This window comes from Nicotiana tomentosiformis, chromosome 12, assembly GCF_000390325.3.
Source record: "Nicotiana tomentosiformis chromosome 12, ASM39032v3, whole genome shotgun sequence".
Taxonomy (NCBI): domain Eukaryota; kingdom Viridiplantae; phylum Streptophyta; class Magnoliopsida; order Solanales; family Solanaceae; genus Nicotiana; species Nicotiana tomentosiformis.
In genome coordinates, this window is record NC_090823.1 from 86,904,112 (window position 1) to 86,976,200 (window position 72,089).

Below are 72,089 nucleotides of genomic sequence, written 5' to 3' on the forward strand. Positions count from 1 at the left end.
AGGGCTGCAATGCGTAGCATAAAATATATCTCACCATAAAGTCCCCTCAGCATTTGCGCCTCCGCGCCAAGATGAACACAAAGGAACCTGTCAGATCCTGCAAATTTAGTGCAAAAGTGTAGCATGAGTACGTAAATCAAAGTGTACCCAGTAAGTATCTAGCCTAACCCCGGAGAAGTAGTGCTGATGGGTCGACATCGACACTTACTAATGATCCATAAATAAAATGCAAAAATCATAAGTAGGCATGAAATACAATAGAATCAATAGAATAAAGAACAGTAGATAATGACATATGTTAAGAATTATTATCAAGTTAGATGTCCCCAAGTACCACGTGCTATCGCAACAAATGAGAACCCTCAATTATATATCCGATCTGAGGTCATAAAGAAAATATTACAAAATTTTCAAGTTTAATTAAGAGGGTAATCTCGTGGGTATTTGGACTCTTAGCGATTTTATGCACGAATTATGCCGATGTCATTCGGCCCCATCCATATAGTCGTGTACATACACTTCCGAGGTTCTACGGCCCGATCCATGATGCATCCCCCATATATATACACTGTAGAGGCATTCGGCCTGATCCACATGAAAGGAAAAAATTTATCGAATTACGAGCTACGTGTTTATAATATAAAAACGGGAGCGTAAAGTAATCATGACTTTTACTAATTTTCGAACATCTTGCCAACAACTCAAGGTAATGAGATTTAATCGATCATGATCTCTAATCACATTTCATTTATAAGTCTTAGATAATTAAACTAACAAGTTGAATTCAGATAATACAAATATTGCATGATAAAGTCCTAAGTCTACCCGGACATAAGCGTGATATTAGCCACGTACGGACTCTCGTCACCTCGTGCGTACGTGGACCTCACAACAAGTAGCAAATAACAAATACACACATACAGGCAGTTTCCTCCTCACAGGGTTAGACATGAGACTTACCTCGCTTCGAAGTTTCATAACCGGCTCCAACACTTCTCTAACACCTCAAACCTATGCCCATCAATCCGAAACCAGTCAAACAAGATGCAAATCAATCAAAATATATTCCAACGCTCATAATTAATCAATTTATAATAATTTCTAACTCTGCTCGAAAAGTCAAAAAAGTCAACCATCGGGCCCACGTGCTCGGATTCCAAAAATTGTTAAAGATAACTTTACCAATAATGCCTTGAACTCAAATATATGATTTATTCCAAATTCTATGTCCAATTTCCTAGTCAAAATCCAAAAATATGATTTCTAGGTTTTTCTTCAAAAATCTCACAATTTCTATCAAATTCCATGTAAAAATCTATATATAATCAAAATATTTATCTCACAATAAGTGGCAATAACTTACCTCATAATAAATGATGAAAATATCCTCTTCTAGAGCTCCAAATATTACCCCACCAAATGAAAATGAGAGCTAAGTCCCATCTTAAAACAACTCTGCCCAGACGACCCTTCTTCGCGATCGCGGAAAATACCTCGCGATTGTGGAAGCTAACTTACCTCGCCCAGGTAATTGCTCTATCCGAGTGCGAGATCCTTCTCGCGATCGCGAAGTATAGCATGCCCAAGCCTCTGTGAACACGGACCAAACAACTCAAACGCGAAGGCCTAAGTTAGCCTTAGCAACTTACCTCCTATGCGATCGCGTGAGTCCTTCCGCGATCGCAGAGCACAGCTCTCCCAAACAGGCCTGCCTCCACAACCCACCGCGTTCATGATTCTGCCCATGCCAACACGAAGAACCATCTGATCCAGCTCCGCGATCGCGACCCCTTCTACGCGATCGCAATGAACAAAACCTTCATCATCCCAGCTAACCCTTCGCGATCACATTCCTTCTTTCGCGATCGTAATGCACGCAAAACACACCAGAAACCAACAGTGATAAAACAAGGAGAATTTGTGTGAAACCACTTCGTAACACACCCGAGGCCCCCGGGACCCTGTCCAACATACCAAGTAGTCCCAATACCTTATCCAAACTTATCCAAAGGCTCGAAACACCACGAATAATCTCAAAATTATGAATCGACAAACAAAATCCTTTTTTCAACTTCCAAACATTCAAACTTCGATGAACGCGTCTGAATCATACTTAAACATTCTGGAATGATGCCAAACTTTACGTACAAGTCACACATCATGATACGAATCTATTACAATACTCGAAATCTCAAACAGACGTCGATAACACCAAATACCACTTCAAATCAAAATTAGAAAATTCTTAAACTTTCAAAATGCCAACTTTCCATAATAAGCGCTGAAATGCTACACTACCCGATACTCAACTCGAACATACGCCTAAGTCCAAAATTATCATACGAACCTATTGGAACTTTTAAATCTTGATTTCGAGGTCCTTTACTCAAAAGTCAAACCTTGATCAACTCTTTCAATTTAAAGTTTTTGAATTGAGAATTTTCCATCCAAATCAACTTCGAACTTCTCGAAATTCAATTCCGACCACATGTACAAGTCATAAAACATGAAGTAAATCTACTCAAGGCCTCAAACCGCCGAACGACACGCTAGAGCTCAAAATGAATGATCGAGTTGTTACATTCTCCCCCACTTAAACATGCGTTCGTCCTCGAACATGCCAAGAACCGCTCCAGAGTTGCCCAAACTCACTGTTTAACACCATGTGCACATACTCTTGCCAGCATATCCCATATGAGCACATTAACTCAAATCAAAATGAAGATTCTTCCTACTATGTTAGCCCACAAGACGTACGAACACCGTATCAATCTGAACCCATTGTACCAAACATGATCATGCACCCATGCTGAACCCTCACAATGCACCGCATAATTCGTATGCCCATAATATCATCCTTCAACCGTAGAAGCTGCAAATTCACTAACCTGATTCCCATAGTATACCTCGTAATGTGCATAAGCCCCGATCTAACTCTCGCAATACTGGAACAATAAAAGTGACCCGTAGAAGTTCATAACCACCTGCCAAATCAATAAATCACGGAGTCTCTCTGCTTGACAAGAACCATTACCTCATTTTGAACTGAATAGTAATATTTTCCCTCTAATACACCTTATATAAATCTGATCGCACTGATTTCATGTCCAATAACCTCGTCTCACCCAGTATAAATTTCTCGGGCAATAAGCCACCTAAAACACCATCTAAAATCCCATATGATACCATTAAAGTGCTAACAAGCTATAACTCGAATATGACCCATAAATAAAAACAAACCCTGGCAAGAACTACCCAACCCGCGTAGCGAATAAAATGGCCGAACAGATGTTGTGAACCTATCTCAGAGATGACAAACAAGACACACAAAGTAAGTATAAGGAACCATACTCAACATCTCACTATTGCGGCGTGTAACTTGATCCACACATGATACCGTTGCGGCGTGCAATCCGATCCATACAAAACCATCAATAAGGAAGTATCTACCGAGCCAAACTGCTCCTACCCATGAAACGCCTGAATATCGACCACAAGCATGCCAAGTGCATAAACACAACCCTAAGGATATGGATAGTGCCATGCGCTACAAAATCCAAGCTCGACTAAGGTGCATCAAACAACCGACATCTCGTAAGCCATCCCGCTCATATAATACCACAAGCTAAGTCAGATCACCACACACGTGCAAATAATCACTGCCTCACAATACATATGGCATAAAAAGAGTAGCACCTAGAATAGACAATGCTAGGAATATCATCCACTATGCCCCGAAGAATCATCCATAAGCAATGATATGTTGAACGATCACATCTTACCTGATGTAGAGCATACGTACACATTAGATCTACCAACGGACCTCAAGTCGATTCTGATCACCCCATACTAGGCCAATAACCTTTTAGTGATCCACAATGACCCCATTTATGACACATACGAGCAGCCATCCAGACATAAACTCTCCAATCAGCGACAGTACCAGAATCTTCATACCCAATTTCAGTCTCTAACAATCAAATGACTAACACGTCACACTTATACAATATTCCTGTGGGATATACTCCCACAACCTTCCGCACCAGATAGCAAAATCGGAACATCAATGGCCATCGACCATGCTATTTCTGTAATTCCAATTAAGAATCCACCAACCAATGCACAATGCCTCTTCCACAGAACACTGTCCTCAGGTGACATTAAGATAATGTTAGCTTACTCTGAACATCTGAATCCTTCCCCCAGCTCCTCCGAGCTCGCGACATTCTTATCAAAACCAAATCGTAACTTGATCCTCAACTTCCAATTCCCATAGCGCTCATTGCACCTATCATGTCGCTACACGAGAGTACAAGAATTCCATCATAGCCCCTGAACCACCAGTGGACTAACCACTTCATTGTCTAGAACCCTCTCACTCCACTTATTTCGGAAGAACAATTGCAACACGCAACTGAATTCCCATATCCGCAGAAAATGCAAACCTCAAGTTGTAGTCTAGACCGCTAACACTTTCGGGATTCATTTACACATAACAAGGCCATCAGAATCAAATAACCCCAATCAATCAAATTACGGTGGCTGTCAAACCCACACGTTCAACCATAAATCACTTGTATAGCTTAACACATCGAAGGAACCGGTCACTTCCACGACCATGTTGATTCAAGCCATAACTAATAGACTCAACTCTTTCCAATTTACTCTTGAATTTCCTTTGGAATAATAGTTTTATTCAAACACATAACATACCTCAAACAACACTTATCCCGAAGGACCCAAATCACGATATCACATCGTCTCAATACCCATAAGCAATCACACTTCTCGTGCACTCAATAGTGTCTCCAACTGATACACATGTTCTTAAAGATCTTCTAAGAATCCGAAGTTATTTCCTTCTATCTCTCACTACAAGAAAAAGGGCTTTTAGTGGCGACAAAATTTGCCACAGAAAGTTTAATTGTCGTCGCAGAATACCTTTTGTGGCGACGACGTGGCGACCAAGTGGCTGTTGACTATACTAAATGGCAGATACTTATTGGTAGCGACTTATAATGGTCTCCACAAAAGGTCCACCTCTCGTGGCGATATTTGTCGTCACAAAACTTATTTTGGATTGCCACTAGAATTCACTTTAGAGAATCCGTCACCACTAAAAGCTAGCCTTTGGTGGCGACTATGGGTGCAACCAAAGCCTGACTTTGGTGGCTACTTTTATCGCTACTAAAAATTATATTTTAGTGACAACTTGGTATTGCCACCAAATCTCCATTTTTTGTGGCATCAAAATGTCGCTACTAATTATATTTTCTTTTAGTGGCAGTAGGTTATAATCGCAAAAGCTCCTATTTTTCGTCACAACACAAGTTTTTCATAAAAGAAAATATAAAACTATAAATATTTGCACAACCCGATAATAATTCTCAAAACAGAATTATAGTCTTTTTAATGTTAAAAAGTCTACACAGTCAAAAGTAGTCAATGTATATACATTTCCATTTCATGACACAAACAAAAAAGGAATAGTCTTCAAGACATACTCCAATGTCTTCTACGATAAACAAAACGACCATAAAAATATTTTCAAACTACACCTTGAGCAACTCCACTTCCTCGTTCTTGAAGTATCTTGTCCTTGCTATTAAAAAATAAAGATGAAAATCATTAATATACGCATATGTACAAAAAAGACTATAAGTTTGAAGAGGAAATTAGCCGAAAAGAGCGAGAAGATGTAAAGCAAAGAAAGGTATTTCTGGAAAACTTTTAAAACCCCACAGGCAATAACTTTTTAAAGCATGGAAACATCAACCTTGCGGTCACAATATATATATATATATATATATATATATATATATATATATATATATATATATATATATATATATATATATATATATATATAGTAAGGATGCTTAGTCTAAATTATTATAAAAAATTTCAATCAGTGTGAGATGCAATTGATACTTTGTGAAATTCAATTATCAAAACCAAAACTAATAATAATAAATCTGAAGTTCACGAATTGAATTGAATGCACAAAGTCGTATTACATAATCTTTGTCCAAATTGTTGAAAGTAACACGACAACGTAATATTTGACTAAGAACCTACTGAAACCATCTATAATGCACAATCAATCACCAGTCAATAAAATAACATAATTGAATTCTATGCAGTCAGCCACCTAACAATGATTTATTCATTCCCTTGATATGGTGAGTAAACACACACTTCAAATGATCACCAAAAAACTACTTATGCATTGGGCAAAGAGGGACATGTACTAAACACCAAAATGACCAGAGATAAATTTGAGAATTTTTTAGTAATTAGTTGGTCCCCATATCATCTAGATTGGTTTTGTCAGCAGATTTAGCACTCAGCAAAGCAAAAGGGGGTTGTTTTCTTGAATGTGAAAGGAGAGGGTGGGGACAGTGGAGTCCCCAGGTAATTTCTTTTAAATTTAGACATAGTACTAAGTTTAGTTTAAAAAATAATGGATACATGTAAAATGAAAAATCAGTATATACTCTGTCACTTTTTAGGTAAAGGTATGCTTCTTTCCCTAGAGTAGATTTATAGTAGTATTATTGTCCATGTCTTAGTAAATGTAAGAAAATGACAAGAACAATTGTTATGTCCAATCTCCACTGATATGGAAACTGATCAAGTTAAATTAGTAGAAAAGGAGAATCATGCCATATAGTCCCAAATCTAAAATAGCAGAGTCTAAATATTCTAACTAGTGCTTTTAACTGTAGTCAACTGGTTCTTACTAATTCTTGATATTTAAATTTTAATAAGAAAAGCTACTTGCGGAATGGACTGAGTAGAAATTCTTACATATGCTTATGTTTTCAAGGAGAACTCATTCAGTTTTAATAAATATAGAGTAAAACTAATTTCAAGAGAAATACCTATATAATCTTATGATTTATGAATATACACTAAACTGATTTAAGAGAAATCCCTACCTGTTGCATTCTGATCAGCCATGCATCTATCTTTTCATCAAACTTTTTGTCAACTTGTAAATCTATCTGTGCACGCTCAGCAACCATTTGTTCTTCTAGCTTACTTTGCAAGTCAGCCGCCATTTCTTCTTCTAGCTTGCTTTTTAACTCGGCAACCATTTGCTTACGTTCTTTTTGTAATTTTCTATCCATTTCCTCTTGCATCTCTTGACGTATTCTTTCCATTTGAGAAGACATACTCGCCTCTAAGTCTACCTGCTGCAAACTGCTTTTTTGTAGGCTTCTTTCCATACCCTTTTTCACAAACATAGCCATTTCGTTCACCAAGTACAATGGCTAAAATCCCATCTGCACTCATTGGCTGCTCATTTTCTTCAGATTGTTGTTGAGTTACAATTTCCTTGAGTTGGCCCTACAAATATGTATAAATTTATAGTATAAAATAGGAAACATATAATAAAATAACAAAATAATTATGCTAAGAAATTACATGAATTTTTTGCGACTATGGATCCGACCACACAATTTTTCTTTTGCCATCCTTACGAGTATGTTGGAGCTCCCAAACTCGATATGGTGCTGCTTTGTTTCCACTAACAGGATCTCTCTAAAATATATTTTAGTAGAGGGAAATATTTATAAGCACATAATATGTTATAAATTAATGATGAATAGTTTTATAGTGATTGTGATAAATGCATTTACCGTCGATTCCTCCACTTCGGCAAATGACTTTGAGCCACAAGAGTGATTAGTTATCTGTTTTCCCCTATTAAGTTTGTTCCTCTCACTTGCAGCCTAGCAATTAAATCAATACATAAGAACCAATAATTAAATATTGATTTATCAAGAATTTTTATTACAACGTTACCTTGAATTTTAGACTCCCAAAAAGTCCTACAAGAAACACTCAATTCTCAGGCGTAACATCATCCGGCCTATGAGACAGTCTCTCTTTATCAGTAGTATAGAGATTGTATTCTTTATGCAATCGAGTCTTCCATGCTCTAAAAAGCCTTCGCATAGTGTCAACAACAAGAACTTGCAACACATGTTCTCGCATATCACTAGCTTCAAATTTATCCTAAAATAAATATGTAAAGCTATTGAAAGTAAATAAAATGTATGATATAAAGTCAATGTAATATTGAAAGTAAATTATTACCTTAACCTTCAACCACGTCGCTTCTCCATGTTTCGCAATTATCGCTTTCCAATCACCATCTCTGAATGAGATAGTGCTCCGCATAATCAAGCCACAGTAGTTTACAATATCCCTAGACCCTGGACCTATAGCTCTCACAATGTCATCCGGAATGATGATGGGAATTTTACTGCCATACTTAGTTTTCATATCCATATGTAGAGATTTGTATCTCCCTCAGCCTTTCTTGTTATCTCTATTTTCACAAAGATTACCTTTACAAGAATAAAAAAATTTATGTCATACTCACTTAATAAGTAGATTTATTCTACATGACTTTAATTGTTCATGGTTAGATCATACGGAATGGTTTTAGGTTTAGAATTTGATGGGCAAAATAACTTTTCTAAACCCGATAAATTACGCATGTGTTCTTCTATGATAAATGGATCACATATAGTGAGCTGAACAGAAGATATAAGAGAGTGAAATTGAAGGAGTGAAAACTGGGATCATTTAACCATTGATTTGTTCCTGATTAATTAGCAGGTCATCGCCTTCTAGTTAAAGGTTGTGAGTTCTGTTTCATGGATGCTACACTTAAAGCTACACCAGTTTAACAAAATTGGCAATGTCTTTACCAACTAGCCCTCCTTAATTATAATTATTTGAAAGATATTGATTCATTCCAACTCTGAATTGGCAACCTTACTGTTTGTTTCCTAGTATGCAGAAGTGGCTTTAAATCTACTAAGTACTAGTAATAAGCAACAAGATTATTTATTAACAGAAAATAACACTTGGGATAGAGTATTGTAAGTCGTGATCAAGTTCTTGTTTAGAGAGAGATCAGAGAGCAAAATAGTGATAGTGTTGGGCTGCTGGTAAAATAGTGATAGAGTACTGCCATGTTAGGCTACCTTTTAGTGATTATACTTCCTGAGTGCAATTTTAGAAAGCAAAAACTATATGCAGAGAGGTCTTTGGTGTAATGAAATGATATTCCCATATAGGCATAAAACATCTAAATTCATAATGACCAAACAACTTGTACTCCTTCAAAAGTGTAGGTTTATTATTTGATCCCATAACATATAGAGTGAACAAACAGAATAAAGATTGTATGTTCAATACAAATAACCAAAAATAACTAAAAAATGCCAACTGAAATACATGATTCCGATTCAATAAAGAACTAACCTGCACCACTATTTTCAGTCTCTGGAGTGGGATGCACATTTTCTACATAAGCCCTTGATGATAATGAGTCCATAGATTGTACTTGATGCGGGTTACTCGATTGTCCCATATCTGGAGATAGTTGTGTTTTGTGGATTAGGTCTAAAGGATGACGTCGCAATAGAATTATCATGTAGTACTCCTACATTACCGCATCCACGACCCTTTCCACCTCGCCTACCTTTACCTCGTCCAATTCCTGTCATTTCCTGCAGCATCACATAAAAATATAAATAAAGATTTACATTTTAGAATTCTTGGTTAGAATCCGCTCAATGCACCATAGAAACTTTAGTCTTCTCTACAATATTTATATCATATCCTCTCAATTCTAAACTGAAAACAAATCAGAATTCAAGTTACAACAAACCAAGCAGGACGCAATCCTTCAATGACCTTGAACCAAAGGACAAACCTTTTAACAGGAATAGAAGATAAAGTATCAGGATAGTTGCAATGCAAGATAGAAAATTCATATTAATGGCAAAATAACAGAGGCTAGAAAGGCATAAGAAGCCTTGCTTAAAAAAGCACAAAACAGCTACAGATAGGAAGTTATTTCTTTGATCAGTCCATATCATTATCCTCTCCTTCATTATCATCAAATATCTCTTCTTCGCTTTCTTCATCTTCGGTCCTATCTATATCATTATCATTAATGAAACCATCTTCTTCATTATGCCCACTTGTCCCAGCTTGTTCTATTACATGATCATAATTAATGATGTGAGGTTCAACATCATCCCTGTGTAAAGATACTAAAATATCATTTTCTTGATCACCATTACGCTCCATATTAAATTCAACTTCCTTTTGTTGGTAAGCTTCTCCATTTTGTATTGTTTCATCTTCAACATTTGTGCAATTATCATCCTCTTCGGGCATATTAAAAAGGTCGCGTGGACTTGTCTTTAAAACAACAAGCTAATCTTTATCAACCATGCCGTTGATATAGAAGACTTGTTCAGATTGAGATGCCAACACAAATGGCTCATTTGTATTCAAGCCACATCGAGTATTCATACTTGTGAAACCATACTTGTCAATTTTATATCCTTTTCCTAAGTGAGCCACATCCCACCAATGATACCTGAAGAGGTAAACTTTTCTATTTCTCATATACGATATCTCGTAAATGTCCTCTAATACACCATAGTACTCCTTCTTAAAGTCTGAATCATCTCCTCTCACAAGAACTCCATTGTTCTGTGTTTTTCTTATTGATTCAAGATCTTTTGTTTGGAATCTAAATCCATTCACCATCAATATGGAATATCGATGCACCACTGGTCCAGGACCTATTGCTAAACTTATGAGCTCATTATTAGCATTTTCTTGTGCAGCTAATTGTAAGATCTACAAAGTAAGACAAATAACTCCCTCTTAACCAATAATATAATAAGATAATCAAAAAGTATTCAAAATGAGATTTGATTCAACACTTACATGTGCACGAAACCAAACAGTAAAGTCATTGTTACGCCTTTCAGCTCTTCTTGAACTTTGTCTTTCAATCTCTTTTGCATGTTGCCTGCATTTAGATAGAATTATTTAAGAGAATGAATGAATTATTCAAATCTGAAATCAAATCCGAAATTATCTCAGAATTGATTAAAAAATAGAAACTTACTCCATGAATGAACAGACCTCTTCACAATTTTGAAGAACATACATACATGCTTGTTTAAACGCATCATGAGATAACGTGATGGTTTTTGAACCACCTTTTGTTTGCCCACTATTTTTAAAGATGGACATTTCAGCATTTTACATGGATTCATCGCCATTCCTAGCCGGTCTATTAAACTTGGTTGAGATATTCTTTAAGTATCGTGAGCAAAATGTGAGGCTTTCTTCTGCCAAATAACCTTCTACAATTGAACCTTCTGGACAATTTTGATTTCGAACATAAGACTTAAGTGTTCCCATATGCCTGTATGCAAATAATTAGTTAATATAATTAATGTGTCATTCTAAAACTTTAGTATTGAAATTTATATGAAAAATATATTACCTCTCGAAAGGGTACATCCATCAAGTTTGAACTGGTCCACCAAGCTTTGCCTCTCTTGCCAAGTGAATTGGCAAATGAACCATAACATCAAAGTACACCGGAAGAAAAATAATTTAAAGTTTGCATAATATGATAGGAATTCCAGCCTCTAGGATATCAAGATCTTCAATTGTCAAGCACTTAGAGCATAGATTCTTGAAAAAAATTCCTAATGCTATAATTGGTTCACACACTTCTTTAGGCAACAAGCCATGTATAGCTACTGGAAAAATATCTTGCAACATACGTGGTGATCATGACTTTTCAATCCATGTATCCTTTTGTCTTGTATGTTTACGCACCTTGAAATGTTTGATGAAAAGGCATCAGGAACCTTCAAATTAGCTAAGAAAGTGCATGCCTTCAACTTCTCATCGGGGATAATGCATAGCATGCTGCCGGTAATAAAATATTATTCCCATCCTCAACTGGGTGTAACCCTTGCCTGATTTCAAGATCCACCAAGTCATATCTACTTTTCATCGTGTCCTTCGTCTTTCCAGTCATATTCATCACAGTAGATACAATATTATTAGACACATTTCTTTCTATGTGCATTACATCTAAGTTATGTCGTAACTTAAGAGTCTTCCAAAAGGCAATTTGAAAAAAATACTTTTCTTCCTCCAATTATAAGCATCATTGGGAACATTACGCTTTCGCTTTTGCCATTTACCATAAGTCACATTTCTCAAACTTTGTAATTTCTCAAGTGCTTCGTCACCTGTTAAGGGATTAGGTGCAACACCCTATCTTTATTTTTCCATCAAATAACCTCATATTTTTACGCCATGGATGGTCCATTGGAAGAAAGCGACGATGACCCATATAACACAACTTATTACGTAAAGAAACCGATTGTGTTTCTTTATGGCAACAAGGACATGCAAGTTTACCTTTGGTTGACCATCCTGAAAGGTTCCCATATGCAAAAAAATTATTAATTGTCCACATGATAGCCACACGCATCATAAAATTAGTTTTTGAGTATGCATCATAAGTCTCCACCCCCTTCCATAATTCTTTTAACTCTTCAATCATTGGTTGCAAGTATACATCTATATCATTGCCTGGAGACTTAGGACTTGAGATAAGAAGTGTCATCATGAAATATGGATCCTTCATGCAATCCCATGGTGGCAAATTGTATGGAACTAATATGACTGGCCAAATGCTATGACTAGTACTCATGTTCCCATAAGGCTGAAAGCTGTCACTTGCTAAACCTAATCGAACATTTCTTGATTCAGCTGAAAAGGTTGGATGAAGCTCATCAAAAGATTTTCAAGCCATGCCATCAGATGGATGTCGCAATACACCATCATCAATATTTTGCTCCTTGTGCCACCTTATTTATTTTGCTGTCTCTCTTGCCATGTACAATCTCTGTAGTCTTGGTTTGATTGGAAAATGTCACAAGACTTTATTAGCTACTTTCTTGCCTCCAGTATCTTTTGACTTCCATCTAGACTTACTGCACTTAGGACATGATTCGGCATTGGCATACTCTCTCCAATATAAGATACAATCATTATCATATGCATTTATTTTGGTATAACCCAAGCCTAAGTCTTGAAGTGCCTTCTTCACTTCATAAAAAGAATATGGTACAAATGACCCCTCTGGAAGCACTTCTTTAAAGAATCTCAACAATGCATCCATCGATTTGTTGCTCCAATGATTAAGGCTCTTCAAGTGAAGTAGTCTAACTACAAAAGACAACTTTGACACTTTTTTACAGTCAGGATAAAGTTCTTTCTCAGGATCTTCCAACAATTTGTAGAACTTTTTCGCATGCACATTTGACTCTTCATTTTCCTCTTGATAATTATTCATATTCTCCATATTTGTAACTCCACAAACATCATGAATCATTTCTGGAATATCATCTGTTTCAACAGTATCATCATCTACTTCGACATTGCATACATCATTAGAATTTTCAACTCTTACTAATACTTCTCCATGCAAGTCCCACACTTTATAACTGTCCCAAAAACCTTTCCTCACCAAGTCTCTTCTTACTTGGATTCTTGTCTTGAACGCAGTATTTCTATACCCTTTACAAGGACACCGAATTACAGAGCTCACATTTGGTTGACTGTATGCCCAACCAAGAAAGTCATCTATTCCTTTAATATACCTTTTGTCACATCTATCCCTAATATTCAACCAACTTTTATCCATATCTTTTCTACAAAAAGAAAAGCAATCAATTAACCAATTAAAGGGAATCAATAATCAAAGCAAACCAATTATAAGCAAGTATTGAACTCAATGATTCTACACGAGTATAAATCAATAATGGAAACACAAGCTATATAAATAATGTTTGAACTGAATAATTCTACACATGTACACACACTAGGATATAGGACATCAATATTTTTTATAATAATGAAAATACATTAGATATGCTAAAAAATAATTAAATACCATAAAATGGTCTTATAGAAGACAAGTCCCAAAAACATCAATTCAATTGTCATGTAAGGTTAGACTAAGTTTATTTTTCCCTTCTCAAAAAGTGAAGAACCTCTTGTCTAACTTTAAATGTCATGAATGAACTCCATTAAGACTCATATTTCAGAAGACGATTTAATGTAGAATTTGTTAAATTAACACATGTAATCATTTTGTATTATCAGTAAAACTAAAATAGATTAGTTAATGGAATTTCAATGAAGACAAACACTCATACTGAGAAAGAACATATATTATAAAATATAGGGAATGAAACTAATACTCATGCAACTCCAACTTGGCCCAAGAGTCGAGCTCTGGCCAAAATTTCTTAAGTTAAGACCCCTGCAAATCATAAATCATACAAAGACATACCAAAAGAAATAGGCATATCGGAGAGATTCACCACAAAAATTAGACTCTAACTTTTTTTATTTCCTAAAAGCATGATATCTGATGAAATTTGGCTTATATCAATTGCAGAACACAAATGTAGCACTGACTTATAATTACTAACTCTCAAGACATTAGGAAAAATATATAAGACACTCTTAAGTTAATAAGTATACTAATGGCATGATATCTGGGCTTATTTAGACATTGAGGCATGTTCAGGTAGTAGAGATTTTACAATAGCAAGGAAGATTCTACGCAAAATTCGGGCAAACTTCATGAGTTATCTCACTACATTTGGAATCCACCAACTCAAAATTCATTAGTTCAAACCTAATTATGGCAAACTAATTCTGGTAACAAGATCAAATCACAGAGAGCAAGCATATATCTTTTGGGCAGAATCTTTTCATTTAAAGAAGTACCAAATTAATCGTTTGGTCCCTAAGGGCATGGTATTGTAAGTGAAATACAGAAACTCAAATATGTACTAAAGTTTAACCAAACAAATGCACATACATAAATTTATTACCTATTTGGTTATGCCTAAGTCATGATTTCTGGTTGACAGAATACTTTGAACAAATCTGAACGGGTCAAACTGATGATAGTTCTACAGTCAAGTTTAACAATAAAGTTGAAATCAAGCAACAAATAATTTCTAAACTGATTGAGAAGAAATAGCTTACTGATATTCTTTGGTAAAACCTCAGGAAATCAAAGAAACAATACACCTTCATTAGGTTCTTCAGCGCAGCAGGGTAAATATCGCCATTTGGGTGAAAATGGTCACTTGGATTCTTCGATTTTGTATTCTGGCTTAAGGCTTTTTTGAAGAGAGAATTTTCATTTGGGTTTTGAGATTATAAATTGATCTCTTGAGCAGATCTCTACCCTTTTGAGTTAGGGCTACTTTTGAGTTCTCTACCCTTTTTTAGCGTGAGAGATTTTTGAGAATTGAGAGCAGATTCTTTTAACTTTAAAAGTAGAATAAATAACTTTATATATTTCTCACGTGTTTGTATTTTAACTTATCCTTCAAACTTTAAAATGAAAAGAATAGTGGCGATCAAATTGCCACAAAAGTCAACGAGCAAAATATTTGGAGCCAAATTTTCTCTTTTAGCGGGAAAGTAAAAATTTATCCTGTAGTTGAAAATATTTGTTGCGACTAGATAAAGTTGCCACTATAGTGTCTTTTCCGTTGCGACCTATTATAGTCGCCACAAATAACTTTACCTTTCTATTGTAATTTTTTAGAGTCGCCACTAAATCCCTAACCTTTGTGGCGATTAGTAGAGTCGCCACTAAGACCTGCCACTAAAAACCCTTTTTCTTGTAGTGTCTCTAACATCACACCGTAGACCCCGGTGCTAAATAGAAACACTCCAAGTCCCTTTTCATAATCCTCTGCAAAAACTCAATCCTTAACCACACAACGGACCCAAAATTCTTAGGCATCGCACTTTAATTCTTGAACCCACTAGAACTATTATTGAGAGTCACCCACTCTGACCTGGTCCGGAATGTGACCAAACTCTAGTGCTCCGCTAGCACACGAACACTCTCAAAGAAGCAACCAGATGAATTCTTTCCCTTGTACATCACATCCACAAGAAGCATAAACTCTGAGTCATCCCAAAATCTGCACATGAATCGGTAAGGCAAAATGTAGCACATATACATCAAAATCCTTGCTCGAAATACCCTTGATGTTTACTTTTCTTGTCATAACTAATCCACCAATGTACCGATAACCAAAAACTGGACAGTCACACAACCACGTGACCCAATCATAGACGGTAGGCTCCCCCACTTAACTTTAAGCTATAATCACATAAATCTAGAACCCACAATGACTTCTCCTTTTCAATTACCATGATCTCGCATCGTTATCCCGCCAAATTTCTTGTAATATCTTGTTAAAATTTTTGATAAAATATTCTGAATTATCAGCCACAATCGCACATTCGACCTCCTGACAATCGTACCATCTTCTTCAAGCGATCCAAGCTCACATCGCAGCACATGCCTCCCACTAGGTAGAAAGTAGAACTCTTTGTAGGAACTTCATCAAAATCACGCAACTGCTAGCCTGCTCATAGGAGATAGCCCACCTGCTTAATTCCATTTCGACATCTTCTAACGACAATGCCCTGGTTACAACTACCCGAAATCGGTAAACCCTCATGATCCCATGCTCGCCCACCAATCGAAAGTGCATGTTCATTCCTATCAACATCAGATGAAGGTCCAGCGATGCATCCAAAACTCGAATTCATATTACATACCAAGCAAACTCTTTCTGTCATGTTCAAACTTTCGAAGCACAGAGCCACCATCTCAAACGAAATACACGGGCTTGGTCCCTTATTAACCATGACCATAATCGCGCCAAGCTTTCTGGAAGCATGTGGCTATCCTACTACGAAATCCATACGATACGCTAACATCCCCACTCTAGAGTGAACTGCTCGACCTCTAGAAATTCAACCTCCGCAAGATACCCTGCACCATGTCCTTTCCCATCCTTCCTTGCCCAAATACTGCCTCCAATCATAATCCATCTCTGTAGCGCCTGAACTAAGAAATTGCTACCAAATCTAAGCCTCATCGAAGATCATCTTTCTCGATCCATCAACATTAGAAACTCTAATTCGACTTTGAAACCGCTACACATCGTCATCTGACAACCGCTTCTTAGATACCATTTCATAACACCCTGCCCAAAGGCAAATAAAAGAAGACCATAACACCAACGAGCCTTAATGCTTTCCAACAAGGACGACGACACCACACCACAATAAGAATTCCACCATGCTCGAAAATATCAAATCTCGCTACTTCGTCAACCAAGGCCAAATATCCATAGGCCAATTGCCTTTCCTCCGCGAATTAAATGTCGAACCTCTAAGCCATGAATCGAGAAATACTCTTTTTGAGTCATTCACTATTGCGACACATGAATAACCACCCTACCATTTACATCAATATTGTGCGGTAACAATGCACGAACATCATAATACACTATGCATATCCTCGAAACCGTAGGGAACACTAACACTGGGCTGAAACAACTTAACACCCTTCCACAAGGCAACGATAATAGCCTGCCCGAATACGCAGAGAGAAACATCCTGCACCACATCTGTAGCACCACTACAACTCCTCGAAGCCCAATTGATAACAAGAGCTCAACATCGTATAAGAATGTGTAGGAAGGAAATGAAGGCATAAGCTTCAGTAAAATCAAATCGCACAATGAAGAATCAAGAAGGGAAGTGATCCTAATAGCCCCGTAGCCTCTCGAAGATAAGTATAGACGTCTCTGTACCAATATACAAGACTCTACTAGACTCACTCATGACTCGTGAGACCAAGTGAACCTAGAGCTCTGATACTAAGCTGTCACAACCCGATTCCCACTATAGGTCGTGATAACGCTCAACATTGCCGTTAGGCAAGCAAACAGTGAACTACCAATACAATTATTTATTTTATTATTTTTGAAGTCATAAGTTTTATGAAGTAAAGAACTCAATGTATTTGAAATCATGAATACTTAAAATATTGGTAAGATATAAAATAAAAGATGACAATACCAAGCTGAACCCTAAACAACCACTAGAGTATCCCAAAAACTTTTATGAAGTAAAGAACTCAATGTAATTGAAATCATGAATACTTAAAATATTGGTAAGATATAAAATAAAAGATGACAATACCAAGCTGAACCCTAAACAACCACTAGAGTATCCCAAAAACCCGGTGTCACAAGTGCATGAGCATTTACTAAAGAGTACAATAATAATACAACATTCGTTTGAGATATAAAATAAATAGGATAAAGTAAATAAATAAGATGGAGACTCTGAGGGCTGCGGTCCGTAGCATAAAAAATAACTCGCCATAAATTCCCCTCAACAGTTGCGCCTACGCGCCAAGATGACCATCAAAGCAACCTGTCAGATCTTGCACATTTAGTACAGAAGTGTAGCATGAGTACGTAAATCAACGCGTACCCAGCAAGTACCTAGCCTAACCCTAGAGAAGTAGTGAAGAGGGGTCGACATCGACACTTTCGACACTTACTAGTGGTCTAATAAATAAAATGCAAAAATCATATGTAGACATGAAATACAATAGGATCAACAGAATAAAGAAAGGTAGATAATGACATCTGTTAACAATTATTATTAGTTTAGATGTCCCCAAGTACCACGTGCTATCTTAACAAATGAGAACCCTCAAATTGATATCTGATCTCAGGTCAAAAAGAAAATATTATGAAATTTCCAAGTTTAATTAAGAGGGTAATCTCGTGGATATTTGGACTCCTAACGATTTTACGCATGAATTATGTCGACGTCGTTCGGCCCGATCCATATAGTTGTGCACATACACTGCCGAGGTCGTACGTCCCGATCCATGAATACATCCTCCATATATATATATATATATATATATATATATATTGTCGAGGCGTTCGACCTGATCCACATGAAAGGAAGAAAATTATCGAATTACGAGCAACGTGTTTATAATCTAAAAATAGAAACGTAAAGTGATCATGACTTTTAGCAATTTTCGAACATCTTGCCAACAACTCAAGGTAATGAGATTCGATCAAACATGATCTCTAATCACATTTCATTTATCTTAGGTAATTAACTAACAAGGTGATTTCAGATAATACAAATATTGCATGGTAAAGTCCTAAGTCTACCCGGACATAAGCATGTTATTAGCCACGTATGGACTCTCGTCATCTCATGCGTACGTGGCCCCCACAACAAGTAGCATATAACAAATACACACCTATGGGGCAGTTCCCCCTCACATGATTAGACATAAGACTTACCTCGCTCCGAAATTCCATAACTAACTCCAACGCCTCTCTAACACATCAAACCGATGCACATCAATTCGAAACTAGTCAAACAACACACAAACCAATAAAAATATATTCCAACACACATAATTAATCAATTTGTAATAATTCCTAACTCCGCTCAAAAACTCAACAAACTCAACCCTCATGCCAACATACCCGGATTCCAAAAATTATCAAAGATAAACTTTACCCATAATGCCACGAACTCAAATATATAATTTATTCCAAATTCCATGTCCCATTTTGTGGTCAAAATCCAAAAATATGATTTCAAGGTTTTCTTCAAAAATCCCACAATTTGTATCAAATTGCATGTAAAACTCTATATATAATCCAAGTATTTAACTCACAATAAGTGGGAATAACTTACCTCATAATAAATGATGAAAATCCCGTCTTCAAGAGCTCCAAATATCGCCCCACCAAGTGAAAATGAAAGAAATGAGAGCTAAGTCCCGTCTTAAAACAACTCTGCCCAGACGACCTTTCTTCGCGATCGCGAAAAACACCTCGCGAATGCGAAAACACCTCGCAATCGGGGAGGCCAACCAGCCTCGCCCAGGGAATTGCTCTATGCGAACACGAGATCCTTCTCGCAATCGCGAAGCATAGCCTGCCCAAACCTCCGCGAACGCGGACCAAACAACATGAAGGGCTAACTTATACTAAGTGACTTACCTCCTACGCGATCGCGTGAGTACTTCCGCGATCGCATAGCACAATTCTCCCAAATAGGCCTGCCTCCACAACCCACTGTGTTCATGACTCTGCCCATGCGAACGCGAAGAACCACCTGATCCAGCTCCGCGATCGCGACCCCTTCTACGTGATCGTGATGAACAAAACCTGCACTAGCCCAGCTAACAAACATGCACAAATCAGAGTAAGAAACACTATTTTGGCCGCTCAAGCCCTACATATTCTTTAAACTCTACTCCAAGCTTTTCATTTATCGAGCCATTTCTTCTTGCTCGGGATTCTTGGCCATTCTTTCTTGTTCGGTCTGGAACTCATACTGTGGAGGTCGTGTGTATGAGTCTGGGGTGACATAGGTCATGTCTGATTGAAACTGTGGACCCTGGAATGTAAAAATTGGAGGCTCAATATACGTCCTGGATACAGTTCGTTGCGCCATGTAAAGACAGATGTTGCGGAGAACATTACTGGCAATGCCCTTGAACCACATAAGGCATGACGGGACCATTAGTCGACATTGGGAGGTACCCGCATGGGATAAACAGGTTGGACATAGGGGCATAAGAAGCCCTACCTGATCTCGGTATCAACTCGGGAAACCCAGGGATTACACTTAGTGCTTCCCTCCCGTTAGACCATGCGTCCCACATCTCTAGCATGCGGAGGCGTAGCATTCTGATTTCTTCAGCAATAGCTGACTCTAGCTATGGAATAGCCAGTGTTGGGCTATCTTCGGGGTTGATAATTGGTAGACTACTTTCGAAAGCCATAGGGACCTTTCCTTTTGATACGGTGAAGTATGGATAGGAAACCATATTACCAACAAAACCAACCACCTAAATAGAATCTAACTAATTGGCACACACAACAACCTTGTTAGTTTGAGGCATTTAACGTATAGGAAATCGCATGTTGGGATGAAATGCACCTAAATAGTTAGACATTTCTACCATGTGTTTGAACGGTCGCATGTTCCATCTTGGCTCTCTTTTCTGCTCTCTTTAGGTTTTAACGCTCTCTCCTGGTCCTACCGATTTCTTCACTCTTGATTTTTTTTCCCTCGTTTGGTCACTCTTTGTTTTTCTAATTTGTTTTGTCGCTTTTTATTTTTCTCTTTTGTTTATTTTATTCTAACTCAAATTCTTTATGGCTATGATCACATCCGATGAGTATTACCTACGTATCATGACGCCGCATGAATCTGACTATTATGTAGTTCAGGAAAGTAATGTAAAAATAAAACAAAGAAATTTTGGGTTTTCGTTACAAAGATTCGAAATTACATCAAACACTAACTCCAGAAAGGACATATAGACTCAAAAAAAACAACAGACTCGATGTGAAAACAAAACATTCAGACTCGATTAAGAAAACAAAACATACAGACTCGATAAAGAAAACTAGTACAATGGGAAATGACTCAAGACTTCCGAAAAACACTCCAATTGGGGCCCAAGGAATCATCCGTTTGCCAGCTTGACGTGAAGAAATTCTAGATCGTCCATGACCTTGTCAGCGAAAGTTATCACCAAAGTAAAGTAGTAGCATTCCGTTCCAGGAGCAACCGTATAATCTGTTGTTCTTAGACTTCCACTACTCGCCCGATCTTATTGTTCTGGTTTTGCAGGTTTACTACATCACATTCCAGCTTGTGGAGCAACACATAGCAATGTTCCCTTTCTACTTCAAATTCCTTGGACTGCCGACCCAAACCCTCTTCTCGGGCACCTAATATTTTCCTAAGGGCGAAGACCACTTCGTCGTGATATTGCTTCGTCTGATGTGACAACCTCACACGGTTATTTATCTCTTATTTTAGTTGGCCAATCTTTTCTTTGGCTTTTCCCAATGCCTTTTCAGTATTTTCAAGAGTGGCATCATAATCTTGCATTTTTTTCTAGCAAACTGGCAATAGTTCTTTGGCCTTTCTAGTTTCTAACCGGTACTTCAGAGGCTTTCTTCATCTGTTGAAGTTGAGCACGAAGGATTTTATTTTCGTGGATTAGACTCTTCTTTTCATATTCAGCTTCTTGTGCTTGTAAGTATTTCTCAAAATTGAGGTTTCTCAGCTTTTCTTCTAAAGCATGGATAGTTGTTTGGTATCCCTTTTCCTTTTCTCCCCAGGCCAACCGTTCTTGGATCTTATCATCAAAGGCTTGAACATGCGGTCTTTCTGCGGGACTTTTGGGCTAGGGCTTGGGCTCGGGTTCATCATCTACGCAGCACCTCTTCCCAAACCACATAGCATAACCCAGATCTACCTCATCCCTCGTAGGATCCGGCATCTGAGAATCATCTTTCGAGAAGCGACAACCATCCCAAATTTGCGAAATTAAAGCCTTGGGGAGTGGGGCTTCTAGGTGTAGCTCAATCACTTGCACACTCAAATCTTAATCCTCGGGCACTACTTGGTACCTTCCTAGCTGTCTCAGAACTCTTTGTGGTGCATAGGGATGGACACCTCTCAAACCCACTAGCAACAAATACCTTTTCAGGGCCGACATGTGTATCACCTTTCTTACCGGGAGCAATCCCAAAGTTCACTCAATTTGACTTGCGTTTAAACATCTTAGGAGGCATATCCAGGCTTTAACCCCTTTTGGCGAGTTATAATCTCTTACTCTTTCTTTGTAACTATCAACGAAATTATCCTTGCTTGGACCATAGCTCATGAACTTGGGGTGATGCCGAAGATGCTCAATCAACCACATTTGCAATTAAACATTGCACCCTTTGAAGAATTTTGCCCCGGACTAACATAAAGTCAACGCCTGATAGATGTCTGATAGAATGATCGGGGCAAGAGTGTGATGTTCTTTGGTAGTGAGGACATGTACAACCCTTGGATATACGGGTATCAATTGTCCGCTCCGCATTTGGGAAGACCATAATTTCCAAAAATATCACTATGAAGGTGAAGCGACGGTGAATCTGCCATGTGTCCTTGTTCTGCTTGTTGTTAAGGCCCTTTTCATTTATTTCAAATCCATTTGGTTGTCTGAACCTGGAGTACAGGAAGTAGAAAGAATAGCACCATTCGACTATGTTGGTCTTTTGAATTTGCTTACCGATATTCAGATTATCAAAGAACTGATGTACAGAGAGAGACCTCGGGAATATGAGCTTGTGATTTCTCAAATCCATGCCAAACCCGATGTATCCAGCTATCTCTTCTAAGGTGGGAGTGAGCTCAAAATTAGAGAAGCGAAATACATTGTGAACGGGATCCCAAAAGATCACTAGTGCCTCGATCAAATCATCTTGTGGTTTAACTTTCATAATGTCCGTGAGTGCTCCCATGTGCTTGGTGACCTAGTTTTACCCGTCTTGCCCCAAGTCATACCACCACATCTGAAGCTGGAGTGGAGCCTCGTCTACAACCGTCAACGGTGTGTTCTGGACAGTGCTCATATTATACCTGTGGGTGGTTAAGGTTAGGATTGATACTAGTTTCGGTTAAGGTTAGGATTGATACTAGTTTCAAAAGACAAAACCAATACACTCTTTTTGCAAAACAATCTTTTGCAAATAACCCAATTTTTAAGAAAAGTCAAAGAGATGTTGGCTATTTTTGCAATTATGGCCAAGGAAAGGGTGGCTATTTTGCAACTATAGCCCCTTCGTACTTCCAAGGAAAGTTTTAGGGGCCAGGGGAGGACATTATAGTAAAAGTGACACCCAATTAACAGACACGTCCGTTTTTTGCGAGAACATCCCTTTAACAATTTGAAGATGTTCTAAGGCTAATCCGACAAAAATGGCTCGGGATTAACCAAAGTTAAGTCGGCTTATTTGATTTTACAAAAAAATTGGACACGTATTTTATTTGTTTTTGGTTATTTTTGCAAAAAAATGGGGTCGAACCCAAACCGGTGAGAATCACACCCACGTAGTTCGTAAGTTTTGACAAAACATGGGAAACATGACACTTGAAAATTTTGGCTCATATTGAAATGACCTTTCTTTTCTTTTTTCACAAATTCGGTAGAGTTTCAGAATTTTTCAAATACTGGGATTTTTAGAAACGGGATGAATTTTCTCTCCTACCTCTCATTCTTGCTTTTTTCAACTTTTCTATCCATGCTCTAAAAATCGATCAACATGCAAATCAGATCAAATAAAATGCACTAGTAGCACGTAAAATGCATCAGGATAGTCTTGTAATTTTGGGTACCCAACCCTTGTGTTGAGTCTCCAAAGTCAAATGCACATGATGCAAACAAACGTTTCTACTAGGGAACTGGCATGAGGCTATGTTATTCTAGGTTGAAATCCTAGGGATGTGTTTTAGACCCGGCTTACCCAAGCGGACAACTTGAGCCTAGGTGGGAGCAGCGTACCGAGAGCACAAAAGTATATCCAACCTAGTTACTGAACTAGTCCTGTTTTAATTGGTATGACCTCTAACAGAAAAGTGGGTCACGCGCACGTGTACACCATAAATTCAGAAGGCTCGGAATGGATGCTTAAGTAGACAGTTTATACAGTTCAAATAATATCAAAGCGTTAATTTGAGCGGCAATTAACACATTAGACTCACAAACACAACAATATCATACAATCAATAAAGCCAAGTATAATCACATTACAAGCTTGAATTCTGAACCCTGAACCAGAGATTCTGGGGTTCGATCCCCAACAGAGTCGCCGAATCTGTCACACTTTCTTTTTACAAGGAAATGAGTTTTTTCAATTTAAGTGGCATTATTAAACAACAACAACAACAACAACCCAGTATAATCCCACTAGTGGGGTCTGGGGAGGGTAGTGTGTACGCAGACCTTACCCCTACCCTGGGGTAGGGAGGTTGTTTCCAATAGACCATCGGCATCCTTCCCTCCAAGAACTACCCACATTTGCTCTTGGGGTGACTCGAACTCACAACCTCTTGGTTGGAAGTGGAGGGTGCTTGCCATCAGAGCAACCCACCTTGTCTCTTAAGTGGCATTATTAAAATGAAATTAATTTAATTTATTTTTATAGAGTCGCCAGTTGGAATAATTAATTACGGTGACCCAAGTCACCAATAACAACAACATACCCAGTATTATCTCACACTATGGGGTTTGGGGAGGATAGTGTGTACGCAAATCTTACCCCTACCTTGTGAGGAACGAGTAAGAAATTTTGTTAACCCGAAAGAAAATGCTAGGCATTCCCGGATTCCGTAATTTTAGCGCAATCGCTTTACAATCATAACTTGGCTTAATTATCCGATTATTACGTGTTTTAAACCTAGTTGCATTTTTACCTTTTACCTCTTTTAATTTGCTTGATTATTAAATTATGGAATTAAACTTGAAAACAGATCACGTGTGTGAGAATCCATTTTATTTGGCATGTCAAAGTCATTTCACGCGTACACAATTAATAACACTTAATTATTTATTAAGATTGTTTGTCCAAAGTCAAGCGTACCTTGACTTATTTTTGGGATCATAATTATGTCACATGAACATGTACATAATCACAATAGTAGATTAAAAATGTGCCTAAAGCAAACTTAGGATGTTCATGAATTATTTGCTTTCCTAAAATTTGAGATTACATGGGAGAGTTTGAACGAGTGTTGGACGTGATGGACGAGTGTTGGGTTCTGTAACCTTTGAATTTTAGGCCCAAAGTCAGGCCCTAAGTAAGGCCACCATTACAGTTACGATTATGGCCAATAATTATAGATACTAGCCACTACTGACTTTTGCCAGATTCATTTCTAGTTCTACGCAAACAGGAATTGGCGTTAATTACCAACAGAAGAGAATCGTGATTGTGTTTATATATGCATTCGAATGGCAAAATAGCCAAAATTTAACAATCATAATAATGACTCGAATATTGTGATTAGAATGAGTTTCTATCCTTATCCAGATCTTCATGCTATCAGAAAACTAACTGCGAATAAGCAATCATCTCAAAAGCTTGCATTTGAATTTACTAAAATCCTAGAATTTACAACTAAGCCTCTTAATTACAATCCTTAACGAAATCAGCAAGGAATGAGTAGTTTTACTATAATTACATTTTATTTATAACAATATCCAAACATAAACAGAAGATGCCCAGCTCTTAATTCAAGCCTGCCCGTCATCAGGGTGTTTAATCCCACTTTTTGGCTTCAAATTTAACAACCTGGCCAATTAATGATTAAATCTGTAAGTCACACCCACACAAGACAATAACAGCCTCCTCTTATCACCCGTTACTACACACGCAGTGGCGGAACCACATGCACCCAAGAGGTGTACCGACACCCCTTCGTCGAAAATTACACTGTTTAGCTCAATAATTTTTTTAAAATATGTATATATACTATATAATAACACATTGACTTCTATGTGAGTTTATTTCTTTATATTCGGTTGCATTTTTTTAATTAAATTCTTATTTAACAGTCATAATATACAAATCAGCAGTGGAACAACACCAAACTTAGCATAGAAGACACCACTTCTATAATTACACTTTTTGCCCCCGGTTCTTATTACTTTTCCTTTTTAGATTTCTTTTTATCCAAATCCCCAAAAAAAAACAGGCTCAAATAAACAAAACGAAAACAGAAAGAAAAATGAACGACGAATCAAATAGACAAGTCAATTTTAATCAAACAAGAGTTCATGCTAAACAAAGTAATCAAGATACGCGTAATTGAATTTTTATGCTCATTTATCAACTAATAAAAATACCTGCAATTAACACTTAATCAATCTGAAACATGATTGGCACCACTGTATTTAACAGAACAAATACACACAAAAATGAAATAAGAAAAGAAGAAAGGGAATGAGTTATACCCATTTGATCTCGAGATGAAGCAAAAGAGGTAGCCTCAGAAAAAGTTCTGGCCGGTCAACGGCTGGTTGACCAATATCCGACCTCCGAGAAACGGAGTGAATCTTACATCAATGGATAGTTCTCATCAACAGCTTTCTACTGATGTAAGTCTCAACCGTAAAGAGGACAGATCGATCGAGGAAATGAAGAAGAACCGAGTGGCGGCTAGGGTTCAGTTCCTAGATCTACAATTCGAGGGTTTCATTGAGGTTTTGGAAGAAGCTAAATGTGGGATGGTCATGTGGAGAAAGCAAGGAATATCTGGGGGTAATTTGGGGCTAGTTGGAGGTTGGCCGCTGCCGAGGGCGAATTCCGGCGATGGCGTGTGGCGGAGGGTGAGAGAAGGGAAAGGGGGATGATCTGAGAAGGGTTATGGGGGTTGGGGTGGTCGTTTCGGACAGTTACAAGGGAAACACAAGATTAGTTCTCTATCACTGGATCAAGTGAGATGAAGGGTGGGGATTAATCCGGGACAAAACGGGGTTGTTTGGTATTGGGGAAAGTCTGGACCAGGTGGGTTAACGGACTGGGAACGGGGCCGCTGCAAATGTTGTGCCCAATTACAATAGGGAACAGGCAGCCCCTTTCTCTTTTCTCTTTTTATTGGGTTTTCAAAGTTGGCCAATTAGCTAAACATTCTAATTTATACCTAATTTGCAAAATTAAACAATTTAACAATTGACTAATTAAATGCATGAATTATTAAATTAAACTAATTGATTAATCAAGATAACTAATATATTATATATTTTTTTGATTTTGTGTTATAATAAAAAAATGCAACTATGCCGTTAAAAGCTAATGCTGCAATTAAAGTCTAAAAATGCTACGAAAGGTAAAATATTTTGGATGATTTTTATGATTTAAAATCGTTCCTAGTGATGCAAAAATAATCTATTGATGCAAAATAAACAAACAAAAATTCCTAAAATTCTACAAAATAATTAAAACTATTTCGGAATATTTTTATGAGTAATCTATGCAGAGGGAAAAAATTACGTGCTTACAATTATCACTTACTTACATTCGCATATACAATTTACTATTTATATACAAAATAATATAATATACTCCAATTTTACTCATTTTTCTTCACTCTTCTTCCTCCCTTCGCGAAGTGAGAAACGACAAGAAGGTTTGCGATGAGTTTAATCTATCCACGAGTAATTGAGGATTATAGCATATGTGGGAATGGTGTGGATTTCATGATTTATTATCTCATAGAAATCAGGAATAGCAGCAGACCCAAAGGAAAAGCAATTGAAGAGGAAATCCGAGTCCCGGTTTAATGGATGAGTCTATTGTATTTTTAGAATAATATATGAGTGTAAACTCCATTGACATTCATTAAAAAAGTGTTAGAAATTTTTATTTCGAAAATTGAATTTGGTGAATTATTATTTATTTGGATTGAGTGTTGTTGTAAATGATTGGGGATATCCTTTGTAGTTTATATTTTAATTTTGAGCGGTTTTTGTGAAGATTCGAGTTGATTTTAGTTGGAATTTCAGATTAAAACTCAGGAAAGAACACAAACAAATTGTATATATTTTGTATGTCGGGTGTACAAACTGCAAACAAAATATATACAACTAATATAATTGTAACAAGTTGTATATAAATTGTATGTAAATTGTAGTTTTTAAACGGATTCTCTACAACAACAAAAATTATTTAAGTTGTAGATTTTGACCGAATTTATATATATTTTATAAAAAAAAACTTAAGTTACTTTTCGTAAATAGAAAAACTTAGACAAAATTGGATAAATAAGTTTAAAATCTCGTATATATACAAAAAAGTGCCCAAAATTGAGTATAATCGTATACAAAAAAGTGCCCAAAAAAGTGCCCAAAATTGGATAAACAACTATCTCGTATATAGTATATTATTATAACATATCTAAATTTTAGTATAATCGATGACGCACAAAATTGAGTTAATTAGATTATGTGACAACTGATATTATTTCAGTTTAATAATTGAATTAATTTTTTTTTCTTTTTCTCCTTGTTTCTCTTCAAAGAACTCTCAAGAGCGTATCTCTTCTGCTATCTAGTAGTGGGTCTTTTAAGAACAGACTATTTGGAAACTTCCCTACCACTTCTAGCAGCAATAAAACTTGTCACGGTCACATCATCATATTTCTCCTTACTGTTATCATTCTCTTCTTCAGACAAAGGTCTCATCTCAGAAATTACAAAATTTAATGGCATTGCATCAAAGTGAGGGGAATGAGAAGGGTCAGTACTATACAAGGGCTCTTTTGTAGAGCATGGAGTTTCATCCCAAGTAGGAGCAAAGTGCTCTTCTTGGGCAGAGGGAGCAGGTCCCTCTGTTGTCTCCCCTGTAGTACTAACTGGCACCAAGTTAACAAGAGGCACCAAATTCCCACTTCCAACTCCATTTCCTTCTCCTTCCCCCTGATACCCGGCGGTCACATCACCACACTCATACTCCCCAACCAACCCCCAATCGCTAGCAATAAGTAGAATATTCTCTAAAGCTTCTCTCCCACTCACACCCACCAGTTAGAATCAGTAGATGCAAGAGAGGCATTACCTTACGGAGAGACAACATTCAAATCAAACGTCAGAGCAAGAGGAGTGACAGGCACTTCTAATGCTTTACCACAACCAGCAACATCCTCTTGGGCTACAAAGACCTCCTCAACTTTCTGACTCGAAACCTCTGGTCCCTCTTCTCCGTCCATTATTTCGTCTTCTGCCATTTATTTCGACGAAGAAGAGGGAGAGGTTATAGCGACAAACCTTTTGGGAGTTTGATATTTCCAGCTACGATGAGAAACAGAACTCGATGGGGTAAGAAAGGAGACAATGGGCGGTGGTTGGTCTGAGTTGGGGTTTTCACTGGGTGAAAGATGAGGCTCAGGCTCGTGCTACAGTGCTTCGTGATATGAAGACACAGTGGGAGTGACAATGGTAGCACTTGGAGACTCTAGATTCTGGGAAGACATGGTGATTTTTTAGAGTAAAGACATAAGAGAGAGGGGGTTTTCTAAGAGAAGAAAAGAGTTTGATGGCTTTGATGTAGACAATTATGAGAAATACGTCTTTTGGTGTTATTTAGAGAGAAAGAAGGACCGGTTACAAATGGGTGCAAAGGACTGGGTAGACGGGTCGTTTTGGAATGGGTGTGACACTTGGGCTTAAAAAGGATGAGAGCAAAGGCAGACACATTTTAATGACGTGGCACTTTTATAACCGTCTAAAATGCATATGAGTGTAAAAGGAACTACTAACTTGAGTCAAGGGAACCAGGTTTCCTGACTGAATTCTTTAAATATGAGCCTCATCCTTCTACCAAAATGCAGTATCATTAGTTGCTTGTTTGCTCTGTAGTTTGCATGCATGTTTATGTGTAACGGTATAAAGTTGAGTTAGAAATTACCATAAAATACTTTTTAGCAGTTTACCTTTTCATTCCTTCATAGCCAATCATCGAGGGACCCGATGCTCAGTTCAATTTTATTAGTCCCAACTCCAGTCGATTATATTCAAAATGCTCTCTGCTCAATGCTTTGGTGAAGATATCAGCTATCTGGTCTTCTGTTTTGCAAAACTTCTTACATATAGGACCCTTTTCAACATTGTCACTAAGAAAGTGATGTCGCACATTAATGTGCTTTGTCCTCTTATGCTGAATCGGATTCTTTGCCATGTTGAGAGAACTTGTGTTGTCACACAGTAATGGTACACAATCAAAAAACATACCAAAATCTTCCAGTTGTTACTTGATCTACAACAGTTGAGCACAACAAGAAGCAACTGCCACACATTCAGCTTCTGCAGTAGAAAGAGACACATAGTTTTGTTTCTTTGTACCCCATGAAATCAAGCATGATACCAGAAAATGTGCCATCCCAGATGTCATTTTTCTATCCACCAAATAACTAGCATAATCAGCATTAACATACCCAATTAAGTCGAAATTATCTCATGAGGGATAGTAGAGGACCAGGTCTTGTGTTCTTTTAAGATACCTCAGAAGTCTCTTGGCTTCTTTCAGATGAGATTCCTTTGGACTTGATTGGAATCTAACACATAATCACAAGCCGAACACAATGTCAGGTCTTCTAGCTGCGAGATACAAGAGTAAACCAATGATACCTCTATACATGGTTTCATTCACAGGGGAACCCGGTTCGTCCATGTCCAGACGAGTGGCAGTGGAAATAGGAGTATCAATGGTTTTTGAGCTTTCCATCTCAAATCTCTTTAGAAGCTCTTTAATGTATTTCTGCTGACTTATCATCGTTCTCTTAGAGGTTTGCTTAATTTGCATACCTAGGAAGAAGTTTGGTTCCCCCATCATGGTTATCTTAAACTCGCTTTCTACAAGCTTGGAAAACTCCTCACATAAGGAATTATTTGTTGCACCAAAGATAATGTCGTCAACATAGAATTACACAATCAGCAGGTTTCTCCCCCATTTCTTCAAAAGGAGAGTGTTGTCAATTTTCCCTCTTGTAAAGCCATTTTCCAGAAGGAACCTAGAAAATCTTTCATACCATGCACGAGGGGTCTTCTTTAAAACATATAGTGCCTTATTGAGCTTGAATACATGTTCAGGGTGCTCATGACATTCAAAACTAGATGGTTGTTTGACAAAGACTTCTTCCTTTAAATATCCATTCAGAAATGCACTCTTGACATCTATTTGGAACAATTTAAATTTCATATGAGATGTAAAGTCAATGAGAATTCTGATGGCTCTCATTCGTGCAACTGAAGCAAAAGTCTTATCATAGTCAATACCTTCTTTTTGAGTATAGCCTTGAACCACTAACCTGGCCCCGTTCCTTGTTGTATTCCCAAACTTATCAAGCTTGTTTCTATCCGAAGGTCGAGGAACCAGGTGTCATACGTTGTTCCTCTCAAATTGATGGAGGTCATCTTGCATAGCAAAAATTCAGTCAGCATCTTTCAATGTTTCCTTCATATTTTGGGGTTCAATTTTATAAAGGAAAGTTGAGAAGGCAAACATGCTTCTTCTCTTTGATCTGGTTTGAATCCCTGAATCAAGAGGAGTGATCACATTCTGGAGAGGATGTGAGCTTTTATGCTTCCAGTTGGACACTTGAATCTCATTGTGAGAAGATCCAGGTTCCTCTGAGTGGGATCTATTGTTAGCATCAATGGAAGAGTGAGTGCCACTTCTCTGCTCATCATCGGGAGTTCCTTGCACGGCATCAGCAACTCTGTTTTCTGCTTCAGTTGCTATAATGGAGGAACCAGGTTCCTCTGAATCATCTTGAGGTTCTGTTGTATCTTATTCATTAGATTCCTTGACCTGACTCATCAGATCAACCTTCCCGTTTTCCATATCAGCTACTTCTCCAGGAACCTTTGATTGCTCTCCATCTTGATCATTCTTATCATGTGAATCTTTCCCACTTAAGTGATGTGATTCATCAAAGATTACAGGTACGCTTTCTTCAACATATTGAGTCCTGTTCTTGTAGACCTTGCATGCTTTGCTTTGTGAAGAATATCCAAGAATGATCCCTTCATCACTTTTGGCATCAAATTTTTCTAGCGCTTTCTTACCATTATTGAGAACAAAATATTTGCCAACAAACATTCTCAAGTAAGTCATCTTGGGTTTCCTCCCGTTCAATAATTCATACGGGGTCTTATTTAAGAGGGACTTGATCATACACCTGTTTATCAAATAGCAGGCAGTATTTACCGCCTCCGCCCAAAAGCTTTTTGGTACACCACTGTCAATTAGCATCGTCCTTACCATGTTTTCAAGAGTCCTATTTTCCTATCCACAACACCATTTGGTCGGGGTGTTCTAGGAGCTGAAAAATTATAATTTATATCATTTTCAGCATAGAATTCATCGAATTTTGCATTGTCGAAATTTGTACCATGATCAGATCTTATTCTTACAACATTATGGCTCATTTTCACTTGAATCTGCTTCACGAAGGCAGTAAAGACTGGAAAGGTTTCATCCTTGGTTTTGAGGAGAATGGTCCATGTGAATCTAGAGTAGTCATCTACTATGAAAAAATGTATTTCTTTCCTCCTCTACTGGGCACCCTCATAGGTCCACACAAATCCATATGAAGAAGATCCAGTGTCCTTGAGGTGATTACTTCCCTATATGGCTTGAACGAGGACCTGACTTGCTTTCTTCTCACACATGCATCACACACCTTGTGATCCTTCAACCTTGACTTTGGCAGCACACGGACTAGGTCCTTCTTAACTAGCTTGTTCAGCAAAGAGAAGCTTGCATGTCCCAATCTTCTGTGCCACAGTTCAACATCATTATCAACAATACTCAAACATGTAAGATCCCCATTGTTTAAGGACTTAAAGTCAACGACACTGATTTTTGTGAATCTCTTTGCCATCAGAACCACTTCACTTGTCACAAGATTAGTGACTATGCAAGTCTTTGATAAGAACTCCACTTTGTTTGCTTTGTCACAGATTTGAGAGACACTCAGCGGGCTATATTTCAGGCCATTCACATAATACGCATTCTCAATTGAGTGAGTGAGTGTCTTCCCAACTATTCCAACTCCTAGAATATATCCTTTTTTTGCATTGCCAAAGGACACACTCCCACCTTACAGGGCTTTGAGTAAAAAGAAATTAGCAGTACTTCCATTCATGTTTTTAGAGCAGCTGGTATCCATATATCATCTTTGGTTGCATCCTTTCACTGCTCCCTGCACAAGAAAATCAGAGATTAGTCTTAGGAACCCAAACAATTTTGGGTCCCTTGTAGTGAGGAAAAGGGCAAATTAAACTTCTTCTTGTCTAATCAGGCATCACACATTTTTTATTGTATGAACCAGGTTCCTTAGCAGTAGGTACTCTTTCAAAAAAATATTATTTTTCTTTTGGCACTGAAATCTAGCTTTACAAGAGTCTTTAAAATGCCCAGTGTTACCACAATGAGTACAAAGCCATTATCAGGAATAGTAACATACTTGCTATGTGGGTTGTAAGGAGCCTTTTCCTTTTGGAACCCAATTCCCTGCATATTCCCCCGCTGCTTTTATACCTGGAAGTGATTGTATCAAAAGAATAAGTCCACTTTAGAGATTTATCTAGGTCATTTTTAACCCTGCTTAGATCTTCCTGAAGTTTTCTATTTCTTTCATGTACAGCACATAGACTCAACTTTACCTTTTTAAGTTGTCTATTCAAGTTTAAGTTGTGCCTCACTCGCTACTTCCTTACCTTTTGAGGCATTTCCAGAACTATTTTCCCTCTTTAATTCTTCTATTGTTTCCTTTAGATCCACAACTACTACTAACAAGTCATCTCTCTCATGCTCTACCTTTTTAATTTTCTCAGTTAGAGCATCCTTTTCATTCTTTAAATCCTCAATGGTTTCTTTTAAATCAACAACTACGACTAGCAAATCATCTCTCTCATGTTCTTCCTCTCCTAGTTCCACAGTTAAAACATTCTTATCAATGATAAGGTTATGATAAGAGTCAATCATAATATTTGCTAAGGATACAAGCTTCTTTTGAGAGTAAGACTTAAAATTTCTTTAAACGTCTAGAAGCTTTACCTCATCGTCTTCATCCTCGTCAGATTTTTCCATCAGGGCAACGATGGTGTCATATACAACTGTTTCGCTTTTAACGTCCATCATGGAGGTGGCGACTTCTTCATCATCTCCCTCGGATTCACTAGAGGAATCTCCCCATATAGTAAGAACCGGGTTCCTCTTGGTTGTGTTGTCTGTATTGTGCTTGTACCGGTATTGCTTGTGGAGAGGACAATCTTTGATGAAATGTCCTGGCTTCCCGCATTTGTGAAAATAATCATAGTCTTTTGGTCTGCTAGAGCTGCCCTTTTTAGAAATACCTCCATTTCTGCAAACCATTTTCTGAAACCTCCTTGTCAGATAGGCCATGTCAACATCGTCACCACTTGAGTCACTGTTGTCTGCCTTGAGAAATAGGTTATTCTCCTTTTTGGGTTCTCTTCTTTCATGGTCCTTCTTTTTCTTCATTTCTTAGGTTTTCAGATTTCATATGAGTTCGTCAACAGTCAGCTTTTACAGATCTTTTACCTCTGTGATAGCATTCACTTTACTCTCCCAAGAACCACATAATACACTGAGTATTTTTCTAGACAGTTTGTTTCTTGGAATGATCTCTCCTAGAGAGTGGAGCTCATTAATGATGGAAGTGAAGCGAGTATGCATGTCCTGAATGGACTCATCATCCTTCATCCTGAAGAGCTTATATTCAGTAGTGAGCATGTCAATTTTTGACTTCTTGACTTGAGTTGTTCTATCATGTGCGGTTTGGAGAGCCTCCCATATCTCCTTGGCATATTGACAAGCTAAAATTATGTTATACTTTTCTGGTCCAATACCACAGACGAGGATCTTCTTTGCTCGAAAGGTTTTTCTATAGCTTTGCAGTCGGCATCGTTGTACTCCTTCCTTATCTTTGGAACTGTCACTATTGTCTCGCCAATGGACTTCATGGGGATGAAGGGTCCATCGCAAATGACATCTTAAAGATCCGAATTTTCAACCATGATAAAATCATGCATCCTTGTTTTCCATCATCCGTAGTATTGTCCATTGAATCTTGGTGGTCTGTAGGTTGATTGACCTTCTTCAAAGTTTGGTGGAGCAGATATGTGGATCATTTCGAGGTGTTAACTGATAGAAAGAACCTACTATGAAACCAATTGATGTAAACTAAGAGTCTACCAAACTTTATAAAGAACCTGGTTCTCTATCGGTTCCCATAGAACACACACACACAACAATAAGTAAATGATATAGCGATATTTTATGTGGAAAACTCCCAGCTCACGGGATTAAAAACTATGACCTACACTCTTAGGATTTAAACTTCACTAACCGAAAAAACTTTAGATTAAAACTCTTAATCCCTCACTATAATGAACCGACCTGTCGTTTTGCTTTCTAGATCCCCGTTCCCCTAAATAAGACTCCAGTATGTGCTTTTACTATTTTATGACTTGCGGGGATAATTAATTCAGGATTTGGTAGGGTTCGGGTTGAAATCGAAACACTTGATTTCTTAAGGTTGGCAAAAAGGGCTAAGTTTGACGTTGGTCAACGTTTTGAGTAAATGACCTCAGAACCGAGATTTGACAGTCCCAATAGGTTCATATAATGATTTTGGACTTGGGCGTATGTTCGGATCGGGTTTTGGATGACCGAAAGAATTTCGACGCTTAATATGGATAGTTAGCACCTTGAAGGTTTTAAAGTTTTTTAAATTTGGTTTACAGTAGGTTTTGGTGTTATCGGGGTCCGTTTCGGATTTCGAACTGGGAATAGTTTTGTATGGTGATTTAAGACTTGCACGTAAAATTTAGTATTATTCCGAATAGTTAAAGTATGTTTCGGCGCATTCGGAGTAAGTTGGAAAAACTTGAAGTTCATAAGTTGATTCAATTTGGTTTGGGGTGTGATTCTTAGTTTTGATGTTGTTTTATGCATTCCGAGGGTGCGAGCGAGTCCGTGTTATGATTTCAAACTTAATGGTATATTTGGCCGGGGCCCCGGGGGGTCTCAAGTGTTAATCGGACGTGGCATGGACCAAGTTTTGGACTTAGAGGAAATGGCTGAATCATCCAGCTTCTGGTGTAATCGCACGTGCGGAAGGCCAGCCGCAGTAGCGAACTCGCAGAAGCGAGCCAGCAATCGCAGAAGCGGCCCAGTAAAGGCTGCCCAGGAATTGCAGAAGCGGGGGGAGGACGACACTTGTGGAGGCGCAGGTGCGAAGAAGATGATCGCAGAAGTGGGGAAGGCGCAGGTGCGACGTGCTCACCATAGAAGCGGTCTCATAAAAGCGAGCCGCTGGTCAGAGAAGCGGAGAAGCGGAAGTCCTGGAGGCAGTGAGCTTCATTTATTATAAGACTTAAGCCATTCCTAACCAATTTCTCTCACTTTTGGGCGATTTTGGAGCTACTTGAGAGGGGTATTCACCTAGCAATTTGGAGGTAAGAAAATTCTATCTAATGTAAGTTAAATACATAGATTATGGGTAGATTTTAACTTGTGAATTTGTGAAAATTATGGGTTTAGATGAAAAATCTAGGTTTTGATAAAACAAATAAGGTTTAACCATGAAAATGGTTATGTGATTGAGTGAAAATTATATATTAGAGTTCGTGAGTTTATGGGTAACAACTTTCTTCGAACATTTTCAGAATTCGGGCATGTGGGCCCGGGGATGAATTTTAGGAATCCTTCAATTGGGGGTGAGTAATTACTCTAATAGTTAGAATATGAACTTTTGAATATGTATTGATATATTTATACAATATTTGACTAGTTTCGGATTGTTCGGCACCGAGTTGAGGCTTTAGAGTGAATTTGAGGTCAGAAAGTGAGCTTTGAGATGAGGTAAGTCTCTTGTCTAACCTTGTAAGAGGGAATTTACCCCATAGGTGATTTACATTAATGTTTGCTTCTAATTGTGGGGGCTACGTATGTACGAGGTGACGAGAGTCCGTGCGTAGCTACTAATTATGGTTATGCCCGGGTAGTTTAGGACCCAAATCATGCATTATTTAATATGTTTGCACCCTACTTGTGAATTAAAGTGCCTAAACTATATTAGAACTTGTCATAGGAATTGTGAAGGACCGTTAATGGAATTTGTATCACATTGTGTATTAGCCTTTAATAACGTCTAAATCAAATGCTTATAAGTATCCTCTCTTCTTGTGGAGCGGGACAAACACATCGGCAGTAGATAGATGCATTTATGGTTCGTGCCACTCGACCCTCGACAGTGTACACATTATTCTGGATCAGACCGTACGACCTCGGCATAATCATGTGTGATAATACTCGGAGATTAATTATACATTTGAAATCATTTCATGGCTTGAGAAGTTGAATCATATATGACTGAATTAATTTGGGAATTTCCATGTATGAAAGAATTATTTATGTCTTGCTTGTTAATGAGTTATTATTATTATCATCTCTATAAACCATGCTTATTTAGAACTTTTGAACTACTATTGTGAGCCCATAGTAAGTGTCGATGTCGACCCCTCGTCACTACTTCTTCGAGGTTACACTTGATATTTACTAGGTACATGTTATTTATGTACTCACGCTACACTTCTGCGCTAACCGTGTAGGATCTGAGGCAGGTGCATCTGGTGGACATACAGGCGCGCATCCCCCTTATCCGGAGGCCTAGTGGTGAGCTGCTTCCTGAGCCGTTTTGCAGCACCTAGAATCTCTCCTTTGCTTTCATTTTCTGTCCATTTTCATTTCAGACAGTAGCTAGAGTTTGTATAATCTATTAGTGCTCATACGCTTGTGCCTCCAAGTCTTGGCACATACACTAGCAGATTTTATGGTTTTGGATTATTACTACTGTTATGATTGCACTCAGCCGCTTCTGTTTTATTTATTTAAATCTGTTATTTCTTAATCTTTTAATTAATGGAATTTAATTACTTGAAAACATATTAAAAGAGGAATAACATGGCTTAATTCACTGTTGGCTTGCCTCGCAGTAACGTTGGGCACCATCACGGCCTATAGGAGAATTGGGTCATGACAACGTGGTATCAGAGCACTAGGTTCACGTAGGTCTCACAAGTTATGAGCAAGCCTAATAGAGTTTTGCGGATCGGTGAGGAGACGTCTGTACTTATCTTCGAGAGGTTATAGGGGGTTAGGAAACTACTCTTTCTTCATCTTGTATCATGTAGTTGATGTGGTACTAAGTATCCTTCTCTTATTCTCTCGCAGATGGTGAGAACGCGTGCGGCGGATGTTCCATACTATGGAGGGGCTGCTCCCCCCTGTTGCTTGAGGAAGAGGCAGAGGTCGAGGGAGGGCTCCAGCCCATGGTAGGGGACGAGGACGTCCCAGAGTTGCTCCAACAATGCCACCAGCGTATCCAATAGAGGATCCTATTGTTGAGGAGCAGGGCAAGGTGCCTGCAGCAGAGCCAGCCCCGGTAGATTTCATGTCTGCACCGGAATTTCAGGAGGTCATGGGCCGTATGCTATGGTTCATAGATACTATGACTCAGGTTGGTTTATTTCCAGCAGACCCGGTCAGATCTCAGGCGGGAGGGGGAGCATAGACCCCTACCGCTCATTCTCCAGGGCATGTAACAACCGTATATCAGACCCCGGGTGCGCTACTCATGGGCGGAGCTCAGCCAGTTGCAGCAGCTATACCTGAGCCCAGATCACCTGTGGCCGGTGATCCGCGAAAACTATTGGACAGATGGACCAAGCTTCATCCTCCTGCCTTCGGAGGCGAGCGACATGAGGACCCCCAACACTTTATTGATCGGTGCAAGGACAGACTGCATAATATGAGGATATTGGAGTCCTACGGGGTGGACTTTACCACCTTTCGGCATGAGGGTAGGACCCGTAGATGGTAGCAGTCATATCTTCTCGGTAGACCAACAGGTTCTCCTCCCATGTCTTGGGATCAGTTCACACGCCTCTTCTTGGACAGATATATTCCACCCTCTCAAAGGGGAAAATTGTGGTTCCAGTTCGAGCAGCTTCAACACGGCCAGATGTCGATGACCGACTATGAGGCGAGATTCTCTGAGTTGTCTCGCCATGCACTTATGATACTTCCTACCGATGCAGAGAGAGTGCAGAGGTTTGTTGTCGGTCTGCACTCAGTATCCAGGCTACCATGGCTCGAGAGGTGGAGATGGGGACTTCTTACGGGCTAGTTGTGGAGATAGCTCAGAGGATCGGGGTGTCTGTCAGCGGTGCCGAGAGAAGACGACTAGGGATAAGCAGTTTCAATATTCTGGAGAGTTCAGTGGTGCGCCGGCTTGGGGCAGGAGTCAGTTCGTGAGGGGTCAGTCTAGTAGGCCCACATATCCAGCATCACCGCCTCCTCGAGGTGCTCTAGTGCAACCCTACTTCAGCGCCATGCCAGAGAGTTCCTACCGCCCACCAGCTATTCAGTGTTGCTCCGGTGGGTATTCAGGCTATCAAGGTTAGACTTCAGGCCAGCAGTCCACCGTGCCAAGAGGTTGTTTAGAGTACGGGGATTTTAGTCATGTGCGGAGGTTCTTCCCCAGGCTTCGGGGCAAGGCAGTGCATCAGGGTCAGCAGCCTATGATTACAGCACCATATGCCCCACCAACCGTCCGTCCACCTAGAGGCGGAGGGCAGGTGGTAAGGCTATCCTAGAGGTGGAGGCCAGTCATGTGGCGCTCTAGCTAGGTTCTATTCTTTTCCGGCCAGACCAGATGCAGTGGCCTCAGATGCCTTGATCACATGTATTATTTTTGTCTGTGGTAAGGATGCTTCAGTGCTATTTGATCCAGGGTCTACATATGCATATGTTTCATCTTTGTTTGCTCATTTCCGGGATATTCCTCGTGAGTCCTTGGGTACCCCTATCTATGTGTCCACTCCAATGGGTGATTCTGTTATTGTGGATCAGATCTACCGGTCCTACATCGTTACATTCTATGGTTATGAGACTAGAGCGGATTGTCTGTTGCTCGATATGACCGACTTTGAGGTCATCCTGGGCATGGACTGGTTATCTCCATATCACGCCATCCTTGATTGCCATGCCAAAATTGTTACCTTAATGATGCTAGAGTTTCCTAGATTAGAGTAGAAGGGTTCTTCTGTCAGTGCATCTAGTCGGGTTATTTCTTTTCTGAAGGCTCGACACATGGTCGAGAAAGGTTGTTTGGCTTATCTAGCCTATGTTCGGGATACTACCACAGAGACTCCGGCAATTAATTCAGTGCCCGTGGTCTGGGAGTTCTACGATGTGTTTCCTTCTGTTCTTCCAGGCATACCACCAGATCGTGATATCGATTTCTATATTGTTTTGGTTCCAGGTACCCAGCCTATATCTATCTCACTGTACCGCATGGCTCCGAAAGGGTTGAAGGATTTAAAGGAGCAACTTGAGGAGTTGCTAGCAAAAGGGTTCGTCAGACCGAGTGTATCGACTTGGGGTGCACCAGTGTTATTTGTGAAGAATAAAGATGGGACTATGCGGATGTGCATTGATTACCGCCAAAGCAAACCAGCAACCACAGAAGCGGCCCAGCAAAGGCTACCTAGGAATCGCAGAAGCGGGGGGAGGACTACTCCTGCGGAGGCGCAGGTGTGAAGCAGACGATTGCAGAATTGGGGGAAGGCGTAGGTGCGACGTGCTCATCACAGAAGTGGTCTCGCAGAAGCGAGCCGCTGGTCGCGGAAGCTGGGAAACCAGTTGAGGGGAGGACCCCATCTGCGAGGCCCTTTCCGCAGATGCGGAGCCAAAGATGTAGCCAAGGAGCCGCAGAAGCGGAATTCCTGGAGGCAGTGAGCTTCATTTATTACGGGATTTAAGCCATTTCTAACCCACTTCTCTCACTTTTGGGCGATTTCGAAGCTTCTTGAGAGGGGTATTCACCTAGCAACTTGGAGGTAAGTAAATTCTATCTAATGTAAGTTAAATACATAGATTATGGGCATATTTTAACATGTGAATTTGTAAAAATTATGGGTTTAGATGAAAAACCTAGGTTTTGATAAAATAAAATGAGGTTTAACCACGAAAATAGTTATGGGATTGAGTGAAAATTATATATTTGAGTTCGTGAATTTATGGGTAATAACTTTCTTCGAAAATTTCCGGAATCCGGGCACGTGGGCCTAGGGATGAATTTTAGGAATCCTTCAATTGGGGTTGGGTAGTCACTCTAATAGTTAGAATATGAACTTTTGAACATGTATTGATATATTTATACAACATTTGACTAGTTTCGGATTGTTCGGCACCGAGTTGAGGCTTTAGAGTGAATTTGAGGCCGGAAAGTGAGCTTTGAGACGAGGTAAGTCTCTTGTCTAACCTTGTAAGAGAGAATTTACCCCATAGGTGATTTAAATTAATGTTTGCTTCTAATTGTGGGGGCTACGTACATACGAAGTGACGAGAGTTCGTGCGTAGCTACTAATTATACTTATGTCCGGGTAGTTTAAGACCCAAATCATGCATTATTTAAAATATTTGCACCCTACTTGTGAATTAAAGTGCCTAAACTATATTAGAACTTGTCAGAGGAGTTGTGAATGACCGTTAATGGAATTTGTATTATGTTGTGTATTAGCCTTTAATAACGTGTAAATCAAATGCTTATAAAGTATTCTCTCTTCTTATGGAGCGGGCCGAACACCTCGGCAGTAGATAGATGCATCTATGGTTCGTGTCACTCGACCCTCGACAGTGTACATATTATTCTGGATCGGGCCGTATGACCTCGGCATAATCGTGCGTGATAATATTCGGAGTTTAATTATACATTTGAAATCATTTCATGGCTTGAGAAGTTGAATCATATATGACTGAATTAATTTGGGAAGTTCCATGTATGAAAGAATTATTTATTTCTTGCTTGTTAATGAGTTATTATTATTATTAACATCTCTATAAACCATGCTTATTTAGAAATTTTGTACCATTATTGTTAGCCCATAGTAAGTGTCGATGTCGACCCCTCGTCACTACTTCTTCGAGGTTACACTTGATATTTACTAGGTACATGTTATTTATGTACTCACGCTACACTTCTGCGCTAACCATGTAGTATCTGAGGCAGGTGCATCTGGTGGACATACATGCGCGCGTCCCCGTTATCCGGAGGCCTAGTGGTGAGTTGCTTCCTGAGCCGTTTTGCAGCACCTAGAGTCTCTCCTTTGCTTTCATTTTCTGTCTATTTTCATTTCAGACAGTAGCTAGAGTTTGTATAATCTATTAGTGCTCATACGCTTGTGACTCCAAGTCTTGGTACATACACTAGCAGATTTTATGGTTTTGGATTATTACTACTGTTATGATTGCACTCAGCCGCTTCTGTTTTATTTATTTAAATCTGTTATTTCTTAATCTTTTAATTACTTGAAAACTTAGTAAAAGAGGCATAACATGGCTTAATTCACTGTTGGCTTGCCTGACGATAACGTTAGGTGCCATCACGTCCTATGTGAGAATTGGGTCATGACATTCACCTACTTGCAATAACTCTATTGCAGGCCTCTTTGTAATAACTCTATTACAAAGCTCACCACTTTGACTAACTCTAGTCAATCACACGGTTTATGGTTTTACAGAAGATATCCTACAAGTTGCTTGATAGGAATTACAAGTAAATAACATTAACAAAGATACAACAATACTAAGGATACATGATAAACTCAGTATTGGGATCTGGTCCTTTGTTGCGTTGCTACTTTGTTCTTCAAGCCTTGGATTCAAATGAAGGCGGCAGAACACTTGAGAGAGACTTAATGATATAGGGTTTGCAAGTGTGTGTTTTCCCTTGCCTCATTTTGGTAATATAGAAGTGAGGTCATTGGGATGATGTAAGCAAGTATCCGATACAAGGCATGCTCCATGACGAGCTCGGAACACACTTAAATTATGCTCGCTAGTCAAAGATAATATAGTATAATATCGTATCCACAAGGATTGGAATTAAACAGTATTTTTGTAGTTTCTAGCTTGATTGCTATCCGGGAGAATCAACAATTGAGATTTATATGATGAATAACTAAAATTAACTAAGAATCTAAACATATTGACTAATGACTATCACAACAAGAAATAAGCAAAGAAAGTTATCAGTAGGAGAATATAGGGTTTTGATAGGATAGGTGCAAGATAATTGTTCGGGATCTAATTCTACATAATTCACTTCTAATGTTCAAGTGAGTCTCTTGAATTCACACAATTATTAATTCAAACATTCAGTAAAAACTCCTCTCTCGATTAAGTTTTAACCTCACAAGATAAACCAATTTAAGCACGTGAAGATATGCAAGAATGTGTAGTGAATTGGTCTATAGGAGAACCTCTCTCGATTATCCTCCTAACTAGGTTTAATCAATTATTCAACTAGTCTCTTTCGATTACTAAGAAGAATTAATGAACTCAACAAACAATATAATGCAAGCATATCACAAGTTATGCCTCTCTCGATTACATGAACAAGTGAATATAGATGCAACAGTTAAATCATCCAAAAACGCTTCAATACATAAAACTAGAGTTATAATCCACAAACAATCACCAATACACCAAATCCATCAAACCCTTCAAGGAATTACTTCATAGATATGGAGCAATTCATCACAAATAAAATTAAAGTATAGAAAAATATAAATTCAATCTAAACTCGGGTCTTGAGTGAGGAAGGAATGATGAAATCGTTGTGCTTTAGCTCCTCTCATCATCTTTCATCTTCATCTTCTATCCTCAATCTCCCATCTTCATCTTCTATCTTCTATAATTTTTAAATCTATCTTTCATCCCTATCTTTTCTCCTTTCTAATTTTCAGATCTAATTTCACCCTAACTTTTTTTTAATTCTCTCAAACTTTCATAATGCAAAAAGACGAAAGTCTAGAGTAAGATGAAGACTATGAACTTAGTTGTTTGTTTGAAAGGATTTGAGGCAGAAAACATTTGACCCATTAATGATTTAAGTAATTTTGATTAATAAATCTCGAATCTCTTACTGTGAGCATTTGGTATCGAAATATAAGTCCCAAAAATTATAACTCCGCCATTGACGAAGCTAAAGTTCTCACATCTGGAAGTTTTCATTGTGAATTCGTGCTTCAATCTAGATGGGTATTGATTAATAATAGTATTATTGATCGGGTGAGAAAATTTAAGAGTTTGGGATCATCTAGACCTATCTTGAGCTTATTGGTTCTTTTTTTTTTTTCCTTTTTGATAATATTGGTGTTAAAACAGAGGTGTAGTGATAGACATAAGGTATTTTTCGGTGCATCGGTGCATATGTTGTATAACTGGTGTTTATACACACTTATATAATATATAATATTATATAAATAGGTATATAAGTGCGTAGCTTTGAATCTAATGATGTATATTATATATTGTTTTCAGTGTATAAGGATATATATACGTTATTAGTATATAAGAGGTCTTCATGAAAGTTTGACACTTTTTCTTTTTTTTTTTATATGGTAAATTTTGTGTTGACATAAAGGTTTAATGATGGCTGAAATTTTTTTTTCTAGAGTAAGATATGCATGAATTTATGTACGTTTGTACACAATATATATATATATATATATATATATATATATATATATATATATATATATATATTGGTAAATTTCTGACAAAAATAAGGCAAAGAGGGGGGAAAAAGTAAGGATCGTAAAATCACGTGATAACTTTGACTTTTTGTAAGATAGTCACATTAATTTGGCAAGAGAAAAGAAACAAATAGGAGATATAGACCAAAAAAAAAAGGAAAAGAGATGTTAGAAGAGTGGTGTTAGGTGATGATGTCATATTATGAGGGTTTCATTGGCTACGCGGATGAAAATTTAAAATGGTGGCTACGCGGATGAAGAGTACTTATGTGGGATGTACTTATGTGAAATTATCCTTATTTTTTTCTTGGTACTACACTACTAGTCGGAGCAATTTTCTTTCATCGACATCAATTATATGTCGGCGTTTACGTTAGTGTTTAGTACATTCATTCCAACTCTTATTAATTTTTGTATTTATTTTTGTTATACTTTTGTTGTTATTTGTTGTAATTTTAATTATTTATTATTAAAAATAACTCCTAAACTAATTTTAAAAAGTATGTAATAGATCTACTAACGGTAATGCTAAGGAGGGGGTCTTCGTTTAGAAATAAATCATAACCAGACCAGGTTTAGGCATTATATGCAAGAAACGTATAATCCTTGTAGACAATAAATTTGCGTCAAGAAAATAATCGAGATCAAAAACTTTTGCAACAATCGTAGTATTTAATTTCAAATGATATGAGTGTACAATCTCTATGAATCCTCTGATTATTCTTTGTCACGACCCTAATTTTCTTCCGTAGGATGTCATGACGGCACCTAGTCTCAAGACTAGGTAAGCCTAACACCTACTAAATAAACAGAAGAATTCGACCATCAAATAAAAAATTCGAGATATAATCTTACACAAATTACAATTCCCAAAATAAGTAGTACAAGTCATAAGCTCTACTGAGTTTACTAGGAGAATCCATGAATACAATTGTTTGAAATGGAAGTCAAACAGAACAAATACAAATCAGAGGGTGACTCTGAGGCTTATAAACGCGACGACAGGTTTACCTTGAGTCTCTACTGCTCGACCACCCAGCTAATAATCAACAACAAATGTGGCACCTGGATCTATACAAAAATGTACAGAAACAAAGTATGAGTACACCACAACGGTACCCAGTAAGTATCAAGACTAACCTCGGTGAAGTAGCCACGAGAGATAGTCAAGACACCTACCGGACTAAACAACCTGAACAAGTGTGAAGGTGAACTAACAGAGGAAATAATATTAATATAAAGCTAAGCAGGATAAGGGACACAAATTAATACTTGCAATGATACACTAATAACAATAATATTTAACATGAAACAGTTAGGTAATAATGTTGTAAAGTAAACTGAACACATTCTAAGTCAGTGAAACCAAATAAAAGAAAAATCAGCAACAACTCAATAAGAACAACCGCTCTCACACCAAATTTGTTCAAGCATTTTCACGAGGTACCGAACCTCATAATCACAACGCACGGGTCCCGATTATTGAACCCTAATCACTTGGCACCTTGTGCCCTCATTTCAATCCATAACCTCACGGACGGCTCACATGCCAAGAGGACAACTCTCACAAAGAAGGCAAGTAGACAAGAGCACATGTAATGGTCAATAATGCCAAGACTCATCTCCTTAAAACGATATGAATAATTCATCTATGTGTATGCTTGTGCAAGTATTCTACCACAATTCAAGTTCACAATTAAGAGTGGAGAAAAGGAATGGCACATAAGAAATGATCACCACAAAATATATAGTGTAAATAAGACAGCAATGAAATGAACGTTACGATAAGCACAACAAAATTAGCTACATAGAAATGAGCAAATAGAGCAACACAGAGGAAATCAATTAGTAGTATGCTAAGAAAACAACAATCAAAGACAAGTGCACAGAAAAGGGGAAATGACAACAATGCCCTCCCAAGGTACCGCCTCATAGTCTCAAATCGTAAATGAATCAAAATGGCATGGCAGAAACCTCGTGCAACAATAACAATTGCACGGTAGAAACATCATGCCACAATAACAATCGCTCAGCAAAAACCTCGTGCCACAATAACAACCGCACAGCAGAAACCTCATACCACAATAACAATCGCATGGTAGAGACCTCGTGCAAATATAACAACCGCACGACAAACATCTCGTGCCACAATAACAATCGCACGGCAGAAACCTCGTGCCACAATAACAATCGCACAGCAAAAACCTCATGACACAATAACAACCGTACGGCAGAAACCTCGTGCCACAATAAACACTGCATGGTAGAGACCTCGTGCCATAATAACAATCGCACATCAGAGACCTCGTGCCACAACAACAACCGCACAGTAGACACTTCATGCCATAATAACAATTGTACTGCAGAAACCTCATGTCACAATAATACAACAATTAATACAATAACAATAACGAGAATATGGCAAGTAAATTAATTCAGGAACTCTAGAACACAAAGAGACGGAAGAATTAGCTCACAAGGAAAGACACAACAGGAAATAATGGTACAACATAGCAATAACTCAACAAGGAAGAGATACTGTGTAGGAAAGATTCCACATAAGTACAATTCAATGATAAGAGGAATAACGTGAATCAATGACTCCAATTAAGGGTAGCTCAACAATGATAGGGGATAACAAAACTTCAATTAGGGTTGAGCAATTACGGAAGAGATTCAACAAATGCAATTAAGGATAAGTAGATTATGGGGAGGATAATAATAACTTCAATCAAGGATAAGCAATTACGGAAAGGATAGCATAGCAATAAAAGAAGAAACCACTTCAGTTAAGGCACATAGGAGTTTAATCGCCAATAAGGGTAAAATATAGAGAAATTAATTCCAATTAAGACACATAAGGGTGAATTTAGTGAATGGGGGATTTAACATAATAAAATAACTTCATATCTAATGAACATAAGAACCTAAGAGCCTTAAACGATCAAATTCCACAAATAAGACGGAGCATGTACTCGTCACCTCGCGTACACGGGATTCACGTGACACAATTAGCACTAAAGACTCAAATCCTAAGGGGTAGTTCCCCTACACAAAGCTAATCAAGATACTTACCTCAAAGAAGCTAGATCGTTACTCTAAAATAAACTTCTAGAGTGAAACAACCCCCGGACGGCTCAAAGCTAGCCAAAATAACTTGAACTTGAACTTGATTGCTCTAAGCTTGAAAATTGTAGAAACATTTATGGAGTTTGATCTACGAGCTCTCTCTTGCGTCTTATTAAAACTTATGGTCTCCTTTTCTGGGTTATGAAGACCGTTATTTATAGTTATGTAAGGGTAGAGTTGTAATGAGAACAAACTCTTTCCGACCAATCAGATTGAAGAGTGACAAGGCCACATTTGATTGGCCAGAATGTGTCACTTGCACGTGTGACGCAGTTTTATTGTCCATATAATTTGACTTGGCATGCCTTATCATTTTGACATGTGGCATGATCCTATTGGCTCTTTCTTTTGACTTGGCATGCCACATCATTTGACACGTGGCGCCAAACTGGGTCTCTAGGAATTAAGATGGCATCATGAGCTTAATAAAGTGGGATCATCACTTGCAGCCCAATGAAGTTGGACTACGTTATTAAATCCGTCTATATCAGACTTATATAATTAAACCAATTATATTAGCCCAATCAATTTATTTGGACTAGTAGATCTTAAATTTAAAATATAGTCAAATTAATTTATGAATTTAATTTTGCAAATTTTATACGCCTACAATCCTACTTTTTCAGGTTTTCCTAGAACAACTATTAAAAATAATGTTTGCGATGAAGACTTGTTGAAATATTGGAAGAGAAGAAACGTTGGCCTTTAAGAAATAATTCAAGAAGACGACGACACCTATAATGAAACACTATCTACCGGAGACAGCAGGGATGCATAAGAACAAGTGCTATCAATTTCAAGCGAAAAACCAATAGAAATTATTGAAAAATTTCATAAATTATAAAAATAATATGTAATTTTATTTTTATAAGTATTAAAATAAAAGTATTGAATTATTTTAATCCACTAAAGTTTGTTTGTATTTAAATATAATATTTTAAAAAAATTTAATTTAAAATTACCCCTAAGTATCGGTACTGCACCCTTAGGACCAGTAGGGGTACTGGTAAGGTACCAAAAAAAATACCCTTAACCCATACCCTTAAATACCCTTAATTAACCCTCTTCTTACCCTTACCCTCCCCGTATCCTTAACCCTTAAGGACCCAGTACCCTCCCCTTAGACAACTCTAATCAAACCCGTAATTGGTAATTTGTAAAATTAATGTTAAAAATAAAAAAAATAACATTTAATACTTATAAGCTATATTCCGCCAATTAAGATAACGGGATGTAAACTAAAACAAAAGGTTCCCTATACTTCCTCCATTCCACTTTTGAACTGCTTGAGTTGATTTTATTTATTAACTACTAAATTTACCCACACTTAGTGCGGTTAATAATAAGAATTTAAGAAATATTTTTTATAGATTTCTTTGAGACATAAAAAATAAAATATTTAATTTATATACATACAAAACTTAATCTTATAAATTTAATTGTGAGTTCACATTATTTTAGTTAATCATCTAACATTAAAGAAATAGTTCATGATACACTTAAAAGTCGGAAAAAACCCATTCCTCGTTAACTTGAAAGCTTTTTCCAGGCAGTGTCTTTTTGGCATCAATGATTTACATCTGGAGAAAAGTACAGTATGTCAACATAAGAAAGTGCATAATAATCTGAGCATTCGATACCTGATAAACAATATAAATTCAGAAGAACTAAAAATCCAAATAAAAACTTCAGAGCACTAATAGAGGTCCATAGTATGATTCTTGCAAACACTATAATTGTCTGTCACAATATCTCAAATTTACCGAATTACAGCAGATCTAACCGAGGAGACACTACAAGTCGGCCTTCAGGAAATCGACGAAAATGAGTTACAGAAGAGAGAGAGAGAGAGAGAGAGAGAGAGAGAGAGAGGGAGAATATAAATTGTAGAAATAGAGAAGAAAAGGGAAACAATATTAAACTTAGGGTGTGTTTGTTTCATGTTTGGTTGGATTAAATATTTTGAAAAATATTTTCCTCACCCCACCCTAAATAGAAATATTATTAATAATACTTTCTTTTCATGTTATAGATAAAGTAATTTTTTTTATTTCATTGATTAAAATTTTCTTTTCACAATATAAAAAAAGTTTTTTTTTAAACCAAAAAAGTACTTTCTTTTTGTCACGACCCAAAATCCATTAAAGGTCGTGATGGCGCCGGACACCGTTGTCAGACAAGCTAAAAATAACTACTTAATTTGGGTCTCATTTTAATATTTTTAAAATCATAATTTCCTTCAATTAAATAGTAAAAGATGAAATTTACAGAGTAAATAATAATATTGTAAACAATTTCAATACAGGACAACCCATAATCACCCCAAAACTCAGTGTCACAAGTGCATGAGTCTCAACTAGGAATGTAAAATAAAATACAACATCTGTCCGGAATACAAATTCGACAAGAAAAATATAAATACTCTGAAGGAGACTTTGCTGGCTGCGGATCGTAGTATAGAATGCAGCTTACCTAAGTCCCCACGATAACCGCGCCTCTGCGCCCACGAGGGTCACTAGACATATATGTACCTGCACAAAATGTGCAGCAAGTATAGTATGAGTACGTAAATCAACGTGTACCCAGTAAGTATCTCGCCTAACCTCGAAGAAGTAGTGACGAGGAGTCGACTCCGACACTTACTATGGGCTATAAATAAAATACCAATGATATAAGTAAGCATGAATTACGTAGAACAACTGTAAGCTTAATATCATGAAATAAGTAACAATTCTTTTGTTAATAAGAAATCTCCAAATTTATTTTTTTTGTCGTTTATCATTTTTTGTATCTCAGGCCAATGAAGCAATATCAATTATCATAAATTCCAGAGCAACCAATTCAATCACGTCAAATCATGTTGAGGTCGTACGGCCCGATCCAACATAAATATTTAAACTGTGCACTACCAAGGGTCGAACGACGCGAACCATAGATGCATCTATTGGCTACCGAGGTGTTCGGCCCGCTCCACAAAAGAGAAAAATACATTAAACAACCAATTCAAGATTTATTAAGGGGCAAATATTCCAAGAATTACAAATTTCTATTTAACGGTCAAGTAAATGAAGTTTAACCTTTTTACAATTCTTCTATCGAGTTTTTAAATGTTTTAAACAATTAAATTAACAAGTATGGCGCAGACATCGCAAGTACAACATGATATGGGTCCTAGACTACCCGGACATAAGCATAATAGTAGCTACGCATAGACTCTCGTCACCTCGTGCGTACGTACCCCCACAAATAGAAACACATAATGATTTGATTCACCTATGGGGTTAATTCCCTCTTACAAGGCTAGAAAGGAGACTTACCTCGCTCCGAAATTCCATAACCGGCTCCAAAGCCTTTCCAACAACTGAAACCAATGCACATCGCTCCAAAACTAGTCAATAAAGGTGCAAATCCATAAATATATACTCTAATACTCATTATAATTCAATTTTCAATAATTTTTAACTCCACTTGAAAAGTCGATAAAAATCACCTTCGGGCTCACGTGCCCGGATTCTGAAATTTTTCTAAGATAAACATTAACCATGGCATCACGAACTCAAATATATAATTTATTCCAAATTCCATGTCCAATTTCGTGGTCAAAATCCAAAAATATAATTTTTAGGTTTTCCTTCAAATTTCCAAATTTCCATAAATTTTCATGTATAAATCCATATACAACCCATGTATTCAACTCACAATGTGCGGGAATTACTTACCTCATAATAAATGATGAAATCTCCTCTTTAAAAGCTCCAAAAATCGCCCAACCAAAATGAAATATGAAGGAAATTGGGCCAAATCTCATCTTTAAAATGAGTCCCTTCGTGTTCGTGAAGAAGAAAGCCAAATAGCAGCAAAAACAGTAGCAAATCATTCCGTTTTGGTCTAAAACCACCCCGAAACATACCCGCGGCTCCCGGGACCCCGTCCAATCACCCAAACCAGTCCCATAATATAACACAAACTTGCTCGAGACCTCAAATCACACAAAACAACATCGAAATCATGAATCGCACCCCAATTCGAGCTTAATGAACTTTAGAACTACAAACTTCTATATTCGATGTCGAAACCTACCAAATCACGTTCGATTGACCTCAAATTTTGCACACAAGTCATAATCGATATTATGGACCTACTCCAACTTCCAGAATCGGAATCCAACCCCGATATCAAAAAGTTCACTCCCGGACAAACTTCTGAAAACCCTTCAAATTTCTAACTTTTTCCAAATGACCCCAAATGACCTACGGACCTCCAAATCCACATCCGGACGCGCTCCCAATACCAGAATCACCTTACAGATCTATTCCCAGACTCGGAATCCCAAATGACATCAATAACATTGAAATGCAACCCAATTTATGAAATTCTTCCAAAATACCAACTTCTACAATAGGCGATGAAACGCTCCCCGGTCATCCAAAATCCGATCCGGACATACGCCCAAGTCTAATATCATCATAAGAACCTATTGGAACCTTCAAATCCTAATTTCGAGGTCGTTTACTCTAAAATCACACTTTAATCAATTCCTCCAACTTAAGGCTTCCGAAATTAGAATTCTCTTTCCAAATCAACTCCGAACTTCCCGAAATTCACTTCCGACCACGCGTACAAGTTATAATACCCGAAGTGAAGCTACTCAAGGCCTCAAACTGTCAAACGACGTGCTAAAGCTCAAGATGACCAGTCGGTCGTTACAATCTCTCTCACTTAAACATACGTTCGTCCTTGAACGTGCTAAGGACTGCTCTTGAGTTGTCTGAAATCACTGTTTAACACCTCGTGCACCTACCCGTGCTGCCACAACTCAGTTGAGCATATTAGCTCGAGCAAATCTGAAGATCATCCCCTTTAGTTAGGCAAATAAGCCTTAGAGCTAAATTCCAACATCCGAAATTCTCTACTAGGCCTGCTTCCAACATACGAATACCGTTTCAAACACTACACGATGTACCAATACATAATTGTATACTCTCACTAAATTCACACCATGCACTGCATTATTCACATGCCCATAATAACATCCTCTGACAACAATAGCTGAAATCCCACAAATATGATGCTCACGACACACTTCATGACACCTATAAGTCTTGTTCCAACTCTTGAAATTCCACGACAGAGAAGATGTGTAGAACTCATAGCCACCTACCGAATTACAATTTATGGAGCCTCTCCTCCCGACAAGAACCATTACCTCATTCTGGACTGAATAACAATATTTACTCTTTAATATGCTTCATATAAATCAGATTGCATTGATCCTAGGTCCAATAGTCTCGTCTCACCCAGTACAAGCTGCTCAGACACTAAGCCACCTCAGACACTGCAAAAGCCTCATATAATGCCACATTGTGCTAACAAGCTACAAACTCGAATGTGATACATAAGGAAACGAACTCTGGAAAGATCTACTCAACCCGCGTAACTAATTCAAATAGCCGAGAAGATGTTATGAACCTTCCTTGAGAACTGAGAAGCAAAACACACAATAATAGATTTGGGAAACTGTACTCAATATCACACTATTGTTGCGTGCAACCCGATCCACACATGATACCGTTGTGGCGGGCAACCCGATCCAACCATGATACCCATGTCGGCATGCCACCCTATCCAAACAGCATATATGTGGTGGCGTGCCACCTGATCTAACCATATACTTATGGAGGTGTGCCACCCGATCCACACATGACAATAAATAGGGAAGCACCCATCAAGCCAAAACGCTTATACCTACGAAATACCCGAATGTCAACCACAAGCACACCAAGTGCACAATACCATCCCTGGGGAGACAGATAGAGCCATATGCTACAAAACTCGAGCACAACTAGGGTGCAATATATGACCTGTATCTCGAGAACCATCCTGCTCATATAACACCACAAACTATATGAGATCTCAATACGAGTGTGAATAATCAGACCGCCTCACAACCCACATAGCACAATAGAGACTACACGGAAGGACCGACAATAGAAATAACATCCAGGGCCTGAAGACCCCTCCGAAAACAATGTTATGCTGAAATGAATGCATCTGGCCTGATATAGAGCCCACATTCACATTTAGATCCATTTACAGACCTCAAGTCGATTCTGATCGTACCGCACATGGCTAATAACCTTTCAAGGATCCACAATAATAACAGCCGTCAAATCCGGAACAAACTTCCATAGTCCACAACCAAATGAACCGAGCGCCCTTCAGGCATAAATTCTCGCATTAGCGATAGTACCACAATCTCCATACTTGGTTTTAAATCTTTAATCAATCAAGTGATTTCATGTCACACTTATACAATCTTCCCGTGGGATACACTCCCATGATCTTCCGCACTAGGTAACAAGTCTGCACGTCCATACCATCGGCCACACTAATGTTGTAAATCAAATCAAGAATCGGCAATTAGTACGCAAAGCCTCTTACACTGGACACCGATCTCAGATGATGCTAAAGACAATACCAGCTGATTCTAACCATCTGAATTCTTTCCTGCTCGTCCGAGCTTGTGAAATTCTTGTCGACACCAAACTGCAACCTTGATCCTCAGCTTCCAATTTCCCACACAGCTCACTGCACCTAATGTGCCAATACGTGAGAGTACAAGAATTCCATAATAACCACTGATCCACTAATAGAATAAACACCCCATCATATAGCAACCTTTTACTTAACTCATTTCAAGAGAACCATTGCAACACGCGACCGAATTCTCATAACGCAGAAAATACAATCCCAGGTAGTGGTCTAAACCACCATAACTCTTCCGGGGATCCATCCACACATAACATGCCATAATAATCGAATACTTCCCAATAAATCAAATTACGGCGAACGTCAAGCCTCGCATGTACCGCCACAATCGCACGTATAACTTACGCGCTGAAGGAACTGATTATTGCCACCAACATGCCAATCCAACCATTGTTAACCGATCCGACTACTTCTAATTTACTCGGGACTTGCCCTAGAAATAATAATGGCTCCATTCGAGACATAACGAAACCCAAGAACACTCATCCCGAGTGACCCAATCCACAAGACCATATCTCCTCAATACTCATGAACCATCTCATATTCTCCTTACACGCATAATATCATCACCAACTGGTACACCCGGTCTGCAAGACCTTCCGATAATCCGAAGCTACTTATTCCCTTCTTCCAATACTGTACCACATACCCAATGATAACATAAAATATTCCAAGCCCTTTTTCATAATCCACTGCAAAAGCTCAATACTTAACCATATTACTGGCTCAAAATCCTTAGGCACCGCACTTTGAATTTTTGAACCCACTAGAACCATTGTTGAGAGTCACCCGCTCTGACTTGTTCCCAATTATGATCAAACTCCAAGGCCCTGCTAGCACATGAACACCTTCTCAAAGAAGCACTTGGCTAACTCACTTTCCTTGTACATCACTTCTACACGAAGCATAAACTTTGAGTCTTCCCAAATCCTGAACATGAATCGATAAGGCCAATTGTGGCACACATTCCTCAAATCCTTTGCTCAAATCACCACTGATGTTCTCTTTCCTTAGTCTTAACAACCCACTAATATGCTGATAACCAGAAACCTCACAAGTAGACAACCATGCAATCCAATCATATGCGGTGGGGCTCTCCCACTTAGCTTTAAGCTACCATTACATGACCCTGGAACCTACCAAGATTCCTCCTTCCTTACTGACATGACCTCACACAATCGACTCGCCAAATTCCTCAAAATCTTCCTGTTATCCATTTCATGAATGCTCTGAATCCCTAGCCACATTCACCTGTTTGACCTCATACCGGGTAGCCAGTGGAATTCTTCGCAGAAGACTCGTCAACACCACGCAACCGTTAACCTGCTCACCAAAAATAACCCACCTATGGAAATTCCATGCCGACATCTTCCAACAATGTTGCACCGAGTACAATTACCATGAAACCAATAAACCATCCTAAGCCTGTGCTCATTCATCAGCTGTACAAGTCTGTTCACTCCTCATGGACATCAGCTAAAGGTGCGACAATACATTACAATCCAAAGTCATGTTGTATCCTTCTTCATATCAAGCAACTCCTTTTCGTCGTATCCAACCTTTCTCCGTATAGCAACCAATATTCCAAATTAAGCCCGTGGACCTAGTCACTACCCACTATGAATCCCAAATCACTCTAACCTTCCCTCAAGGCGTGTGGCTATCCTACCACAGAACCCATACGCTACTCTGCCACTCTCCCACTTTGTTCAAACCCTCTCCTTTAAGAAACTACTCGACTTTTGTTTCTCACACTTGGCCTTCTAGAAGTTTATTCACTGCCAGACACCTCCCTCATGTCCTTCCTAATCCTTCACTGCCCAGTTGTTGCCTTAATTCAAATCCATCTCTGCAACACTTGAACCAATAGATCACTACCAACTTTAAACCCCTCCGAAGATCATCTTCCTCGAGCCATCAACATTAGAAATACCCATTTAAATTCCGAAATTACTACACTCCGTTGTCTCTGACAACCTCTTCTCCGGCACCATCTCACACTTCTCTACCCCGAAGGAAAATTGATGAAGACCATGACGCCGGCGAACCTTAACACGTTCAACAAGGATGATGACACCACATCACAGATGAAAATTTCACCACGCTCGAAAATACCAAGTCTCGTTGCTCCATCAACCCAAACCTGAACATTTATAGTCTGGTTGCCTTTCCTCCACAGGAAATAATATACCGAATCTCTGAATCATGCACTGAGTAAACCTCTTTCCAAGTCATTCACTGCCTCGACGCATAGACAAGCATCCTACAATTATACAAACAGTGTGCGATAGCAATGCATGAATTGTCATAACAATCAATGCCAAATCTCAAAACCTTAGGTAATACCGATACTGAGCTGAAACGACAGAATGACCTTTCACAAGGCGGCGACAATATCCCAAAGCAAATACGCAGGGAGAAACATCATGCACCACATATGTAGTATCATTTAAACTCCTCGATTCCCAATTTATAACAAGCGCTTCACGTCTCATAAGATTGAACAGAAAGGAAATGAAGGCATAAGACTCAAAGGAATCAAATAGCACGATGAAGAATCAAGAAGAGAAGTGCTCCTAATAGTCCTGTAGCCTCTCAAAGATAAGTACAGACGTCTTCGTACCGATCCGCAAGACTCTACTAGACTCGCTCATGACTCGTGAGACCTAAGTGAACCTAGTGCTCTGATACCATGTTGTCATGACCCAAGATCCATTAAAGGACGTGATGACGCCGGACACCGCTATTAGGAAAGCCAAAAATAACTACTTAATTTGGGTCTCATTTTAATATTTTTGAAATCATATTTTCCTTCAATTAAATAGTAAAAGATAGAATTTACAAAGTAAATAATAATATTTTTAATAATTTCAATACATGGCAATCCATAATCATCCCCAAAATCCGGTGTCACAAGTGCATGAGCCACAACTAGGAATGTAAAATAAAATACAACATCTGTCAGGAATACAAATTGGAAAGGAAAAATATAAATACTCTGAAGGAGACTCTGCTGGCTGCGGATCGTAGTATAGAATGCAACTCACATAAGTTCCCGCGATAACTGCGCCTCTGCGCCCACGAGGGTCATTAGACATATATGTACCTGCGCAAAATGTGCAACAAGTGTAGTATAAGTACGTAAATCTACGCGTACCCAATAAGTATCCCGCCTAACCTCGAAGAAGTAGTGACGAGGGGTCGGCTCCGACACTTACTATGGGCTATAAATAAAATACCAATGATATGAGTAAGCATGAATTACGTAGAACGGTTGTAAGCTTAATATCATGAAATAAGTAACAATTCTTTTGTTAATAAGAAATCTCCAAATTTATTTTTTTCGTCGTTTATCATTTTTTGTATCTCATGCCAATGAAGCAATGTCAATTATCATAAATTCCAAAGAAACCAATTCAATCATGCGCAAATCATGCCGAGGTTGTACGGTCCGATCCAACATAAATACTTAAATTGTGCACTGCCGAGGGTCGAACGACGCAAAATATAGATGCATTTATCTACTATCGAGACATTCGGCACGCTCCACAAAAAAGAAAAATATATTAAATAACCAATTCATGATTTATTAAGGGGTAAATATTCCAAGAATTACAAATTTTTATTTAACGGTCAAATAAATGAAGTTTAACCTTTTTACAATTCCTCTATCGAATTTTTAAATGTTTTTAACGATTAAATTAAAAAGTAGGGCGCAAACATCGCAAGTACAACATGATATGGGTCCTAGACTTCCCGGACATAAGCATAATAGTAGCTACGCACGGACTCTCGTCACCTCGTGCGTACGTAGTCCCCCACAAATAGAAACACATAATGATTTGATTCACCTATGGGGTTAATTCCCTCTTACAAGGTTAGAAAGGAGACTTACCTCGCTCCGAAATTTTATAACCGGCTCCAAAGCCTTTACAACAACTGAAACCAATGCCCATCGGTCCAAAACTAGTCAATAAAGGTGCAAATCCATAAATATATACTCTAATACTCATTATAATTCAATTTTCAACAATGTTTAACACCGTTTGAAAAGTCGATAAAAATCACCCTAGGGCTCACGTACCCGGATTCCGAAATTTTTCTAAGATAAACATTAACCATGGCATCACGAACTCAAATATATAATTTATTCCAAATTCCATGTCCAATTTCGTGGTCAAAATTCCAAAAATATAAATTTCTAGGTTTTCCTTCAAATTCTCAAATTTTCATGTATAAATCCATATACAACCCATGTATTTAACTCACAATGTGCGGGAATTACTTACCTCATAATAGATGATGAAATATCCTCTTCAAAAGCTCCAAAAATCTCCCAACAAAAATGAAATATGAAGGAAATTGGGCCAAATCCTATCTTTAAAATGACACTGCCCAGCACTGCCCTTCTTCGCGATCGCGGAAACACCCTCGCGATCGCGAAGGCCAAAAGCCATACGCCAAGAAAAACCTTCTTCGCGTTCTCTTTCCATACTACGAGTTTGCGAAGCCTTCCACCCTCACTGATTCGTGATCGCACACCCGGCCTCGGATTCGCGTAGTCCAAACAGCCTCATGCCCAAATCCTCACTTCCTTCTACGTGTTCGTGACTGCCCAATCGCGTTCACATAGGTCCATCAAGCCTTTCACTGCGTTCGCGTCTCCCCCATCGTGTTCGCGATTTTAAAAATCCAGCAGCCCCCAAAAGTCTCCTTCGCGAATGCATGAGTCCGTTCGCGTTCGCGAAGAAGGAAACAACAGCAACATCAAATCATTTTGTTTTGGTCTGAAACACACCGCGAGGCCCCCGGGACCCCATCCAATCACCCAAACCAGTCCCATAACATAACACAAACTTGCTCGAGACCTCAAATCACACCAAACAACATCGAAATCATGAATCGCACCTCAATTCGAGCTTAATAAACTTTTGAACTACAAACTTCTACATTTTATGCCGAAACCTATCAAATCACGTCCGATTGACCTCAAATTTTGCACACAAGTCATAATTGACAATACGGACCTACTCCAACTTCTGTAATCAGAACCCGACCCCAATATCAAAAGTCCACTACCGGTCAAACTTCTCAAAAACCTTTAAATTTCTAACTTTCGCCAAATGACCTACGGACCTCCAAATCCACATCTGGACGCGCTCTCAATACCAGAATCACCTTACAGAGCTATTCCCAGACTCGGAATCCCAAATGACTTCGATAACATTGAAATGCACTTCAACCCAATTTATGAAATTCTTCCAAAATGCCAACTTCTACAATAGGCGCTGAAACATTCCCGTGTCATCCAATACCCGATCCAGACATACGTCCAAGTCCAATATTATCATACAAACCTATTGGAACCTTTAAATCCCAGTTCCGAGGCCGTTTACTCAAAAATTACACTTTAATCAATTTTTCCAACTTAAGGCTTCTGAAATTAGAATTCTCTTTCCAAATCAACTCTGAACTTCCCGAAATTCACTTCCGACCACGCGTACAAGTCATAATACCTTAAGTGAAGTTACTCAAGACCTCAAACCACCGAACGAAGTGCTAAAGCTCAAGACGATCGGTCGGGTCGTTCCACTTTTCATGATGTAGAAAAAATATTTTCTTTCATTTCAACAAAATGATGTAGTAAAAAGTATTTTCTTGCATTTCAACAAAATGATGTAGTAAAAAGTATTTTTTTATTGCAACAAAAATAGTATTTTCTTTTTATGACATACAAAAAGTATTTTCTCTCATTTCAACAAAATGAGTACTTTATTTTCATATTGTAGAAAATAGTACTTTGTTTTTCAACCAAAAATAAGAGTATTTTTTTAGTTATAGAGCACAAATACAACATTATTTTTGCGTAAAAAGGTACAGGAATATATTAGTTCCTTTGGATTTGCACGAAATTTTAGAAAAATAATTAAATTCTTAAAGAAAATAGAGTCATGATATGACGACCCGACCGGTCGTTTTGAGCATTTGCACTTTGCTCGGTAGTTTGAGGGCGTGAGTAACTCTGTATGATATATTATGAGTTATCTGAATCGTCGATTTGGTTTTCAGGCTATTCGGGGTCGATTTGGAAGACCGAATATCATGGTTGATTGAAAGAGTTGATCGAGTTTGATTTTTAGTATTTGACCTCGGATTGGAGTTTTGATTAATCCGTTGGGTACGGATGATGACTTTGGACTTGGACGTATGTCCGAATTTATATTTGGATATTTCTATAAGGATTCGGCGCTAATTAGCGAAAGTTAAAAATTTGAAGGTTTAAAAAGTTCATAAGTTTGACCAAGAGTTAACTTTGAGGATATCGGATTCGGATTTTGGTTCCAAAAATCGAAATAGTTTTGTTATGTCATTTGAGACTTGTGTGCAAAATTTGAGTTTATTTCAAGTTAATTTGATATGTTTCGGCGCGAGTTTTGGAAGTTGAAAGTTCATAGTTCATCTAAGTTTGATTTGAGGTGGGATTCATCGTTTCGATATTGTTATGTGTGATTTGAGGCCTCGAGTAGGTTCGTGTTATATTTTGGGACTTGTTGGTATATTCGGATGGGTCCCGAGGGGCCTGGAATGAGTTTCGGATGCGGTTCGGATCATTTTTGTCTCATGTTGCATTGCTAAAGAAGTGTTGGTTCCGGTGTTGCGCACCTGTAGTTAATTTTACGCAGGTGCGGTGGTCGCAGAAGCAAAAATGTGATCACACCTGCTGAAAGGTTCTGAGTTTGGAGACACCGCAGATGCGGAGCTTGGGGCGCATCCACGGCCTCGCAGAAGCGATGGCCTATGGCGCAGAAGCGGTATTTGGGGCAAGAGCAGAACAAGACTCGCACCTACGATGTCGCAGAAGCGGAATATGGTTCCGCAGGTGCGAGGGGTCTATGCTAAGTGTATTTCCTCAGAAGTGACGCTACAGAAGCGGCTCATTTATCGCAGATGCGTAAAGTTCTGGGCAAAACAGTATTAAATCGAGGTTTTTGGTTCTTTTATCATATTTTAAGATTCGGGGCTCGGATTAAGGCGAGTTTTGAAGCGATTTTCATCTTGCGGATTGGGGTATGTGCTCTATACTTGCTTTTGATTATATTTCGCAAATCTATCTTCATTTTTGGAAATTGGTTGATGAGTTTTAAAGAGGAAATTGGGAGGGTTTGTATAAAATTTCATAAAGCGAATTTTTAAGTTTTAAGCATTGATTCGGAGTCGAATTTTAGTAAAACTAGTATGGTTGGACTCATAATTGAATGGGTTGTCAGATTTTCTAAGTTTCATCGGGTTCCGAGGTGCGGGTCCAGGTTGGACGTTTTGATTGATTTTGGGCTTTTGATTAATGGAATTGATTCCTTAGGCTTTATTTGATGTTCTTGAATTGCTTTTGGCTAGTTTCGAGCCGTTCAGAGGTCGGTACGCGCGGATGGCATTCTTGGAGTATCGTTCGACTTGCTTGGCATTAGATTTGGTTGTTCAAGGTAACTAACACTTCTAAACTTGGTTCTGAGGGTATGAAACCCCGAATTACGTGTTATGTGATTGATGTTGAGGTGATGCGCATGCTAGGTGACGGGCGTGTGGGCGTGCACCGTAGTAACTGTGACTTAGTCGATTCCAAGGAATTGTGTAGCTACCTTATCCGAACCTTTTTACTGTACTCTATGTGTTAGAGCACCTGAGCTGTAATTTATGCTAGAAATTATGTTTAGGATATATGCTAGCACTATTGGGACCCACACTGGTCGTTCCTTGTTGTTGGTTATTTTTTTAATTGTAGTTATGTACTCAGTCGTATTCATCATTACATACCATATCTCAGTCTCTGTTATTGTATATTGTCACATCTCACATCATTGACTTGGGATGCTTAGTATGAGTGTTGTGAGCCCGAGAGACTAGAGAGATTGATGACTGAGTGAGGCCAAAGGCCTGATTGTGAGGTTATTGATACTATAGCACGTGAGTTATCCGTGCAGCACGAGAGTTATATGTGCGGATTATAGCGCTTTGGCTGAAGAAGCCCCTCCGGAGTCTGCACACCCCAAGTGAGCGCAGTTGCTAGTAGTTATTATGTATGGACTGGATCTGCCATGCATAGTACTGAGGGACTGAGTGTGTCGAGTGATTGAGCGTGATGACTGAAAAGTGTGAGACACTGAGATTAAGTACTCTTAAAGTGTGAGTACATGAGTTTATCACTGAGATACATTGCATTTGACATGCGTACTTGAGATACATGCATAGAAGTGCATTTCCTTATGCTACTTGATTTTGGTGACATTCATGATTTCACCTGTATATTGACATATAGGCATAAAGATGTATTTTCCTCATGCAATCTGAAAATTAAACATCTTATTTATTGTTGAAAGGCTTTTGGAAAAAATTACGGTTTTCAACTTACTCATATATTTTTTGGGGTTTTCGGTGAAAGATTTGGGATCTATTGTATACTTGAAAAGCATGCCTATTTCCGTAACTTTGAACGAGCTGAGTTATTTCTTGTACTATCTTTATTATATTGTTATGAACTGTTGCTGGTTATTGGAGTTTGACTCTAACCCTTGTCCCATCTCGTCACTACTTTCAACCTAATGTTAGGTTTATTACTTATTGAGTATATGAGGTCGGTTGTACTCATACTACACTTCTGCACCTTGCGTGCAGATGTTGGATGCTGATGTAGCTGCGTACGGCGGGAGTTGGATTTGAAGATGTGCCTGCGTTCAAGTCATAGCTGCCTCTTGATCTTGGTAGCTTGAGTATTTCAGATCTGTTCATGTATATTTCAAACAGAAGGTGTATTTTATTTCAAATCAGCTTGTAACCTATATATCTTAGAAGCTCATGATTTGTACTAACAGTCCTTAGGGAGTTGTATAAAAATTTAGTTTTCTCATCTTTGACTCACATCATTATTATTATATTGTGTTTTATAGTTAATTGGCTTACCTAGCGGGTTGGGTTAGGTGTTATCACGACAATTTGAATTTTGGGTCGTGACACATGAAAATGCTAGGTATTTGGAGGGAGGGGGGAAGGAGAGCGGAGAGCACAAGAAACATAGAGACTTGGTGGAAGAGGGTGAGGAGTGTAGCATAAAAAATTATTTTCCTAAAAAATATTTTCTACTCTCTAACCAAATACTAGAAAATTTCAATCACCAACCAAACAAGGAAAAATAAATGATAAAACCACTCATTTTCTATGAAAATATTTTCCATGGAAAACATTATCATTCGTACCAAACACACCCTTAATGGTAGTACTTACACTTCGATCATTTGGTCAAGAAAGGGAACTGCAAGGCCTTCTGTAACTTCAGTTTTGTGAGCCCAGTCTTCTTAGTTATTGGAAGATCAATCTCATAGCTAGTTTTCCCATTGATAACCGTGGCAAGAATTTGAAGCTAGTTAGTACATATTTATAAAACAAATATGCTGCCTAAACGCCTTTTCAGTTCTCCATTATTATACATAACAATTTTGTTGATAATTACGATGAATTAAATTGCCTAAGAAATGGAAGAAACGTTACAATTAAGTGTAATAATTGCAATATATTTAATAATATAAAGTCCATTGAAAGGGAAAAGGATTTTTGGATTAAAAAAATTCAAAAAATAGGAAAAATAAAATAAATAGCAATCCTCATCTATGGAAGATGCCACATCAGTTTGCCTATTCCCAACTTTATATATATACTAGTGAAATTGCCCGCACTTCGCGCAGGCATAAAGAAGTTATCATTAAATTTACAAAATGAAACTTTGATTTTTTTTGTGAACGGAAGAAATGAAAACAAAAATAAAAACTGCTAATAAGAAAGTGACAACTAAACTACTGGCAATATTTGACATATAAAATATTCTTAAGGACATAAAATAACTCAAGAAATGTATGATAACTAAAGTGATTTTGTGAGATAAAATTCAGATATGACCGACTATCTTTGGGATTCTTATAAGTAGTAGCAAATACGGGTAAATCAATGTTTTAAAATCAAGTTTCCGCCATATTCCAAGGCAATCATATTATTGGAAATCACAGACGAGACTTTAGAAAAGTTTCTGTGATTTTCATTGAATTGAATAAATCAATCTGTACAGGGAATGTGTATACATATAAATTATTATATCTAGTAAAGAAAAAGAAAAAGTAAAAATATATATCCTATGTGTATTAATTACATTGGCTACAAAATAACAAACCTAACTAACTTTTATACATCTCATGTGTAGAGAGTTTTTCACCGTGTAAGAAGCTTCTAGAATTCTCATCATTATTTAATCTTCCTTAGATTCTAATCAGATGGTTCTGATTTAATCCAACAAAATATTTATCAAGCATTGCGATCTGAACACGTGGCTCCTTATCTATCAAGTCTTTTAATTGTCTTTTGTCTGATAACATTTGCCAAATACATTGAAAACTCCGAATTCTTTGACCAAATCTCTTTTTTCTTCATTTACTCATTTCTCTGTCAAAATTGAGGAGCTAAAATGGTGAGAGTGAGGTCGAATCCCATCATCCCCCCTTAAGTTGGAGGGGATCGAAGAAACCCCTAACTTGCCAAGGATGGATTTGTGCGAAGGGCCGGACAAAGGCTTGGTGAATAAATCAGCAACCTGTGAGTGGGAAGGCACAAATGAGAGATAGATCAACCCAGAAAGGAACTGCCGGCGTACAAAATGGCAGTCGAGATCAATGTGTTTAGTTCGTTCGTGGAAAACGGGGTTCTTTGGCAATATGTACAGCAGCCTTGCTATCAGAATAAACGGGCACCAGAACCGGCAGAGGAAAAGACAGATCAGCAAGGAGACGAGTGAGACAAGTGAGTTCGGCAACCAGTCGTCTCATTGATCGATATTCAGCTTCGGTAGAGGATAAAGAAACAGATGCTTGTTTCTTTGATTTCCAAGAGATAGGAGATCCACCCAAGCTGATGAAAAAACCACTAATGGACCAGTGAGTGTCACGGCAGGTAGCCCAATCAGCATCACAGAAAGTCAATAGAGAAAATAAAGGTTTGGCATTCAATAATAGACCTTGCCCAAGATTTGCACGAAGATAACTGAGGCAGTAAAGTGACCAAGACATGACCTTTACATGTATTGACTGAGAGTCAAAATAGTAAAGGAAAGATCAGGGTGAGTGTGAGTCAAGTAGTTGAGTTTACCCACAAGTCTGCAATAAATAGTGGCATTAGCTAAAGAAGGACCAGAGTCAGCAGTGAGTTTGGAGGAGGGGTCCAGCGGAGAAGAAACAACTGGAAGATCAGTGCAGTCAAACTTTGTAAATAATTCCTATTTGAATTTACTTTGAGTGACAATGAGCCCCTCATTTTCTGTTAAAATTTTCATACCCAAGAAATAGTGCAGTCGACCAAGGTCCTTAATCTTAAATTCAGAATATAAAAATAATTTAAACTCAGAAAGTTCACTAGGATGATTGTCTTTGATTAGAATGTCGTCAATATAGACTGCAACAATAGAAATAAAATCACCAGTCTTCTTAAAAATAAGGAGTAATCAGTAAGAGATGATGAAAAATCCTCAAAGTTAAGAGCCCATGCAAGCCGTGCATACCATTACCTCGAGGCTTGTTTAAGGCCATAGAGGGATTTTCTTAATTTGCAAACATGGTGAGGACTAGGTGGGGACAGACCTGCAGGAAACTTCATGTAAACTTATTCCTGCAGGTCCCCATATAGAAATGAATTGCTAACATCAAATTGAGAAATAGTCCACCCCTTTTTGATAGCAACTGAGAGAAGACACCTGATAGTAGTCATTTTGACTAGGGGAGAAAATGTCTCAGTGTAATCGATCCCCTCTCTTTGTATGTCATCCCTAATGACTAGTCTAGCTTTTAGCCTATCAATACTCCCATATGCATGTTGTTTTACCTTATAGACCCACTTGCATGGTAAAGTTTTCTTTCCAGGTGGAAGAACTACAACATCCCATGTTTGATTAGATTCTAAAGCCTCAATCTCTGAATCCATGATTTGTTTCCATCCTGCATGAGAACTAGCTTGGGAATAACTAATAGGTTCTATGATAGGTGAAGGAGAACTGAGAATATGCTGAATCTGAGTAGAGAGAGCATTGAAGGAAAGGTATAGATGGAGTAGCAATAGGTATAGATGGTGAAGAAGTAGAGATGGGATTAGGCAATATATGAGAAGTATGGGAAGTAAGTGAGGAAGTAGGCTGTGAGGGCAATGGAGAATGTACATGTGAGGTAGGTGAGCTTGGGTGTGAGATTGGAGGAGAATCAAATTGTGTAGGTGGGGGAAAGTGATCTGAGGGAACAAGGGAGGGAAACAAAGGTGAGGCAGCATCAGAAGAGGAAAAGTGAAAGATGTCTTCACAAAACTTGACATCCCTTGAGACAAAAACCTTTTTAGTTTCCAAATCCAACACTTTGTAGCCCTTTTGCCCAGTAGGATATCCTAAGAAGACACAAGCCTTTTTCCTAGGCTCAAATTTTCTCCTGTTGTGAGATAAGGTAGAAACATGACACAAACATCCAAAAGATCTGAGGAAATAATAAGAGGGTGGCTCAGAAAATAGTAGTTCGTAAGGAGTTTTGCCTTGAAGAACCCTAGAAGGAAATCTAATGATAAGAAATGTAGCAGTCAAAATACATTCTCCATAGCAAATAAGAAGTTTAGATTGAAACAATAATGCTCTAAAAATATCTAGAAGGTGCTTGTGCTTTCTCTCAACAACCCCATTCTGTTGAGGTGTGACCACGCATGATCTTTAATGCAAACTGCCCTGGGAATTCAGAAATGCAGATTCTTTTGTACCCTTCCTTAATTTCAAAGAATTATCTGATCTTATAACTTTAACTTGGGAAGCAAATTGTCTATCCACCATACTAAGAAACCACTCTAAAACTAGAAATGCATTGATCTTAGTACTCAGCAAATAGGTCCAAGTTCCTCTACTGAAATCATCCACAATTATAAGAAAATATTTATAACCATTATAAGTAGGAACTCTGAAAGGCCCCCATATGTCAATGTGCATTAAATCAAAAATTCCTTTAGATTTGATTTGACTGATTGGGAAAGGCAACTTAGATTGTCTAGCTAAAGGACATATATCACAAGAACTAATAGAATTGGGCAAAAATGAAATAGAACTAATGTATTTCATTGCTTGAAAAGGTAAATGCCCCAGTCTTACATGCCATAACTTTACATCAGACTTTGTTCTTGCAGAAATAGGTAAATTAACTGAAACAGAATTAGAATGATACTTTTTAGGTAAAGGAACTACAGTTGTTGAAGAGACGTTGCTATACTAGGATCCAAAAGATAAAGACCATCCTGAGCTTTACCAAAAACTTGAGGGCTTTTCATGAGAGGGCCCAGCAAAATACACCCAAAGGAAGGGAATACTAAGAGACATTTGAACCTCTGACAAAGTCTATGAACAGAAAGTAGATTATATCTGAAACAGGGAATATATAAAACATTAGTTAAAACTAGCCCTGGAAAAAGAGAAACATTCCCTGCATGAGTGACTCTTACCTTTAAAGAATTAGGTAGCTTGACAAGTAATGGAGTAGGAAGGGGAAGTAGAGATTGGAAAGACTCATAACTAAAGCACATATGCTCAGATGCTCCAGAATCTATGATCCAGGAACTTGAATTTGAATTAGCTAAAGAATAACAGGAGACAGAGTTTGTAAGAAATATACCAGTTGCTGAGTTTGCATTAACTTTAGCAGGTTTTCCAACTTGAATCTGGTTTAAGAGAGAGACCAATAGTGTGAATTGTTCTGATGCCAATTTTTGTGCAAACTGAGGACCCTCAGTGATGTTGTTGTTAGCTCCCTTTGTCTGATCCACAACTGCAGTAGAATTTTCCCTCACAGGACCTTGAAATTTCTTAGTCTTTGTAAACTTGAAGTTGGTTGGGAATCCTATGAGTATATAGTAATTTTCAACTGTAGGATTAGTCATATTACAATAAGAACACATCAGAGCATTTTTCTTTCCTTTGTAGGCATTATTTCCTTTGTTAGCAATGCTTTTATTTTTCTGTTGTGTGCTGAAATGATTTCCTGAAGATAGTTGTGTAGTATGTTGTGTACTTCCTACCAGAAATGAAGAGCCATCTCCTGAGAAGTGTGTATTGACATGTATCTCTCTTTGGTTCTCATCTTGCATCAATAGGGAATAGGCATGGTTAACAATTGGTAATGAGTTAATCATTAGGATATTGCTTATTGTTAGTCCATAGGTCTCATTCAATCCCATAAGAAATTGGATCAGCCTTTCATTTTCTTTAAATTGCAATATTTTTTGTTTCCACCACAATTATAGTCTCAAGAAAAAATCATATTACTATTGAGGTAACCAGCTATGTCAAGTGAACCTTGAACTAAATCTGCGAGTTCTTTCTGCAGGTGATACAGCTTAGCACTATTAGGCTGACCAAACCTATGCTCCAGATCTGTCCAAAGGTCTTTTGCAGTCTTTGAGTAGAGAACACTGTCAGCTATTACCTTGGAGAGAGAGTTCAATAACCAGGATGTAACCATGTCGTTACATCTGCTCCAGGTTTTGAAATCAGTGGCAGTGAGAGTTGGGGTTGGATAGGACTCATCTATGAACCTCAACTTGTTTTTAGCTGAAAGAAAGATCAAAATGGATCTCCTCCATCCAGGATAACCACATCCATCAAAAGGAGTGTTGACAAGGACCATTCATGGAGCATCAGAGGCATGGAGAAAATAGGGATGAGTTGTATCAATGGAAACTACAGTTGTTCCTGTAGATATTTCATCGACAGTTGGAGATGGTGCCATGATGATAATGATGAAAGCTTAGATTGAAAAGAAGAAAGAATTAGAAAAATCTAATGCTCTGATACCATATTGGAAATCAGAGACGAGACTTAAGAAATTTTTCTATGATTTTCATTGAATTGAATGAATCAATCTGTACAGGGACTGTGTATAAATACAAATTATATATAGTAAAGAAAAAAAATGCATATCTTATAAGTATTAATTACATTGGCTACAAAATAACAAACCTAACTAACTTTAATTCCTCTCACGTGTAGAGAGTTTTTCACCGTGTAGGAAGCTTCCAGAATTCTCATCACCATTTAGTCTTCCTTGGATTCTAATCGGATGGTTCTAATTTAATCCATCAAAACATTTATCAAGCGTTGTGATCTGAAAATGTGGTTCCTTATCAATCAAATCTTTTAATTGTCTTTATCTGATAACATTTGTCAAACACATCGAAGACTCCGAACTCTTTGACTCATCTCTTTCTTCTTCATTTACTCGTTTCTCAGTCAAAATTGAGGAGCTAAAATGGTATGAGTGAGGTCAAATTCCATCACATACGCAAGCACTAAATTGAAAGATTTATGAAATTCATAGACATACATCCCAATTGTCATCATTCAAGGGTATAAAAAATTTAAGATATGGTAAAATATTAATGCATTATTTTATAAAAGAAAATCTGTTTTTGCTAATTAGACATCTTTGTATGTCTCGTTTAACATTTTATAGACCAAAAAAAAAGTTAGCCACAAAAGAAAAAAAAATCAATAACAGAGATTGAACGACAAAAAAGTGAGAATGCAAAAATTTACAAGAAGAAGGAATTTTGAAAGCTACAATTTTAAAGAGGAAAAGCAAAAGGAAGAGGAGGTAATGACATATGGCTGGTTTCTTTACCTCCTTGGCTGGACTCGTGGTCCTTTCAGAGCTAATGATGTCTTTCTGCTGCTCATGTCTTCGTATTGTCATACCCCAAGTTCTTCTTTATGTCATAATATAGTTTGCAAGATCACCATATTTCCTTCATTTAATAACACAAAATGAAAGATATTGAAAATAAAAGTTTTAGAAACTGAAAATGGGGCAGCAGATAATTGAGAAGCTTTCTATGACTAAAATAAACATAATAAGATGTAATAAATAGAATAGAAAATAATCAATTTCAATTATTAAAAAAATTATATAAAAAGAATGAAAGGGAAAAGCCAAAAAAGGGATAAAATAAATAAATAAGATTCTTGGCCTATTGTTTGATTTGATTCATTTTCCAAATCAAATAAGTACGAAATAGCAAAATAATTAGAATAATTTAATGGCCTATAATTGATAATTTTTAACTTATGAATATATAATCCCCCCTCCCCCTTAAATTTCACTTTTATTATGTGAAAATAAAATGCCAATTACATCTGTGAAGAAAGATTGCATAGACTTGTTGAAGGACCCTACTTCCCCATTATCACATTCACTCCTCTAGGCAGTTCTTCATCAACATGTTCATTAATAAGATTTTTAAAATGTCAAAAAATTCAAAAAAAATGAACTCACAAAAGGCGAATAAAATAATTTTGAAGCTATCATAGTAACATAGAGGAGTTATAGTCAATGTGTTTGGGGCATTAAGGTCAATAAATGCAGCTTTTCCTTAAAGTTTTAATTGAAATTGTTAACTTCCAAAATTTTATTTTTTATTTTTTCGATTCCTCAAGAACCTTCCATCACTTAAAGAAAAGGACGTTTCATTATTGAATTATTGAGTTAAGAGTATGTAAATCAAATAACATCATCGATTCTTGACATAAAATCGCCATATAGGCCATTGAGAACACAGCCCTCCCATCTCAGAATCAGTTAAAAAAAAATGAGTGAAATATTACGATAAAGCAATAAATGTTCAGACTTTGGTTGATGGAGTAACGAGACTTGATGCTTTCGAGCATGGTGGCATTTTTATTGTGGTGCGGTGTCCTCGTCCTTGTTTGAACGCGCTAAGGTTCGTCGGTCTTATGGTCTTCTTTAATTTGCCTTCGGGGTAGAGTGTGGTGATATAGTGTCTAAGAAACGGTTGTCAGAGATGGCGGTGTGTAGCGGTTTCAGAATCGAATCGGTGTTTCTAATGTTGATGGCTCGAGAAGGATGATCTTCTAGGAGGTTAAGAGTTTGTAGCAATTCATTAATTCAGGTGCTACATGTATGGATTTGATTTGGGGAAACATTTGAGCAGCTAAGTATGAGAAAGGGCATAGCGGGAGGTGTCTCGCGGTGGTTGAATTACTAGCAGGTCAAGTACGAAAAATAAAGGTCGAGAAGTTGCTTAAATGAGATGGTTTAACCGAAGTAAGAGTGACAGATTAGCATATAGATTTTGTGGTAGGATAGCCGCGTGCCTTGAGAAAGTTTAGAGCAGTTTGGGAATCATGGTAGAAAAGTGACTAGGTCTATGAATTTTATTTGGGATGGTGGATATTGTACTGAAGAACATTGAATATGGCAGAAAGGAGTTTGCTTGAAATGAAGAGGGGTGTAAAAACTTGATTATCGTTAGGATGCAACATGACTTCGAGTTTGGAATGTATAGTCGGACTTTCAGTTGATGTCAATGGGGAATGAACGTACTTGTACAACTGGTGGATGAGCACGGGATTAGGAGGATTTATTGATTTCGTGGTAGTTGTACCTAGTGCAACGTCATTGGGAGATGTCGGTATGGGATTACACAGGTGGGCTATCTCCTGTAGACAGTTCAGCAGTTGTGTGATTTTGATGAAGTTTCTATGAAGAGTTCTACTTAC

At 38.0% G+C, this 72,089-nt stretch overlaps 4 protein-coding genes across 5 annotated transcripts; all 4 read right to left on the reverse strand.

Annotated features, from left to right (window-relative positions):
* Positions 1-5,312: 5,312 nt before the first annotated feature.
* LOC104106583 (uncharacterized) lies at positions 5,313-26,751 on the reverse strand. Of its 2 annotated transcripts, XM_070191516.1 has the most exons (11): positions 26,615-26,741; positions 11,339-13,571; positions 10,955-11,257; positions 10,771-10,855; positions 9,286-10,680; positions 8,107-8,360; positions 7,813-8,025; positions 7,647-7,739; positions 7,432-7,548; positions 6,942-7,353; positions 5,313-5,602 (listed from the first exon to the last, which is right to left on the reverse strand). In XM_070191516.1, the coding sequence occupies exons 3-5, from the start codon at positions 11,080-11,082 to the stop codon at positions 10,249-10,251; spliced, it is 645 nt and encodes a 214-aa protein (XP_070047617.1). In that variant the 5' UTR covers positions 11,083-11,257; positions 11,339-13,571; positions 26,615-26,741; the 3' UTR covers positions 5,313-5,602; positions 6,942-7,353; positions 7,432-7,548; positions 7,647-7,739; positions 7,813-8,025; positions 8,107-8,360; positions 9,286-10,248. The 2 variants fall into 2 exon arrangements, 1 of the variants encoding a protein (XP_070047617.1); XR_688606.4 differs by lacking the exons at positions 5,313-5,602; positions 6,942-7,353; positions 7,432-7,548; ... (5 more) ...; positions 10,955-11,257; positions 11,339-13,571 and adding an exon at positions 25,570-25,952 and having other exon boundaries at positions 26,615-26,751.
* A 3,662-nt stretch (positions 26,752-30,413) lies between these two features.
* LOC138902981 (uncharacterized) lies at positions 30,414-30,929 on the reverse strand. Its single transcript, XM_070190888.1, has 3 exons — positions 30,793-30,929; positions 30,658-30,711; positions 30,414-30,567 (listed from the first exon to the last, which is right to left on the reverse strand). Exons 1-3 carry the CDS (start codon positions 30,927-30,929, stop codon positions 30,414-30,416), a joined length of 345 nt encoding a protein of 114 aa, XP_070046989.1.
* A 34,258-nt stretch (positions 30,930-65,187) lies between these two features.
* Positions 65,188-68,662, reverse strand: LOC138902982 (uncharacterized). Its single transcript, XM_070190889.1, has 5 exons — positions 68,021-68,662; positions 67,767-67,906; positions 66,714-66,972; positions 66,383-66,568; positions 65,188-65,592 (listed from the first exon to the last, which is right to left on the reverse strand). The coding sequence occupies exons 1-5, from the start codon at positions 68,660-68,662 to the stop codon at positions 65,188-65,190; spliced, it is 1,632 nt and encodes a 543-aa protein (XP_070046990.1).
* Positions 68,663-68,820: 158 nt separating this feature from the next.
* On the reverse strand, positions 68,821-69,201 carry LOC138902984 (uncharacterized). The gene has a single exon (XM_070190891.1). It carries the CDS (start codon positions 69,199-69,201, stop codon positions 68,821-68,823), a length of 381 nt encoding a protein of 126 aa, XP_070046992.1.
* Positions 69,202-72,089: the final 2,888 nt, after the last annotated feature.

Excerpts from the sequence above, each read along its gene's own strand:
- LOC104106583 (XM_070191516.1), bottom strand. The coding sequence starts at position 11,082 with ATGTCCATCTTTAAAAATAGTGGGCAAACAAAAGGTGGTTCAAAAACC. Across the intron at positions 10,856-10,954 it reads GAGGTCTGTTCATTCATGGA|GCAACATGCAAAAGAGATTG; the intron begins GTAAGTTTCTAT and ends ATCTAAATGCAG. Across the intron at positions 10,681-10,770 it reads CTGTTTGGTTTCGTGCACAT|ATCTTACAATTAGCTGCACA; the intron begins GTAAGTGTTGAA and ends CTTACTTTGTAG.
- LOC138902981 (XM_070190888.1), bottom strand. The coding sequence starts at position 30,929 with ATGATAAGTCAGCAGAAATACATTAAAGAGCTTCTAAAGAGATTTGAG. Across the intron at positions 30,712-30,792 it reads TCCCCTGTGAATGAAACCAT|ATTCCAATCAAGTCCAAAGG; the intron begins GTATAGAGGTAT and ends ATTATGTGTTAG. Across the intron at positions 30,568-30,657 it reads GAAGCCAAGAGACTTCTGAG|TTATTTGGTGGATAGAAAAA; the intron begins GTATCTTAAAAG and ends TGATTATGCTAG.
- LOC138902982 (XM_070190889.1), bottom strand. The coding sequence starts at position 68,662 with ATGCAAGATGAGAACCAAAGAGAGATACATGTCAATACACACTTCTCA. Across the intron at positions 67,907-68,020 it reads AGCTACCTAATTCTTTAAAG|AGGTTCAAATGTCTCTTAGT; the intron begins GTAAGAGTCACT and ends AGACTTTGTCAG. Across the intron at positions 65,593-66,382 it reads CATGCAAGTGGGTCTATAAG|TCAATACATGTAAAGGTCAT; the intron begins GTAAAACAACAT and ends TTTGACTCTCAG.
- LOC138902984 (XM_070190891.1), bottom strand. The coding sequence starts at position 69,201 with ATGGTCCTTGTCAACACTCCTTTTGATGGATGTGGTTATCCTGGATGG.